Below are 72,089 nucleotides of genomic sequence, written 5' to 3' on the forward strand. Positions count from 1 at the left end.
GGCGCCCACCACCACACCTGGCTAATTTTGTTTTTGTATTTTTAGTAGAGACGGGGTTTCACCGTGTTGGCCAGTATGGTCTCAATCTCCTGACCTCGTGATCCACCCACCTAGGCCTTCCACAGTGCTGGGATTACAGGCATGAGCCACTGTGCCTAGCCCCTTTTTTTTTCTTGATATGGTTCCTACCATTTTTTAAATTAAAAAACAAAAACAAAAACAAAACAAAACAAAAAAAACTTGTTCCTAACGTCTCTTCAATTAACTCATAACAGTGTGAAGTCACTTTCTATTAGGAGTCATCTACTAGTTGACAAAGCCAAGATTTAAACCCAGGTTTGCCTATAAAACCTAGAATTTTTTTTACCAGCCCACAACCTATTGGAAAATTATTATTATTATTATTATTATTATTATTATTATTATTATTATTATTACTGAGACAGAGTTTCACTCTTGTTGCCCATACTGGAGTACAATGGCGTGATCTCAGCTCACTGCAACTTCTGCCCCCGGGTTCAAGCAATTCTCCCGCCTCAGCCTTCCGAGTAGCTAGGATTACAGGGATGCACCACCACACCCAGCTAATTTTGTATTTTTAGTAGTGATGGGGTTTCACCATGTTGGTCAGGTTGGTCTCGAACTCCTGACCTCAGGTGATCTGCCCACTTCGGCCTCCCAAAGTGCTGGGATTACAGGCGGAAACCACCACACCTGGCCTGGGAGATTATTTTTAAGGACCATTGGCCTGACAGTTATGTTTATTTTAAACCCTTCAATTAGTAACTGTTTTCAATATTTTAGGATGATCATCTATTTAATGAAGTTCATGTTCCCAGAAAAATAAATAGTGACATAATTGCTTGAAGGCATTTATTAGAGATTTTGTGCCAGGACTAGATTCACACAATTCAGTAAGTAGGTTTGTTTTCATTGTTTCCAACCCCATATAGGCTAACTTATCTATCTTAGCCAGCATTCCTAGATTGTTCATAGCTCCATGCAACTTTTTAAATAAATGTGACTCTACTGGGGCATCTACATATGTCTTCTGGAAATAGTCAACCGGTTGGGCGTGATGGCTTACACCTGTAATCAGCATCTTGGGAGGCTGAGGTGGGTGGATCACAAGGTCAAGAGACTGGGACCATCCTGACCAACATGGTGAAACCCTGTCTCTACTAAAAAAAAAATACAAAAATTAGCTGGGCGTGCTGGTACGCACCTGTAGTCCCAGCTACTTGGGAGGCTGAGGCAGGAGCAATCACTTGAACCCGGGAGGCAGAGGCTGTAGTGAGCCGAGATCACACCACTGCACTCCAGCCTGGGACAGAGCGAGACTCCGTCTCAAAAAAAAAAAAAAAGGTCAACCTACTTATTGTCTTATACTACACAATAGCATTAAGGATGCATTTTTAAGCCAACATAAATGAGGGTATAATTGACTCCAAATCAGGCAGATTATGAGCAACTTGGAAGCAGTCAACATGCACTTCATGTCTTTTAATCCCAAATGTTTAGTGCTACATTTGGCCTACAATGAATGTTAATAAATAAATTAATAGACGATGTATTCATAATGGAAATAATGTATATTCTTATTTATGTGATTAATCTTCTCTTTAATAATGCCAGACACTTCTGATTGCTCTTCTGCCTCATTGATCGCTCATTCCTCATCTCAGTTGCTGACTCCTTCTCTTTGATCCACCTTCTCTTTTTAGACAAGCCTCCTAGGCTCTACAATCTCCCCTTTCAAGATAATTTAAGATTTTTATTTTTGTGTGTGTCACATGGATCTCTTTGGTAGCCTGGTAAAACATCAGGATTCATTCTTAGAATATTGTTTTTATGCATAAGATATATAATAGGGATAAAGAAAATCAAGCATCAAAGTATATTTTAAAAGGTAATACTCAAGTAATATATGTGCTTCTTTATCTATTAAATAGGAAAATCTCATGGTATGCCTACTACTACAATAAATTTGAAATCAATTTAGTATAAACCACATTCTGAGATATCAGCAAGCACTAAAACAATAGCTATAATTCCTGTTGGTGATCATTATTATTATTATTATTTTGCTTTTGGTAATAATTAAAAAAATGCTAGTTAATTAAGCTTGGTAAAATAGAAAATGCAAACATTTCCATTCATATTAATCTTTGGATTCCATCTATATCCATTTATCTTTTGTTAAAATCTCTAACTTAAATGGGTTATTCAGTATCATGATGGGAAACATATCTATATGCTAAAGGCTCACAAATTTATATCTGTGTTTCAGACTGCTCTCTAGAGTTCCAGTGAAGCTGGGCTGTGTTTCAGGCATCTGAAATTTACCGTAGCCAAAACAGAACTCTGGAATTATTCATTCATGTCATAAAATGATCTCTCTTTTAATTTTTTTCACTATTAAAATAAAGCCAAGAAAAGGCAAAACTATGGCACTGTTTTCTCATTTGCTCAATTTTTGCTTAAAGCTGGCCGCCTTCTTAGTCATTACTTTACCTTATCCTGCCACATCAAGTTCATCAGACAAAATTGTCAGTTTTACTAAGGTCCGAATGTTTTTTACCCTAGTCCAAGCCTGGTAAGTTTTCATCTGGATTACGCTAACCTTTTTAAAACATTTTTTTCTTCTTGCAGTTACTGCCCCTTAGTACTTTTTTTCTAAGAGCAGTCAGAACTATCTTTAAAATATAAATCAAGTGATGGATCCATCTCTGCCTCTTTCTACAAATTTTGGTTGTTTTAATCACTCTAAGGTCCATCCACACCTGAGAGTCCCTTTGTTCCTAGAATACATCAAGCTCTTTCCTATTTTAAGGATACCCAATATGCTCCCACCACCTCAAAACCTCCTTCTTTCTTTTAAAATAATACAAATATCATCTTTTTAGAGAGGTCATTGTTGATATCCTACCCAAAAGAGTAAAATCATGTGCAGCAGTCACTCTTTTAAACATTATCCTTCAAACACAGCATCTGTGTAATAATGACACATACATAAATGATGATCGATAGATAAACTACATATTATGATTTTATTTACTTGTTATTTATCTGTCTTATCCAAGAGAATAATTGTTAAAATGTATGTGTCTTTCATTGAATCTTTATTGCCTAGTAGAAAGTCTATCATACACTAAAGAGTTAATAATAAATCCCTGACTCATTGATGATTCATAAGCAGTAAGCTTCCCTAAACCTTTGTTCAGCAATATAATTCCTTCCAGATAAGAAACATTAGGAGATATACCTAATGCTAAATGACGAGTTAATGGGTGCAGCAAACCAACACGGCACATGGATACATATGTAACAAACCTGCACATTGTGCACATGTACCCTAAAACCTAAAGTATAATAATAATAAAAAAAGAAACAGTTTGGAATTATTTTTAATAATCCTAATTCAACCTTTTTTAAAAATGCCATAATAGGCTGGGCGTGGTGGCTCATGCCTGTAAATCCTAGCACTTTGGGAGGCTGAGGCTGGTGGATCACCTGAGGTCAGGAGGTTGAGACCATCAATTTGGAAGAAATTCTTTCCATGCACATTTAAAATGGTTTCACTTGATATACTATTAACTTGTGTTTTCTCATTATGAATTTCATTTTGCTTCTCTCTGTTTACATTTCTTATCTTTATGCTTACTTACATCAGAGTCCTGCCCTTGCTAGTGTTATCCTTTCTTTTCCAGTCAAAACAAGTTTGTTTGGGGAAACCACTATCAAACACACACACACACACACACATTGTCAGATACACCCACAATGCTTTATCTTCTGAACTTATTCATCTTTAGGTGTCATTCAAGAGTCGCCTCCTTAGGGAAGAGTTCTGATTCACCACACATAGTCCAATTCAATTTCCTTTGCTATTTTGTTATAGACACTTTTTCTTTGCTTCACTGTATAATACTTTCCTTGAGTTTACAATTATATATTTGTTTGCATGATTGCATGATTATTTTCTGTTTTTACTAGAGCTTAATTTCATGAGAATAGGGTACTTTGTATAAATATTTTATAAATATTTTCTAAGTTAACAACCTTTTGGCAAACATTTCTCTAATTCTATATTGCCTGCCCTTCCTTATAACTTAGCCCTTTTTCACTTCTGCATATATATTTAATATCAAACATTGAATAAATACTAAGCACAATACTACTTTATGTTACATATGTTATAGCATTTATTTTTCATAACAATCATATAAAATGTATTTATATTGTCATTTTCCAAGTAAGGAACAAAGACTCAGATAAGATAAACATGAGATAAACATGTTTTCACCTAGAAGTGACATGCTGAATTTAAACTTAGATTTGTTTTGTTTGTTTGTTTGTTGTTCCAGAACACCAAATATATTACTCTGCCTACAGAGTTGATTAAGATAACAGAATAGCTATATACTAAAAATCAATGTGTATTATGAAATCAAGTAGATGCAGTTCAATGAATCCCAGCTTTTAAGTATTAAAGCCTAGGTAATGCATTTTGTAATTTAGAGAAGAGTACTAAGGGATCTACTCAGTCTTTATATCTCTAGACATTATTGTGAGGGTCCTGTTGGTCACTACTATCTATATTCTTTTCTAGAAAATCTTAACATCTTAAATGGTCACAAATTATGTATTCCCTCTTTGTCATACTGTATCTAAAGAGAAAACTGAAAACTCTGCAATGGCAAACAAGGCAAACGATAAATTCTAAAAGTTAAAGGCACAGATCAAACTACTTTTAGAGATAAGTGGTAATTGTAAGACTAAACGATATTATCTGAAGAATATATCAGATCAACGATCTAGAATCCTGGTAGCATTTACAATATAGAAAATTGCAAATTTATATAATAAAAGAAATAAACAGCATCATAATCCATTTCTTAGTGATTTTGCTAAGTATCCAATATGTTTTAATCTAAATTATTTGTATTCCAGACTTTATATAACATGTAAGTTTCATAATTTGTGGAATCTGGAAAATAATTATACCAGAGTTATTTTGATGAGCAACATCTGAATTAGGACTCTATAGCTTAGATTCTGAATTGAAGCTCTACAAATAATTTTTCTGGCAAGCTCAGTTCCAATCAATATGCATTTCTTGAAATTTCAAAACCTAAGGAGCTAGAACCAATTTTTTAGCTTCAGGTAGAAACTACTAACAACATTTCTTAGTACAATATTTCAAAAGTATATATTGAAAAGTGAAAGAAAATCTGTCTTAAATCAACCATAAATAATCCAAAAGAGAAAGTAATAATCACATTAATCACAGTAACTATTGCTTTCTCAGAACAGACTAAATCTGAGATTTCAACTAGATTAGGTTTCAACAATGATTAAAAAAAAAAAACGGCCAGGCACAGTGGCTCATGCCTGTAATTCCAGCACTTTGGGAGGCCAAGGTGGGCGAATCACCTGAGGTCAGGAGTTCGAGACAAGCCTGGCCAACATGACAAAACCCCGTCTCTACTAAAAATACAAAAATTAGCCAGGTGTGGTGATGTGTGCTTGTAATTCCAGCTACCCAGGAGGCTGAGTCAGGAGAATCACTGGAACCCGGGAGGCAGAGGCTGCATTGAGCCAAGATCGCCCTACTGCACTCCAGCCTGGGTGACAGAGCAAGACTCCATCTCAAAAAAAAAAAAAGATGTATTTAATGCTTTTAATGCTTATTGCAATTCTAACCTGATGTCAGATTTTCAGGATGGAGTTTGGTCATGACAACAATGCTTCTCAAAATTCATGATGTACCTAGCAATCTGAAAATGGGAGCCAGACATCATCAGCTGATTCCAGTGTTCAGTAAAGGTGGAAAACTATTGCTCTAATGAAGTGACCACAGCCATGGCTCATCATTAGAATAAAATGGTGGGTATTAGCGATGAGGGCGGGTGGGGAGTGACTCTTCTATCATAAAAAATTTAATCACATCCGCAACCTCTTACTGCTTCTCATAACTCTTCAATTGAATCCTGCCTTTAGCATGAAGACCTAGATTCTTCTGCAACCCTAAATTAATTGAAGTCCACAGATCCTTCTCTACTTAATTCTCTCACAAGAGAATTAGGAGACAGAGTCAGAGTTCTTCTATCTTTCTGATTCTCTCTTATTTGCTTAAACTTGGTAGCGAAACTTGTTTGTCCTTGACTCTCGTATCTTTTTCTATGCACCCTCTACTCCGCTTTATTTTGTCCATTTACAAACACTTGAGTTTCCTAACAATATTTTAAAGTTTCTATATCGGGGCTTACAGTCTTAACTTTAGTCCCATGTATTATTGTGGGAGACTTTACACTCTCTTGACAATTCATTCACCATGGTCATCCACAATCCTTGACTTGCTCAAATTATACAATCTTCAACTTCTTTCCACTTAAATCCCTCAAATCCACTTGAATCTTTATTTTGTCTTAGAGAATTGCTCCTCCTCTTATACAAGAAAAAGCATTACCTTCCATAAACATATATTTTTCAGACTATAAAAACTTATTTTTTCATTTATTTACTTCCATTAAACATGTCCTTAAAATTCATCACATAAAGCAGTTACTTGATATTCTCCAATTAATCAATATGTACTGGCCTATATAAACTGGCCTACAGTATTCAATAATTTTCTAACTTGCTCTAGACCCTATAATCCATCACATAGATTCCATTCTTTTTATCCTTAGACTTGAACATTTTTTTACAGTTTATAACTTTTTCCAGATTCTGCCTTAGAAAGATTTTCTTCAGAAACACTGTCAAGAGTAACTATTCTCAGCATTTGAGACATAAGAAAAATATCATGTCAAAGATTCTTAGTTGACAAAATTAAAGGAAAGCCTAGGAATATTTGTACTGCAATAATTTGTTTGCTTTCACAAATACAAACCTCATCATGTCACTTAAATGTACTATTGCCCTTAGTTTTGTGTAATTATTTTCTCTGTGCAGATACTAACATAGTAACTGATACACATTACAGTATGTGTGTGTTTGTATACTACATGGATGGATAAATTATAGACCTAAGAAGTCATTTTCATTTTATTCTAAGGCAAAAGTGTCATTCTTATGAGAAAATGATCCATCATCAACAAATAACATGAGAAAAAGCTGGGAAAGACATGCATATTTAAAAGGCTTAAGATATATTTAAACTACTTGAATTATGATCCAACTAAACTTTAAAACATCTAACATTTATGTAATAATCAGAAAATATGAGCACTGCCTAAATATTAGATTAGCAGTCCCTAACTTTTTGGCACCACAGACCAGTTTTGTGGAAGACAATTTTTCCACGGACCAGGGTTGGAGTGGTAGGAGGTAGGGGTTAGGGATGGGGAGCTGAGGGTGGAGGTGGTTTCCGGCTGCTTGAAGCACATTACATTTATCATTAGATTCTCATAAGAAGTGTGCAACCTAGATCCCTCACATGCACAGTTCACAATAGAGTTGGCAGTCCTATGAGAATCTAATGCTGTTACTGATCTGACAGGAGGCAGAGCTTAAGTGGTAATGCTTGCTCACCTGCCCCTCACCTTCTACTGTGCAGCCCGGTTCCTAACAGGCCACTGACCAGTTGTCCATGGGTTAGGGACCATAGTTTTAGACAATATTGTTATTTCAGAAATAATGATTATGTTAACTATCATTTTAAGAAGAAACTATTGAAAAGATGCATACTGAAGTATGTATGCATGAAATTACATGAAGTTTTGGATTTGCTTCAAAATAAACTGGGGTAGAAGGAGTACATAGGAATATAAATTAGAAAGAATGGCCAAAATGGATGATTTTTGAATCTTTGTGATGGATATAAGAAGTTTATTAACCTATTTATTCTATTAATATTTTACATATGATGAGAATTTTCTATAATAAAATGTTAAGTAATATTTTCTAATGTAACTATTCAAATAATCTTTCAAAAAACTTGACATGCATTCAAATAATTGGTAGTATTAGTGATATATCCTCTTTTTCTTTGAGACAGAGTCTGGCTCTGTCACCCAGGCTGGAGTGCGGTGGAGCAATGTTGGCTCACTGCAGCCTCTGCCTCCCAGGTTCAAGCGATTCTCCTGCCTCAGCCTCCTGAGTAGCTGGAATTACAGGTGCCACCTACCTGGCTAATTTTTGTAGTTTTACTAGAGACAGGGTTTCACTATGTTGGCCAGGCTGTTCTCAAACTCCTGACCTCAGGTGACTCTCCCACCTTGGCCTCCCAAAGTGCTGGGATTGAGCCACTGCATCTGTCTGATATATTATTTAATACAATACAATGGTGATTATTGCACATCAATTTCTGCTACCAAATATTCATCTCTAATAAAAGGATTATATAGATACTTATCAAAAGTGAGTTTTCTTTTACCCTGTCTCTGTGACACATTATTGCTGGCTTTCAACCCAAAGACACTGACATAGCTCCAATTAATATCAATCCCAAGCAGTGACAAATAGGCCTGCAGTGAGCATAAGAATTAGGACATGGCTTGGCGTGATGGCTCACGCCTGTAATCCCAGCACTTTGGGAGGCCAAGGCGGGCAGATCAAGAGGTCAGGAGATTGAGACCATCCTGGCTAACACGATGAAACCCTGTCTCTACTAAAAATACAAAAAAAGAGCCAAGTGTGGTGGCAGGCACCTGTAGTCCCAGCTACTCGGGAGGCTGAGGCAGGAAAATGGAGTGAACCCGGGAGGCAGAGCTTGCAGTGAGCCCAGATCGCACCACTGCACTCCAGCCTCTCTGACAAAGTGAGACTCCATCTCAAAAAAAAAAAAAAAAAAAAAAAAAAGAATTAGGACATTATACTACTATAAATTGAAATTGAGATGAGAATGACTTTTTTGTATCTTACTTGAAGTATCACTCTTCTTGCACATTAAGGTTTATGGCAACATTATGTAAATTGAAAACTTGAAAATAAATTGACTTCAATGTGAATCTTGAACTCATGACTACGCAAAGCGAGGCCATGTATCTAGCACATAAAATGAATTGGGACAGAATCAATAAAAATCATAAAATAAGTGGAGAAACTGAATAAAATTTCTCTCTCTCTGTCTTTCTCCCCCTACCACCCTTACTGGCCTCCATAGCCAATCTAATTACTCTTAGGGTTTTGATAGGAATGAAGCTAAGGATATAATCGTGATACAATAGGCATTTTATCCTGAATTAATCACATTTTCATTAATAAAATTCATCAAAAATCATTGAATTATTTGTATGGATCAAAGTTAAGTCTCTGTAAATATCAATATGTGATGACTTGAAGCCCAGTTTTCTTCTACAACAGAAAATGTATTTTTTTATTCTGTTCGACTCCCAATCTCAAATCAGCTCTTTTCTTTTCTAACTTCCACATACCCCAACTAATTCTACTTACCTAAGATAAAATCTTAAAAACATGGAAGTTTTCACTTCTTTTACTCTTATTTCCAAATTGCTCAACAAGATCTCTTGATTCTTTCATGATTAATTTCCATTTCTACTGCCATTACCTAGTCCAAATCCTAGGCTCTTAGATTGAAATTACTGTCTCTTCATTAATTTTCTTGTATCTAAGCTTTTCCATATCCACTGAAGACCTAACACTATGGTCTCATAATTCTTTTAAAATGTTCTCATATTACATTACTAACAAATAATTACATTGTAATTTTCTTTTATTTATAAAATATTTTCAAATACATTAGATTGATCTCACAAACTTACTTTATTTGTCTTTAAAGTCTTATGAAAATCTTATGAAAAGCTCAGAGGCTTTAACGTTGATTTGCAAGTGGAGATTTACATCTAGGTTTTCTCTATTTCTTAATTTAATATTGATTACTCTTCAGTGCACTGGGTATCTTGCTCATGAACCTATAGTGGTTCTTCATTATTTCTGAATACATAATTTGACAAATAAATTATCCTCATCTGTAATTTTCTATTCTCCCTACTCTGTGTGTGTGTGTGTGTGTGTGTGTGTGTGTGTGTGTATGTATTTGTGCCCCTCTCACTTACTATCTAATATTTTTTTTCGCGTTGGAGTTTTGCTCTTGTTGCCCAGGCTGGAGTGCAATGGTATGCTCTTGGCCCACTGCAACCTTCTCCTCCCGGGTTCAAGCAATTCTCCTGCCTCAGCCTCCTGAGTAGCAGGGATTACAGGCACCCACCACCATGACCAGCTAATTTTTGTATTTTTAGTAGAGATGGGGTTTCACCATGTTGGCCAGGCTGGTCTCGAACTCCTGACCTCAGGTGATCCACCTGCCTCGGCCTCCCAAAGTGCTAGGATTACAGGCATGAGCCACCGTGCCTGGCCCACTATTTAACTTTTACTCCTTTTAGATCAAAGCTGATCAGAGCCCTTTTTCCTTGCATGCATTGAATCTACTGCCAATCTCATAAATTTCCTGCTACCTAAAATTTTATACCATTTGTAATTCAAATCTTTCCATCTTTCTTAACATTTTGTAAATCAACTATCAGTAATATATTTTTTCTCATTAATTTCAAACATACTCATTGCATAAAACATGCTATAACAGGTTGTAAATTATATCAGGTATTGACATTATACACAGCTTTAAATACTCCTATACTAGCTCATCATGTACAGAAGAATTCTGTAAATATTAATTGGTTGAAACAACTGGTATACTTGCTTACACTGAAATTAGGAAGAGTTAGATGTACCTCCTAGCTCATTTTAGCACTTTGATGTTCAATATGTCACTGATTCTGAGCCAACAGTTCAGTATCAATCATTATCCAAGCATTTTAATGAGACATTATTTATTTTATATTAAAATAATTTCTACAGAGGCTTAATTTGTATAATAAAACTTTGAATAACTTTTGATTACTTCATTATTAGATAGCCACCTAAAAAACGTTCTTGTTAAAGGTTTGTTTAACCTTTAACAAGATTTAATTTAATTTAAATTTAATTGTTGTCAGAACTAAGTGCACACCTCAGCAAAGTATTTTATTGGGTGGATGTGAAGAAAGGCCAGGATCAGGGTAGAGAGGCATAATTATAATATATCCTTCTTGGCATACCTTTATAATTCTTGATCAGAAATTATTTACTGGGTTCTGAATTAATATGGGAAAGAGAATTCATGAGAACATGGTGGATAGAACACATTTGTGCCTAACACTATGTTTAGAGAATGTAGTGTCAACATTCAGAAGAAGAAAGAAAGTAACCAAGTTGCTTTGTCTACACAAGGGCAATAAAATTAGAGGGGTTTTTTGTTTGTTTGTTTTTTCTCATTCCTCAACTGACTACGCAACATTTCCAAACATGCTAACTAGTAGAAAGTAGGTAGAAATTGATTAAGTAAGCAATTTTAAGTAATTTTAGCATTGTACAATTAAAGCCATAACATAAATTGATTCTTTAAAGTTAAAAATGATTTATGAAAGTAGTAAATTTTAGTATTTTTCAATGAGTAAGATTGCCAAAATAGCATGAATGCATTAATTTGTGCCCAAAGGCTTTAAGGTTGACAATGTATCAGTAACTATATACTCACCAAGCCTATATAGTTTCAAAATGCTTGCAATAAGTTACCAAGCCTGGCCTACCACAGTCTCTCAATAGCTGATGGTCATAAAGGCAATGTTAACAATTGGCTATAAAGATGGAAGAAAGAGGAAGTGTTTCATTATCTATTGACTACTAACTACTCCAAAACTTAGTGATTGAATAACCCAGTAATTTTCTTTTCCATACAATATTGTTAGGAGTTCAGGAAGGGCTCTGTGGGGCAATTTACCTAGCTGGGAGTGGCCAGGAGATTCACTTCCAAGTTGGATCCCAAACTCAAATGTCTAGATCTTTGAGTTGGAATATTGGCCTCAACTGGGCTTGTCATCTTCATCTTCCCCTTGAGGTATCAGGACCACTCCATGTGGTTTCCTCAGCAAGTCAGACTTCTCACATGGCAGCTCAGGCCTTTGAAAAACAAGATAGAAACTGTCAATCTTATTAAAGGCTGGGCCTGGAATCGGCATGTCACACCCACTGTATTTTATTTGTCAATGTAGCTACAGCCTAGTCTACATTCAAAGGATTGGGAAAAGAGCCTCACTTCCTGATGGAAGATATATCAAAAAATCGCTAGTCTTTTTAATCCACCACAGAAAGAAAAATGAAGGAAAATTTTTCTTTAAAAATAGTCTTGACAGCCAAAATTTTGAAAATAACAAGGAGTATTCCCATGTAATACAGTGTTACCGACCTTCCTCTGTAGGAGATTCTGTGATGTACCACCTAGACGTCCCCTTTAAGATCGAGGGACTTACTTGTACTGCAGGAAATGTTGCCTACTGATAGCTGAATCCCTGTTTGTGAATTGCTCTCAGTCAAAGGAAGCTTCCTTACTCAAAATTCCAGTCTTCCATGAGATCAGTTACATCCAATGACTAGTCAGTATGGTGTACTTGGACCTGCCTCTTTTCAGCTCAATTTGGGACAATACTGAGTTGCTATTCCAGCTCTGCAGTTCCTTGAGGATCTAAACAGCTCAACTTCTCCCTCTGTCTACACTAGCTCCTTCTTTTTCTCTCTACTATTGTTTGTGAGAGTACTCTCAAAAAAATCTCCTCACACAAAGCTGCATTAGTGTTTCCTGGAGAATCAACTTATGATGCTTTTTTTATATATGATAAATGGCTATAAAACAATCTATAAATTATAACAGATATTTATTATTTGTGTTTCTTACGCAAAATATTCTGCTTAGTTTTGTATGCTTATATCTTTGACGGGTTAATAAAATTAATAACAAGAAAGCTTTATTTGAAATTTGATGCATTCAGTTATTATTCTTATAATATTTCTATAAAAGTAGAAATTTACTGAAAGTTACAACTTCGTATTGAATGGTTGTCCATTGTAAGTGCAGGGAGATGATTTTTTTTTTAAATAAAGTTCCACAAGTAAACGTTTCCTGCAATGAAGCTCAAAGAAATTACAATGTCATTATTTATAATACTTTGTTGATTCACCGTGTATTTTAAAGGAATTGGGGCTTATCTAAAAACAAAATCCCACAGTCAACGAGCTTAGAAGTACAAAAGAGAAAAAGGCAATCAGAGCTGCAGGGGGGCTGCAAATCACATTGATTTGAAGATTAAAGATATGCAATTGAATGAGACAAAAGTAATGCAAATTCCATGCCAAATTCAGTCACAACAAAATCATTTTGCATAGTTCACAAAATGGTACCTTTTTTTTTCCTTTTATCTGTTTCAGCTCTTCCTAGGCCTTGAAAAAACAAAAGTGCTGACAGACTGTGAGGTCACACATATTGACAGTAAATATTTCATGCCCAGGGCAAAATTAGAATCATCATATTTGAAAATTTTAATCCAAATCCTTCTACCTGGTATCTGTTTATATAACTGACCTCATTTTCCACAGGAGCCAAGTAGAGTCATTCAATGCTTTCTGCATCTGCCCCATTCCTTTCACATCAGCATTTCAGACTCCTTCGCTTTCTTCCCTTTGCTTCCCAGGCATTGACTTTCTCAATGCTTAGTTCCCATTCTCTTTTAAGATATCACTTTGTCCTTAAACTTCACACATTCTTTAATATGATAAAAAATAAAACTCATAAATCTAAATTTGTATTTTCAGTCCTATCTTTATGCTTCTACAGCATTTCCACTAAATATCTCACTGCTATATCTAACAAGATGCCCAAAACTTGTCTTTACACTTAATTAATATCATACCGTATAATCATTTTTCCATTATTACTGTATTTATGTGAGTAACATCATAATCCTTGTACTTTTTCATATTTTAAATATTGCCTTTTCTTTGGCAAATTTATTTCTTCCAAATCTGGTATAACATCAGGTCAAACATCATTATTAAGCCTGCCCAATTTCTCTTGTTAGTTTTTTACTAGCCTTAGTTTTTTTTATAAACTCACACACCTAAACTGCTACATTTCACTCATGTGACAAATATTAATTGCGCTCCAATAATATGCCAGGCTCTATGCTCAGAATTTACAGTTTTTATAAAGCTAGATATGCTGCTTGACATCAAGAACCTTACCTTCTCCAAAAAGAAAAGTATTATGACAATATGGGAAGCATGGGGTGCTGGGGAGGTAAAGATGAAAGAAATTTTTTGATTTGTCCTAGCTGCTGCTTCTTTAATTCAGACAGCATATCCATATAGGGAGTGTGTAATCTGTTTTAGTCACTGGCACAAAATAGATACCAACAAATAAGAAAAAAAGAAAAGGAGTGTTATATGTCATCTTCATTTAATGTGTATGTGCCAGACACTTCAGATGTTTCTAGGCATAAATACAAAATACATTTTTGCAAAAGTGTAGGTAACTTATAGTAGCTCATAAATAGTAAAAGAAATATTACTTTAAACAAATAATTAAAACATACTTTTCCCAAATCTTAAAATGTTTCCTTTTACGCTTGTGTATTATCTTCCCAAGAATTCAGATGCTGTATTGTAAAACATGCTGTAGTCTTGAAATAATTTTTATTGAGGTTTGCTTTTTCATGAATTTATAGCCTTTTATTTGCTCTTTACTGAATGATTTTTGAGAGGGCAATGTCTGATTTATATTTCTATGTCTTAGAGTGATAGTTCAGTATTTTGTACTTAATGTCCTTTCATATATCTATATATTGGTAATTTTTCTTTCTGAAGCTTTTTATGCGTTACATACCATTCCTCCAATCTGAAGTTCTAATTTCTTTCAAGAGCTCCAAATGAGTGCCTTACAAAAGCTTTGTTAAAGTGAATTGAATGCATTATTGTTTACTATTTCTAAAAAATTTCATCAAAACACTTCAGAAGTTGGATTATATAGAAGCTGTCATGTAAGTCAATTTTTAATATCATTATTTAGATATATCAATGTTCAGCTTGAAGGATGGATCTCAGGCCTTCTATTTCATCTTGCCCAATTGTTTGGTCAACATAGTTCTGCGTATTACACCTGCTGTTAGTTAAAATATGCACTGCTGCCTCCACTGAGTGTAACCAGTACATCCCTCCTGCCTTAGGTTCTGACACCTGCAAACCATCATTGGAGCTAATTAAGATCATTGTTTTCCCAAAGACTGCTTGACCAAGGAAAATAGAAATCATTAGAGTAGCTTCCTTTTTTGGATTTATCTGTACCATGCTTATTAGTTACTAATTACCGTTCAAACAATTCTAAATTTCTGACTTTGTACCTTACTAACAAGAGATTTCTTACAGTGAGGAATTTGCCAATTATTTTTATAGTTTATTTCACACTTTTTTATTATATTTTAAGCTTGGAGGGTTACTAGATTCTTTTTAAATATGACATTTCCTTTAGCCAGAAGACATGTACACTAATGGCCAGAAGACATCTACACTAATTGTCTAATGTTTGGACAGAAATTTGGGAAGATGGGAGATAGAAGTAAATAGTTAATTTCAGCGTATGATAGGTAAAGAATCATTATACATCTTATAGCATCCCATATATTACCTCTTGTTTTTTTTTTCTTGAGACAGAGCCTCACTCTCTCACCCAGGCTGGAGTGCAGTGGGGCAATCTCAGCTCACTGCAACCTCCCACTCCTGGGTTCAGGTGATTCTCCTGCCTCAGCCTCCCAAGTAGCTGTGATTTCAGGCGCCTGTCACCATGCCCGGCTAAGTTTTGTATGTTTATTAGAGACAGGGTTCCACAATGTTGGCCAGGCTGTTCTCAAACTCCTAAACTCAAGTAATACACCCGCCTCGGCCTCCCAAAATGCTGGGATTAGAGGTGTGAGCCACTGTGCTCGGCCCATACATATTACTTCTTAAAAATAATTTTTGTAACCTATTGTGTGAATGTATGTGTATATATACATATATGAATTTTTATAGTCTTATGTTACTATTTTGTAGCATTAAATTGATACTGATGTAATTCATTCCATTGACAAAAATTTCAGCTTGCTCCTACCAATACCCTCTTCTATTAATTATTTAATAATCTTCAAGATGTGGAAAGAAAATCTTTCTTTTTCAGATTTACTCTCCACTGCTTCCTTTTACAACTTCCATATTCCATTTTTTATTTCCACTTATGAAATACATTATACAGACTTCATACCTTCATAAATTCTCTTCTCAGATTTCCATGTCCTCATTTTTATAATTTACTGATCTTTGAACCACCAACACACAAATAAAAATAACACATTCTACATGAAGTCCTTCCTAAAACCTTACCTCCTAATAAATACTTTTCCTCTAATATTATGTCAATTTAACTGTGATTCTATTATGTTACTAATTATGTCCTATTTATTCAAGAATCCCTACATTTTATAGTCAAGATAAAATGTAGGCATAGAAGATAGATTGTTAAGTAAGATGGATATGCTCCATGTTGTTATAGACTTTACCTCATAGCATAACAGATGGACGTGGAGCAAGTAATAATGTGAAGTATGCATGGTATTATGCTAAGGGGATTAATTTAAATTATGTAAACATAAACATAAATATGTAAAGCATAAGCTGGATTTCTACAGAAACGTTTAAGAAATAAGACAGTTTTAAAAAAAAATGAGTAAGGTAGTGTTTGAAGAGATAGTGTACCAGGAAGGAAAAGGAATCTGGTAGAAGGCTGAGGTTTGGGAGGGATTATGACAAATGTGAGGAATTATAAGATGAGCAGAGTAGTGGGAACATGAATGTGGCTGGAGAGGCAACTCAGAGTGATATCACGATTTAATACAAAGGGCAGTTTGAGAACTCTGAACGATTTAGTGAAATGAATGATTTGATGACATTTATAGTTTGGGAGAGCTCTCTAACTCCTTAAAGATGAGTTGGTAATTAGAAAACAAGTCATAAGCAGTGACAGTGATGATGAACAAAATTACAGAGATTTTGTATAAGTAGTAATTTGAAAAATATTTTGGGGGATTTATAAAATTTGGCAGTAGTATAAATGTGAGGAAAAGAGTGAAGAAAGAGATAAGAATGTTCATATTTCTGTGTTGAGCAATTAAGTGCTACATTATTCTGAGATGTAAATCAGCATGTCATAAGTAATGGGAGTATTTGAGGCTTAGTAATTATCATATTAATTTAACAATACTTACATGAGATCAAAGTGAAGATATGGAGCTGTCTTTAACTGGATATATATCCACATATATATATTACACATGTATAGAGAAAGAGTGCAACTGAAGAAGACAAATAACAACTTAAAAAATGGATGAGATTTATTTTTGAGTTAAAAAATGTATCTTATAATTAATACAATGAACCTCAACAGAATAGATAAAAATAAATCCAGATAAAAGGGTTTCCAATCAAATTCTTTCTAAGATTGAAGTTAAATGAAGTACCAACCATATCAAAGCTTACACAACCCCTTATCAGTCGAATATGGTATTGATACCAAACTAGGCAAGAGTAATTTCATAATTGGAAATAGATGTAAAATTCCTGGCAAATTATTAGGAAGCTAAAATGAGCAATATCTAAAAATAAAACAAATTATCATAACAGTGCCATTCCCTTATGTCTCCCCATGAGAATCAGGATAATTTAATATAGAAATGTAAGGCTTTTCTGATGGCTCTGTGGAAGATTAGATATTTGGAGAGTGTGTCTTGTCCAGAATTATTAAAATGCTGTTATATATATATTATATATATAATATACATATATACACACATATTAGATGTATACATATAATATGCATAATATATATGTATACATATAATATGCATAATATATATAGTATGCATAATATGTGTATAATATATAATATACATAATATATGTGTAATATATAATATACATAATATATGTATACTATATGTATACGTGTGTGTGTGTGTAGTATTTGGCGATTGTCACATGGCCATGTTAAAAAATTAAATTTGAGAATAAATGAGGAGGAATTAATACATTTCATTAGAACATTTTTCAACCCTAAATGACATGGAGTTAGAATTTCATATAATAAATAGTATAGGATTAGGAGGCAAATTTGGATACCAGCAGGGTGGAAGGTCAAACTAATCTCTCTCCCATTCTAATGCTGAGTTCTCCAGCAAAGGACTGTAGAGGAAGATAGCTGATGTATTTGGCTTTATCAGAATTAGATTTAACTGTGTATAGTCCTAAAAAGCCAAGATTAAAATTTAATTTGAAATAATCTATGGTTTGTTGTGCCTGTCAATTGTCTAACATAAACAAACATATACATTATTTGGATGAATATAAACAAATAACTCAGACTTTGAAAAAACATGGAGTAGCAGGAGCCAGATTTACCGTCTTATCCAAACAAAATTAAAAAATGGATGAAAAGATACAAAACAATGGTTTTCCAGACACTGGATATTAGGCATGGAGGGCAGTGATCCTTGATAGATAGGAAACAAACAAAGAAAGAAACAGAAACAAGCCTTATGATTGCCTGGAGAGAGTTTCTAGGGTGCAGTATAAGAAAACCAAGGAGGAGTCTGGTCTTTTCACTGAAATGATGAGAAAGCTATATGTATGGTGAGGCCAAGAAGACTAGATTTTAACAGGGAAGAGTTCCAAGATAACAGCTACACAGACAGAAACCTCCCAGGTTTTCCCTGCTTCATGAGTACATAGCACATTGGTACCTATGACCGGCACATGGCAAGATCGCCAGGACTCAGGGATAAGGGGTGGAGAGTGAAGGGAGGATGCTCACTTTCTCTTTCTGTCGCACTCTTAGTTTTCACTGAAAGAAGGAAGGGAATAAGGGATGCCTTTATTCCCTGTCTTTCAGGATGGGCAACCAGTTCTCTTCACCACCGTCAGCTTATAATCCTCTGGAATGTATCCTGAACCATTGGGACTGAATTGATCCTCAGAATCTGGAGGAAAAGCACCTCATAGCCCTCTGCACAAAGGTTTGGCCAAATTATGATTTATAGGAAGGACTGGCTTGGCTTCAGGAAGGAATCATTCATTTCCATACCATCTGGCAATTGTAACTTTTCTGTACACATAAAGATGGATGGTCTGAGGCCCCACATGTGCAGGTTTTCTAGACTTTGCAAGGCAATCCAGACCTTTGCCAACAATGTAACATTGATCCAGCCCTCCTGTTTGCCATCTCAGGGAAGGCTGCAAGGCTCACCACAGCAGAGGAACCAGCTCCCTCAATCCCTGTTCTTCTGAGTCCACCATGACCTCCCTATCCATCTTTAGACTCTCACTTGCCCCTCCTAGAAATCCTCGCTCTAGACAAGCCCCAGTCTCACTCTTGCCCCTCCAGTAGATGAACACCTGTGGGATTTGACTAAACCAGTAGTTAAAGGAAAATTATGGCACCAAATGCTTATATTAGAGATCAGTTTCTATCTTAAGAAGAAATAAACAGAAGGAAATGACAAAGATCAGAGCAGCTGTGGAAAACAGTACTATACATATGAATCTACTTTTCAATTCATTCTAGGGGGTCAATATGACTATTTTTTTCTTTTTTTTGAGGCGGAGTCTTGCTCTGTTGCCCAGGATGGAGTACAGTGGTGCAATCTTGGCTCAGTGCAACCTCTGCCTCCCGGGTTCAAACAATTCTCCTGCCTCAGCCTCCCCAGTAGCTAGGATTACAGGTGCCTGCCACCGTGCCTGGCTAATTTTTGTGTTTTTAGTAGAGACAGGGTTTCACAATGTTAGCCAGACTTGTCTCGAACTCCTGACCTCAGGCGATCCGCCTGCCTCAGCCTCCCAAAGTGCTGGGATTACAGGTGTGAGCCACTGTGCCCGACCAACATGACTGTGTAACCAAGTGAGATAACACGTTAAAAGAAAAATAAAATGAACACATTAAAAGAAAAATAAAAGAAAAATAAAATAACCAAGTGCGATAACATGTTAAAAGAAAAATAAAATAAAATAAAATAAAAAAATCAATATTCTTCAAAAACACACACTAAAATTTGTACCAGAATTGCAACAAATTGAATCTAACAATATAACAAAATAATAATTAATCATGAGCAAGTGTTCATTGCAGCTGCAAGATTGATTTAATGTTAGAATATCAGTCAAAGTAAATTATGTCACCACATTTAAAACATACATATGGCCATTTAAATTGATGCAGAATATCATTTAATAATATTCAGCATTTATTTAGAATTTAATAAATTAAGGAAACTAGAAATATAAGTCAACTGCCTCAATCTGATAAATGTCATTTACTAAAAAACCTAGAGCTAATATCACATTTAATGGGCTGGACATGGTGGATCACGCCTGTAATCCCAGCATTTTGGGAAGCTGAGGCAGGCAGATCACGAGGTCAGGAGATGGAGATCGAGACCATCCTGGCCAATATGGTGAAACCCTGTCTCTACTAAAAATACAAAAATTAGCTGGATGTGGTGGCACATGCCTGTAATCCCAGCTACTCAGGAGGCTGAGGCACGAGAATCACTTGAACCTGGGAGGTGGAGATTGCAGTGAGCCAAGATCGTACCACTGCACTCCTGCCTAGCAACAGAGTGAGACTCCATATCAAAAAAAAAAAAAAAGAAAAAGAAAAGAAAAGAAAAGAAATTAATTAAATAAATAAAAAAAAAATTAGCCAGGTGTGATGGCGGGCACCTGTAGTCCCAGCTACTCGGGCGGCTGGGGCAGGAGAATCGCTTGAACCTGGGAGGCGGAGGTTGCAGTGAGCAGAGATTGCGCTACTGCATCCCAGCCTGGATGACAGAGCAAGACTCTGTATAAAAATATCTATATCTATATAGATATAGATAGATCTCTCTATAGATCTATATCTATCTATATACACCTATATATCGATATATACACATGTAAATTGATATATACATATATATACACATATATAGATATATATATCTATATATGTGTATATATGTAAATGTGAGATGTATATCTCACATTTAATGGTAAAAAAAAAACTGGACTCTTTCCTGCTAAGGTCAGGATCGAGGAAAGGATACTCACTTCTATTCAATCTTTCACTGGAGGGTCTAACAATATAGTAGGTAATATAAATGTATATACATGTGTATTTATCACTAACAACAACAAATGTGTTTTGAATATATTAGCTAAAATATTATATAATTGATATAATAATTTTATCTGTAACATATTCTTAAATTTTTGTAATATTACATACATGTTATAATATGTCATAAAAAGTATGTGTGTAAATACCAGTTGTTTCCAAGCATTGTTCTATTTTACTCCTATATTTTTCTTCTAGTCTGAAGTAGCAAAATTAGTAAAGCTATTAACCTTGATATCCATTATTATGTACTTAAAAACTTTTTGAAATTGTGCATGTGATCCATCAACCATGAGCCATTTACCTAGAGATGTAAATTTCCTCATCTTTGATTGGCTTGTGGATACTGCTAAATATCTGCTTCAGTTTTGAAGTCTAAATAAAAATGATAAAATTCTAAAAATACATGTAGAAATTGACCTCTCTTAGGAAAGGAAGAACAGAGAAAAACACATTAAATAAATTGATAGCATTTATTTATTTTCTTTTTTCCCTTGTATACTTATATGTTTAAAGATACACTTACCGTCGTATGAAATTTCAGGGCTAAGAATAAAAACCTCGTTTTGGGTTTCTTTGGAAACCAGGTCAGAAATATCATAGGTAAGTAACCAAACGCTGCCAGTACTGAAAGGAAGCAATCCCACTTGCAGATTTCAGCTGCTGAGTACCTGCTAGAAGAGACAGGCTCCAGATTCTAGGCCTATTATATTACTGCTTCAAACTACAGAGGAAAAGCAATTTGGACACAGGATGGGCAACAACACATACTGGGGTCAGGGGGAGGGAGAGCATCAGGATAAATAGTTAATGAATGTGGGGCTTAATCCCTAGGTGATGGGTTGACAGGTGCAGCAAACCACCATGGTACATGTTTACCTATATAACAAACCTGCACATCTTGCACATGTATCTCAAAACTTAAAATTAAATTAAAAACAAACAAACCAACAAAAAAGGAATTAAAATGGTATATTTAATCTTTGGAAAATGTGTGCACGTTCTTAATTGCAAAAGGAAGTGCTGCTTCCTCCTTGGTTATTGCAACTTTTTTTTTTTTTTGAGACAGAGTCCTGCTGTGTTGCCAGGCTGGAGTGCAATGGCGCAATCTCTGCTCATTGCAACCTCTGCCTCCCATGTTCAAGCAATTCTCCTGTCTCAGCCTCCTTAGTAGCTGGGACTACAGGCGTGCACCACCATGCCCAGCTAATTTTTTGTATTTTCAGTAGAGACAGGATTTCACCATGTTGGCCAGGCTGGTCCCAAACTCCTGACCTCCTGATCTGCCTGCTTCAGCCTCCCAAAGTTTTGGAATTATAGGCACGAGCCACCGTGCCCGGCTGGTTATTGCAACTTTTTAACTACTAAAGAAATAGCAGACTTGGAAGAGTCCACAGTTGCCATGGTATCAGTTACTTCAATTTGTGACTTTAACCACATTTGGACAGGCCATTTTTTATTTTCATCATTTTATGATTCACATCAAATAGTTTTAAACTGGGCATGTAATAGTTATTAATAACAAGCTAAGCCTGATTACCTTGGGTCCACTTGGTATCTTTACTTTTGTCCTTATTTTGTAATAATAGAATAATTATTATATATACATTTTAGTTTTACTTTAAGCCAACATAATGTAAATATTTGCTATCAAAAGTATATACTGCTCTTCAGACAGGTATATACTGCTTCTTAATTCTGTTTTTATTTTATATTTTGCTGTATTTAAAAGCCATTTTTGTTTGATTTTATATTTTGTTAATTTTGTTTGATTAAACAATTTTGTTTAAAATCAAACGCAAAATTTGTTTGATTTTATATTTTGCTGTATTTAAAAGCCATTTAAAAAATATCTACAATATCATTTGAAATGAACACTAATCTGTGGCTTTAAAATAAAAACATAGTGATATAAACTATTAACGGGATGTGAAGTAAACTATTAAAACTACTGTACTACTAAATCAAGAAAGGTACGTGCTCTTTATGGTGAATGAGACGAATAAGGCACTGTCTTAAGGTGGATGTCATCACCTTTCGGAAATTAATGTTTGGTTTAAATTTAAGTTTTCACCATAATCTGGAATTTTATAACTACTAGTTGTGAAACAATGATTAATCAGCATATGCTTTAATGTATATTTTAAGTACATTATCTCATATAATCCCTACTGTAGCCAACCTTGGTAGGTAGATAGTAGGTAGATACTATATCAACATTTTACAGATAATGCAAATGAGGCTTAGCATAGATAAGGTAGATTAATGTGTAACAAACTGAACGCTGGAAGACATAACAATGTGATTTACCATTCTGATTCACAGTAGAGGCAGTAGTACATTTTTGTCCCTTTGTTTTCTTTGATCTCTTCTCCAGAGTAATCTTTAGCTCCTTCTTCCTCCTTTCCCTTTGCTCCCACATTCCCACATTAAGTTTCAAATCTTAATTCATCCTCTGTAATATTTTTTCACTGTGGTCGTTTTCCTGGTCTTCTCTACCACTAAACCAGCCCCATTTTATTTTCTTCTGCTATTGAAGTACCTTTCTAAATAATTGCTGGTCTTTCATATTTTTCCAATTTATCCAATCCATGGTCTACATATATAAAAACCAGTGTTGTCATTTTTCTACACACCAGTATAAACACAAACATAAACACTAAAAAATGTACTCTGTTGTAATAAGAGACAAAACAGGGGAGAGAGAGGAGTTAGGAGAGAAGATTGTGGAGAATAAATGGTATTGTAAAACTTTAACACTGAATATTTGTATTGCAAAAAAGGAAGCTTGTTTCTTACTCTGATACACTACAGGTGTGTATAAATTATTGACATATGCTGCAACTGAAAATGGCTGCTCCTTGTCCTTTCCTATTCCCAAAGTCAAAAATACCTTCCCCCTTTTAGTATTCTTTTCTTCTCTTATTTGTGTCTATCACAGTGGAGTTATACTGAACTTCATTTCTAGCTAGTCCATTAGCATGAGCATACAAACAAAGGAATAAAATCAAGGAGGGTGATGACAGAAGAATTCTGTTTGACTCAGGAATAAAATCTCACTGACTCATATTTTCAAAAGGAAGGAGGCACTTCATGTAGGATTGACAATGATTAAGTATCTGGACAAGTAAAGGGAAACATTGATAGGGTTATGATAAAAAGGAAATTGTTAACAGTCAACTTCCTTCTTTGATGGCAATCAAAGGAAGAATTATTATATATTCTATTCAGAATTTTAGCATTTATTATGTACATAGAATTTCAATCTCTCATCTGCCTTAACAGTAACAATTCTCTCTTTTAGTGAAATTGAAATACACCACAGCTACCAAAGAAAGGAAATTAAGCAATTAAGAAAGGAAATGTAACTATTTATTTTTCAACTACTGGCTCAAGAATGTGAACAGGTCACTGCAGCCCCTGCCTCCTGAGATCAAGCGATTCTCCTGTCTCAGCCTCCCAAATAGCTGGGATTACAGGCATGCACCACCATGCCCGACTAATTTTTGTATTTTTAGAGATGGGGGTAGAGATGGGGGTTTCACCATGTTGGCCAGGCTGGTCTCAAACTCCTGACCTCAGGTGATCCACCTGCCTTGGCCTCCCAAAGTGCTGGGATTACAAGCATGAGCCCCTGCGCCTGGCCTACTGGATGAATTTTTAACAATTGCATCTCTATAGCATGCAAGGGACATTTACTACTAAACCTGACCAGTGACTGAGTACTCATTAGCATCTTGCTGGTGGTTTATTCTGCTTTATTTTAGGATCAGTTTCCTAGGAATGCATCCAATACCAACAGACATAAGTCACTTTCCCCAGGAAATAAAGATTTGCTTACAGAGATTTTGTTGATGAGTGCTACTGAGAATACTATTTGTAAGAGAGTGAATCAATCAGGATTGGGTATAGAGAGAAGTTGAGTTATGATTCACTTGTAACTGATGCATCAGTCAGTTGGACTTTGGAAATGAGATGGGTTTTTAGGGATACCCTGAATATATGTGAGAGGCGTGGGCCTCTGTACACCTTCTTCACACAATCATTGAAGATGGGATTCCCTTATGGTAAGGGCAAGATGTTAGGTGAAGCAGCTCCCTTCAGCTTGACACTATTGTTGAAGAAGAAGTCGTCTACGAGAATTCAGCAGGCAATACTCCAAGCAGCTGCAGTAATTAGGTCCTTAAATAGTATCTGGGAAGTACTCAACAGCATTCACTAAAAGTAATTAGTCCTGATGCCCTTCAAGCATATGAATGGCTTTGAATGTTAAGGGAGAGGACACATTTACAAAAATAACTCGGAATTCCAGAACCTGTATGCAGTCTTACCAATGGAAAAGCAGATGTCAGGAATAGTTGAGGAATAGTTACAAGAAACACTTTTCTAACAAGAAAATGTCCTAGGGAAATAAATTGAGAATCTCTTAATAGCTCTTAATCCAGGAAATCACGAGAAATATTCTACTAAAATTAAATATAAACTTGATGCTGTTTCTCTTGTTTTAAATGAAAAACAAACCATAATTCTACATAAAATTTAAATTGCCCATGGAAATAAGGCCCATCAGCTTCTCTGAGGCAACAATCTTTTCTTGAAAATTAGATCCAAAAAATTTTTTTAGAGATATGTAGAGGCGTAAAGTATACAGAAATATATCATTCAATCCATTTAAACTTCATCTGTTTTTCCAAAGTAGGTTAGAATATATTTGTCAGCCAGCCAATGATGAAGAAAATATGTCCTACAGCTACAATAAGGATATGTTTTGACTAGACCATCTTGTTTTTTTGGAGATGTGAGACAGTATGCTTTTCTTATACACCATCTTTTTAAATGATTGGTAAGTAGCTAAGATTGTGAATTCTGGCTGACTGAGACCAGTGGTGTGCAATTTTAGCATGTGTATTATATATTTTCTGTGTGTAAGACTAATTCTAAATTTGATGCACCAAAATACCTGCTTCCAATTTTGCCTTTAATTTATTAGAATGTGTAAGAGAGTGGCTGTCCCAAACACAGATCTCTTACTAAAGTGACAGTTATTTATTACTTGGCTAAAACACGATATCAATTGTGTTTCATTTTAGAATCCTTTCATCATTCAGATAGATTTGAAAGTTATTCTTGATTGGTTATGTTAGCATGTTTAGAATGCTATGTTATGTAGGTTATTATCTACAGTACTTCATTAGTTACTTCTTTATTGGGGTTAAAGTTGGCCTGCATTTATTATATTTGATGTTTCACAGTGCTATGCATTGGATACAAGTTTGTGATACATATTTATTAGTTGCATGTTAATTTATTTTGAGGATTTATTTTGTTCATGGTGGTAGTTCTCTATGAATTGTTTGCCCTATTGAATTTTGATTAATTTGTACTTATGATGATAGATCAAATTAAACAAAATAAAAAGCCACACTAATAATATATGATATACATTTGTGAGAGACTAGTAAGTTATCTGCCTCAAACTACATTATTCATAGATGAAAATTAAAGTTAATTAAAATATTGATCTCAAAATAAGAATTGCAACTTTTTATTTGTGAATCTTATAAAGAGGAATATTCCTCAAGGTCAGTTTCTTTTTTCCTTTCTTTAAACAACAAATCAAATCATTTCAGAGGATAATAGCTTGCTTTAAATAATAAAAAAACAATGGCAGAGGCAGATTTGCCATGAAACTAGTGAGGCTTAAACTTCAAGGCAGCTAACTTAAACGGATGCCATCTGAGTCTCTGGAAGGGGTGCTAGCAAAGTGTTTTAAAATATGTATTTTAATGACTTTTCCAAATGTAAGATATTTCAACTTCTATTTTCATTCTAACTTCCTCTTTATCACAGTTTTCTCTGTGTTAGGTAATATTGACTACCAGAAAGATTTTGAGGATCTGGCTAAGGAGAAGAAGGTTGAAAGAAATATTTAATTAAGACTTTACATGCTACGCAGTCACTGCTGTATATAATTAAGATATTGTTAGAAATCGCCATATATTGTAATGGCTTCTGGGAGTAATTCTAATATGCTTTGTGCTTATTCATAAAGATTTGGTACCAGAAGTGTTATCAACATACCTTAGAATATTTTCCTGTTCTAGGTGACACCAGGAATGGCAACTTTTTATGCCAGGTGGTACGTGGATCAGTGCAGTATTTCTATGTGTGAAATTTGTTGCTTCCAGCCTCTATATTATCACCAGAAACTTCACTTTATTCTTTGTGGTAGGAGAATCACAATGTAGCAATTATTCTTACCCTCTATAAGGGATATTTCAGCAAGCTCCTGACTATTGGTCCAGGAGCTTGCTGAAATATCCTGAAGTGAGAGGTTAACGAAAATAATTATCTCACTATCTATGAGGATTTACCTTCCTATCTATGAAGGCTATGGTGTTTTATTCATCCTGTCCAATCATCTCTGTCATCAATGTAATAGATCAATAAGATATTCTGCAGACTTCAGATAGTCTAGGCCTCTTCATATTATATTGTGACAGAGAGTAGAAGAGTTCATCTAGCCTTGAGCAAATTTATGAATGAATATTTTTATTTGTTCCATGAATATCAGTTAGGTTTTCTTTTTTTTTTTTTTTGGACTAGAGGAAAATGCTTTCTCAGATCTATTCTAGTAATAACACTACATCTGGCAAAACAACCACAATAGGGACTAAGTGGTTAAACTTGGGTCAGTTTATGGCAATTCTCAGAAATTAAATGGACATGAAAGCCTCATGGACAAAGACTTCATGGCTAAAACACCAAAAGCATAGCAACAAAAGCCAAAATTGACAAATGGGATCTAATCAAACTAAAGAGCTCCCGCACAGCAAAAAAAATCTATCATCAGAGTGAACAGGCAACCTACAGAATGGGAGAAAATTTTTGCAATCTATCCACCTGACAAAGGGCTAATATCCAGAATCTACAAAGAATATAAACAAATTTACAAGAAAAAAACAAACAACCCCTTCAAAAAGTGGGCGAAGGATATGAACAGACACTTCTCAAAAGAAGACATTTATGTGGTCAACAAACATGAAAAAAGAGCTCATCATCACTGGTCATTAAAGAAATGCAAATCAAAACCACAATGAGATAGATAGCATCTCACACCAGGTAGAATGGGGATCATTAAAAAGTCAGGAAACAACAGATGCTGGAGAGGATGTGGACAAATAGGAACGCTTTTACACTGTTGGTGGGAGTGTGAATTAGTTCAACCACTGTGGAAGCCAGTGTGGTGATTCCTCAAGGATCTAGAACCAGAAATACCATTTGACCCAGCAATCTCATTACTGAGTATATACCCAAAGGATTATAAATCATTCTACTATGAAGACACATGCACACATATGTTTATTGCCGTGCTGTTTACAATAGCAAAGACTTGGAACCAACCCAAATGCCCATCAATGATAGACTGGATAAAGAAAATGTGGCACATATACACCGTGAAATATTATGGAGCCATAAAAAAGAATGAGTTATTGTCCTTTGCAGGGACATAGATAAAGCTGGAAACCATCATTCTCAGCAAACTAACACAGGAACAGAAAACCAAACCGCATGTTCTCACTCATAAGTGGGAGTTGAACAATGAGAACACATGGACACAGGGAGAGGAACATCATATATCAGGGCCTATAAGGGGTTGAGGGGCAAGGGGAGGGAGAGCATTAGGACAAATACCTAATGCACACAGAGCTTAAAACCTAGATGATGGGTTGATAGGTGCAGCAAACCACCATGGCATGTGTATACCTATGTAACAAACCTGCACATTCTGCACATGTATCCCAGAACTTACAGTAAAAAAAAAAAAAGAAGCCTCAGTCCTGCATTTTTTATGTACTAAATGGTGACGTTGATCTCCACAACTTCAAGAAATCAGTATAATTAAAAATATATATATTTATATGTATATATATATATTCTTAGCTAAGTGTACAACAGTTTCAGAGGCTTCCACTTGGCCTTCTCCAGTATGACAGAGCTTACTCCATAAGCCATAGACCATGTAGGGTTCCTCTTACTACCAAGTATATTAATCCAAGTTGTACACTCAATGAGACAATAACCATTGAGTATCTCTGCAGACTCACAAATTGGATTTTAGCCAGAATTATATATATTACCCACTCTTTATAAGAAATCATATTTTACACCTTAATATATCATTTTCAACTCAGATGCTATGTCTCAGAGTTTTCCAAATGTCTGAGTATTCAAATTTTCAAGTTCACATTCACCCTTATGAATGACTTTAGATATTTTTGGGAAAATTACCAGGGATATAATTACAATATATGCTGGTGATGATGTGGCAGGGTCCTTCCTCCTCTAGACTTGACCATTTCATTAGCCAAAGGATCAGAGTTAGAAAAGTGGCTCAGGTCCAGGAACTGAGTAAAGAATATGACTTTTTATTATAACAACTGCCCTCAGCTTTCTGCTTTTCTGCCTTCCTTTGATTGTACCTGGTTATAAATAAAGTTTCAGTGCCACAAAAGAAATAGCACTCAAATATAAAATTTTCCTTTTAATTCTCAGCAAGGCAAGTTACTTCTATAGAAGGATGCCCCCTTACAGATGGAGCCATGGCGAGAGCACACTTGGACAAGGGAGGGGAAGGGGTTCTTATCCCTGACACACATGACCCTTGCTGCTGTCATTCCCCTATTGGCTAGGGTTAGACCGCCAGGCTAAACTAATTCTGATTGGCTAATTTAAAGAGAGTGACGGGGTGAGTGGTTTGGTGGGAAAAATGGTTATGACAGAACAGGTAATCGTAATGAGTCAGGGTAGAGTAGGTAATCGGAATGAGTCAGGGTGGAGTAGGTGATCAGAATGAGTCATGGTGGAGCAGGTAATCGGAATGAGTCAGGGTAGAGCAGGCAATTGAAATGAGTCAGGGTAGACCAGGTAATCAAAAAGGTTGCTTTATGAGGAAGTTAAATTTAAAAGTAGGAGGCAAAGAATTGAACATACTGACATATTGATTCTTTGAAAAGAAATTTAGGACACATATGTAACAACCCCTCCTCTTGTATTTCCTTACAGCTTTCTTTTCAAACTTTTTTTTTTTTTTAAACATGTTTTGGCTTAGTTGTTTTGCTTGATTTCCAAAAGAAGAAGCTTCTCTGGATAAGGTGGAGGATAGTTAAGGGAGGTTTTAGTAAGTGCCATTTTTATGAGCCTCTGCACCAACCCACAGGTGCATGGTATAACACAGCACCCAACAAGAATAAGTACACCCATTACAGCTGTGAGGGAAGTAAGAATTGAGGCTATTATTCCTTTCCATTTACCAAACCACTTTTCTAGCCATCCTATAAAGGAGACATTTACCCCTGAGTTGTTGGCTAACTCATTGGACAGAGCAGTCAGACCTTGCAATGCCTTTGTTATAATTCCATCAGGGAGAGTGTTGTACAACATTGAGTTTAATCATGATGCAAACTCTTCCTCTTTCTGCTAATACCATGTGTAAGGCTGTTCTATTTTCTCAATCCATCTGGCTGGTAGCCCTTAATTGCTCAGCTATTCCTTTAACAGTATCTCTAGTGTAGTTAATAAATCGCTGTTGGTTGTAGTAGATGTAGTTTACCCAATCTACATTTTTATTAATTGTAACCTACCAAAATATTGACTCAAATCCTGCAGCTATTTGATTTCTGGATTTAAATTGACCTGGTATTCCCCGTGGGACTCTAATTGTGTCTAAATAAACATGAGAGTTGAAAGAACCATAAGGGGCTTCTCTCGCTTTACGATGTCTTATTTTTCCTTCCTCTGGTTGATGAAATGCCAAGGCGAAAGGGATAGCCAAATGGACTAAAGCACAAGTGCCACTCCAGTTATTTGGCAGAGTGTCCCTTAAAGGTCCATCACAATACCACCAAACATCCACTCACAGATGAACAAGGGCTGACTGATTGATAAACTCTTGAAAATTCTTAAGCTCACTGCATCCCTTCAGGTCTCCAAGGAATGCTAAGTTTCCTCCCTGTTGTGAGAGACATGAAGTGAACTTAGTGTTGGGAGATGGAAGCTGGATGGCCCTCTGGGGCTCACCTGCAGGGTGCCAGACTTTGGGATATAGCAGAGAGAGAGCTTGGCATGACTTATTACTCCAGGTTGTAGAATCCTGGAAAAGAGCTACCATGCAGCCCACGCCTGGTTGACTGGAGGACCACCTTAGTGGAAAGGGGACAATCTCGGCCTCTGGCCTGCCATGTGCACAAGCATAATAATTGCTTTTGTTTAACATGTGGATGGAATATTTGATCCATTCCAACCACGCATTTGCATCTTGGTATGCTGTCTTAATTGCCAAAGTTTGTTTTAAGTCTTTAACTTCTATGATCCTCTAGTAAAATCAATGTATGATTTTGGGAAATTACAAAAACCAGTTGGGGCAGTCCATCCTTGCTCTTTAGTGGTCCACAGAACATTGGACCAACTACAGCATAAAAGCTCTACATCAGGGGGCAAGAATTCTCGTTGACACTGGGGTCTTTATTGAAATCTCCCTGGATTAAATGGTCCCAATTTACTAAGGCCCAGTCTGAGGAGAGTCAGGAGGGGCAGAGGTACTTTTCTGAAGTAGAGAGCTGTCTTTGACTTGGCACAGAGTATAACAAGGCAAGCATCAAATGCGATAGTTTTAGATGAAATTGACTTGGTTATGTTATAACTAGATGATCAGCAATAGAGCGAGGAAAGAAGAATTCGTAATAGAATAGATGAAAGAGACTTAAATTTTTCTTAGCTTTAGTTTGGTAGGGTTTTCCCCCGGGACTATGGCCCAGGGCTCTGGAGGGGGCAGCGCTTTCTTGACTTGGGTGTGATGAGTCCATCCCCTTTCTGCTGTATGAACAGCAGTCTCAGTGCTTAGCAGCACAAGGTAGGATCCTTCCCAGGATGGCTCGAGTTTTCCTTCTTTCCACCCTTTGATGAGAGCATGATCCTCAGGCTGGTTCTGGTTTACCGGAAATTCTATGGGTGGTACCTGTGTTAAAAGACTTCTAGTTTTGAGGGAAAGGAAAGTGGAAGATAAACTAATCATATAATTTGTAAGAAATTGATCTTTCGTTTCAAATGTGGGGACATCAGCAGTAGAATTTATAGTCCTTGGTGCCTTCTTACTAAGAAATTTCCTTTAGCACCTATTTTTATTAGTTTTTGGGTCAAAGAAAGCCAAACATCATTTTGTATTTGACAATGCTTCCTGTATGATTTTTATACTAGATAAGCCAAATTTCACCTTTATATTAGTGTGTTATTAATGTTAAACTTAATTTTAATAAAACCTTGTAGGCATATTTATTCAATTTTTAATGTCTGACCATAAGGTATGATTTTTTATAGACTCTTTTTAACCTTTCATACTTTTTGTTAAAGAGCAGGTTAGTGCTTTAAAAAAAACCTGTTGTGCTTTTATTTTAATGTTTCACAGAAAAACTGGATGATATCCCTTTAACTTTATCCAGTATGTTTACACACAGAATTTCCTTTACAATTAACATTTCAAAACTTGCTTAAACCTTTAAAACAAAATATATATTGTTTTAACCTTTTAATGTAGGTAAAAATCCACATTCTTATGCCTGCTTATAATACTTTTACTAAAAGTATATTTTACTTTCCTTATACACCTTGCACATAAACTGTTTCTTCAATAGTTTTACATTCAGGAGGCCTAATTACCTTAAAATTATACAACATTTCTTGCATAAATTCCCTTTCATAACTTCTTTTCATGACTTTTACAGAGAATTCTTCTACATGCCTCAACTTTCTGACTTGTTGCAAAGATCCCTTTCTTTAACAACCAGTTAATGTATTTTGGGAAAAGAATGTACCATATAACATTCCTTTTTACATAAATTCTCCCCCCCTTTATTTTTTTTGCAAAGATGATAATCATTCTTTTCCAAAGTGAGCTTCCTTCATGTCTGTGGACTAGACTGTCTAAGGCCACAAGAATAATAATACATGTTACACTGTTAACTTTTAGCAAACTTTACTTTTGTTGAAAACCTTGTAAGTTTGGAATTTCAATTATTTTTTGCTATTAATAAGAACTCGTTCAGCCCATATTAACTTAGAATTTGTATAGATGTCTCTTTCCTGATTCTGTAAGTACTTTAAGGCTTGGCTGAGTGCAAACAGCTCACACATTTGAGCAGACCAATTATTAGGCAATTTTCGTAACTCTGCTTCTACAAGAGTTTCCTTACCACTTACTGAATACCCATTGTCTCTTTTTCCTTCAGTCACCCAAGAGGAACCGTCTATCGTCCTGTCCTGAAGGGAGTTCCTCCTAGGTCTGGTCGGACCTTTGTATGGTAATTAATTAATATTTAGATCCCCTGTTAGGAAACTTGCTGGATTAAGGGAATTATTAGCGGTTAATGTTAAATCATCTTCTTCTAACAGAATAGTCCCATACTTTAAAATTTTTGAGTTAGTAACTGACTTTTCTCCTTTTTTTTTTTTTTTTTTTGACTTAGGATAGTTCTGAACTGGTGAGGTGTGCTAACAAAATGAGGTTTCCTCTAAAAGCTATTTTTCTTTTTCTTTTTTTTTTTTTTTGAGATGGAGTCTCACTCTGTCACCCAGGCTGGAGTGCAGTGGCTGGATCTCGGCTCACTGCAAGCTCTGCCTCAAGGTTCATGCCATTCTCCTGCCTCAGCCTCCTGAGGAGCTGGGAATACAGGCGCCCACTACCACGCCTGGCTAATTTTCTGGATTTTTAGTAGAGACAGAGTTTCACTGTGTTAGCCAGGATGGTCTCGATCTTCTGACCTTGTGATCTGCCTGCCTCAGCTTCCCAAAGTGCTGCAATTACAGGCGTGAGCCACCATGCCCGGCCTAAAAGCTATTTTTCTAATTTCTTCTGCCAGGAAAGCAGTTGCCGCTACAGATTGAATGCATTTTGGCCATACACGGGTTACTAGGTTAAGGATTTTTGATAGGAAGGCTACGGGTTGTCAGTGGCCTCAGTGCTTCCAGGCTATGCCCTTGTTTACACTGACAACAAGGTGGTATTGAAGTGTTATAGGGTCATGGAGAAGACCTTCAATTATCAATTATAGGTTTTACATTCATCCTGGCTTTTAAAGGAATAGGGTACACTGTTTTCTCTTTGCTACTTCTTTCTCTTTCTTTCTTTCTCTCTTTGACTTTTTGTCTCTCTCTCTCTCTTTGACTCCCTCTTTGTTTCTCTGCCTCTCTTTCTCTCTCTGCCTCTCTCTCTCTCTCTTTCCTCTCTGCTGTTCTTTCCCTGCCTCTGCCACCCACTTATGCTGCTCTTCCCCCCTCTCCTCCACCTTCCCCTAGAGGGACCGGTAAGAGTGGAGCTACTCTATCTTCCCTGAGAAGAAAGGAAAGGGGAGTTCTGAATATTTTTCCTACTACCAGAGGTTTGTGTGAGGTTCAACCACCCCCATGGGGATTTCTCACCTCTTTCTGAGGTTCAACCTCCCCTCATGGGGATTTCTCACCTCTTTCTGAGGTTCAACCCCCCCCTCCTGGGGATTTCTCATCTCTTTCTGAGGTTCAACCTCCCCTCATGGGGATTTCTCACCTCTTTCTGAGGTTCAACCCCTCCTCATGGGGATTTCTCACCTCTTTCTGAGGTTCAACCCCCCCTCATGGGGATTTCTCACCTCTTTTTAACCTCCAAGACATCCCAACTAAGGAATATTTCACCACCCTCCGCAACTTTCTTTCCCTAGTCCCAACTAAGGAATGCCTTACTGCCTCTGCAGTTTCTCTCTCTTTGGTATGTCCTAACCAAGGAATGCTTTACCACTTTGTAGCATTTTCCTTAGTCCTGACCACCAAGAAAATACTTTGCCAGCTCCTGCTGCTTCTCCTTCCTTGGTCTGTGTACAGAGTTGTTGCCGCAGTATGTGAGGATCCTTTTAGCTAGGTTGCTGGCCAGTTTTTTTGTTTGTTTGCTTTTTCTTTTTCTGCATTGCTGAGAGCTCAGGTTATTCCTGGCACTGGATGGGTCTTGATTTCTCACCCCTGAGGCCACCACAAGGGGGCGGGGCATGCCTCCTCACGACAGAGAACCAGAGACTGCCCCCGGAGGGGAATGTAATCACAGGCGTGCCCCCAAATTGTTATAAATAAAGTTTCGGTGCTGCAAAAGAAATAGCACTTGAATATAAAATTGTCTTGTTAATTCTCAGCAAGGCAAGCCTTCGACAAGGGAGGGGAAGGGGTTCTTATCCCTGACGCGCTTGGCTCCTTCTGCTGCATTGTTCCCTATTGGCTAGGGTTAGACTGCACAGGCTAAACTAATTCCGATTGGCTAATTTAAAGAGAGTGACGGGGTGAGTGGTTTGTCAGGAAAAATGGTTATGGCAGAGCAGGAAATCAGAATGAGTCAGGGTGGAGCAGGTAATCGGAATGAGTCAGGGTGGAGCAGGTGATTGAAATGAGTCAGGGTGGAGCAGGTAATCAAAAAAGGTTGCTTTACGAGGAAGTTAAGTTTAAAAGTAGAAGGCAAGGAATTGAACATACTGACATATTGATTCTTTGAAAAGAAATATAGAACTCATATCTAACAACATGTTAAAAACAAACAAGCAAACAAACAAACAAAGAACCCTTTTGTTGCTCATCTATTGTTACCAGGCCATATGTCATGAGACCATGTTTTATTAACCATCTCCGTAACTACTTGTGGGTCAAATCTCCTGGGTTGATGCTGTACCCTTGCCAGTCATTATAGTAAAACTGGTCCTATTGCCTCTGGTGGATAAGCACCACTCCCTAACCTTTGTACTTCAGGGCTCCATCATCCCCATGGATATTAATAGCCCATTTGTGTGACCTCTTCTAGCATCATCAGCTCTGCTGCAGAGAAGAGTCAGCTCTGAACTGCTTAGATGTCTAGAGTCTCTCACTAGAATGTTCTCAGTGGTCTTGGTGAACAGTGTGTCCTCTGAACTCTTCCATGAAGGTCATCCTCTGGTGTGTCTTCTGGCCTCACATAATAAATATGGTTCAAAATTTCTCACTCCCTAACTTTTGTATTCCTTCCTCTATAATCTGCTAGGGAATTTCAGATATTTTCACCTCACTCAGCATAGGCCATAACTTTTAAAATGGGCTCAATGCTGGTATCTGCCCCACACCACACACACACAATATTTATGTTGAAATCCTGACCCCCAGTGTGATGGTATTAGGAGGTGGGCCTTCTGGGAGATAATTAGCTCATGAGCATGGAGCCCTCATGACTGGAATTAGTGTCCCTATAAAAGGAAACCCAGAGAGCTCTCTCACCTTCTTTCCTGCATATGAGGAAACAGGGCAAAAGCTATCAGCAAACCTAGACGAGGGCCCTTAACAGAACTTGACCATGCTGACACAATGATCTTGTACTTCCAACCATCAGAACTGTGGGAAATAAATTCCTGTGTCTGATAAACTACCCAGTCTATCATGCTTTATTATAGTAGCCCAAACTACATAATTTTCTCCAGGCTTCTTAAAAGTACCCTAACAGTTAGTCAACCCCATGCTCTGGGTCTTTACCAAGGAGTTATTTTTCCTAAGAAAGTGATCACAATTTAATAAAATTTTGTTTTTCCATTCTTACTGTTTGGCCACTTGATCAAGTTATCAGCAAAATCCAATTCCAATGGAACTCCTTGGCTTACGTTGTTGCTACATGCTAGCAAATTCTTGTAGCACCTTCAGTGTATATTTTCTTCTCTATTTTAGCATGTATCCAGCTGGCTTTTAAATTCTGAAATCTAGTCCTAGTTATCAGTTTGGCAGAAAAGAGAAGATAGGGGTAGCTCTTAAGGAAAGAGTATCAGATGGTTATTTTTGCATGTCAATTGGACTTGGCCACTGTGTGTCCAGATATTCAACTAAATATTATTTCCGGGTATGTCTGTGAAGGTGTGTCTGGATGAGGTTACCATTTTAATTGGTACATTGAATAAAGCTGATTACCCTCCCCAAGGTGGGAAGACATCAACCAATCTGCTGAAGGACTGAATAGAAAAAAAAAGGTTAGTAAGAAAATGTCATTTATTTGTCATACTATCTTCAGGGTGAGGATATTGCTCTTCTGCTTTTGGGCTGACACTTGAACTAGAGCTTATACTACTAGCTGTACTGGTTCTCAGGTCTTTGGACTTACCCTGGAACATACACTGTCCGTTATCCTGGGTCTCCAGTTCACCCAGCTTAGCTTACCAATGGCAGATCTTAGACTTCTCAGGCTCTATGATTGAGGCAATCCCTATAGCAATATATATATAAAATAGTAATATAAATATTACTATTTATAAATATGTAATATAAATATTACTATTAATATTAATTAATATTAATAGTAATATTAATAGTCATGTAATATACATATTACTATTAAAAAACCCATCTCTACCAAAAATGTAATATATATAATATGTATCTATGTAAAAAATACAATACTATATGTCTACCTATCTATATCTATTTATATCTATCTATCTATATCTTTTTGTATCTGTCTATCTAGATCTAGCTATTCATCCATCTATTGTATTGGTTCTAGTCTTCTGGAAAACTCAGACTAAGAGACTAATACCTAATATAATACAAGCTAGCTTTACTTTTTAATGGATAGGCCTCTACAGGGTTAGCCATCAATTCAGTCAGCAGAAGTGCTGTTATTAGGGATTGGTGGTCTACTCTAGTGAGTTTTAGGGTTTAAGGGGGCCTGCTCGGCAAAATACTTAGGAATATTCACCCACATGTCCCATCACATCTTTTGTGTATTCACATTTTTAGTGCCTATAATCTTCTTTTTTTGCTATCGTAATCATTTATTATTATTTTATTTTGTTTATCTAAAATTATTATATTTTACATCCATCTATTACGTGTAGAGCTATCATTAATCTTATTTTACTTTTCTCTTTATCTCTTTCTTCTTCTCTAATTAGATTTATGTGGACTTTCCAATTTGGCAGAACGTTAATACTTGACATGCTACTTTTCCACTCTTTTCTGTACCTTTTTTAAAAGTCTTAGATAAATAATTAAATATAAATGCTCATTATCAGCTCTTTTATTAAGATTACCCTAGTCATCTATTAGTTCATTGGCATTCATCCCATGATGAATTCCTTGAGAAGAGCTCATCAGTACAGTTTTACCTGAGTTCTTCCATATTTAAAACTTTTTCCTGAAAAATATACTTGACACTTAAAGAGTAGTGAGACTAGAATATAAAGTATTTAACTTATATTTCTTGTATTTTTTCATGCTGCTTCAACAGTAAGCTTGCTCCATGTATTACATGTGAGAAATGTGACACCAACCTAATTACAGAGGCCTTTGAAGATTTTTATCTTATTTTTAACGTCTAATATTTTTGTGAGGCTTTTTATCAGGGTTTGTAATTCTTTCTCAATTTTCTTATGTATAGGGAAAATTTTCAGTATATGGATTTAGGATTTCACTTATGTTTCAATTTCTTGAATTTTAGTTTTAAATATTAATTCTCTTCCATGGTTTTGTGGGGTTTTTTTGTTTGTTTGGTTGGTTTTTTTTGAGACAGAGTCTTGCTCTGTTGCCCAGGCTGGAGTGCAGTGCCGTGATCTCAGCTCACTGCAAGCTCCACCTCCCAGGTTCACACCATTCTCCTGCCTCAGCCTCCCGAGTAGCTGGGACTACAGGTGCCCGCCACCATGCCCAGCTAATTTTTTTTTCTATTTTTAGTAAAGGGCTTCACCATGTTAGCCAGGATGGTCTCAATCTCCTGACCTCATGATCCACCCACCTTGGCCTCCCAAAGTGCTGGGATTACAGGCATGAACCACTGCAGCCAGCACAGTTTTGTGCCTTTTCAAAAAGAATTCAGTTTTATATATGTTGGACTGTCTTTGCCTGTATTCCATCATAACTACTTTCGGTCTAACCCTTTCTACTTTCTGTAGCACATATTCATTTTCTTAATAACTTCCCAAGCTCTCTTCAATATGACTTCTTAGCTATTGATTCTAAAATGTTATTCAATGGGAATTTTGTAATTTAATCCTCATTTCTGAGATTGCTTTGTATTTTTTAAACAAGATTTTCTGGTTTGAATCTGATCAACTCTCTTATGTCTTCTTACTTATTATTTATATCTCTTCTTAGTTTCTGAATTTCAGGTTCTATTTTTAACATATAACTCTAAATTTAAGATTGAGAATATTTTATAATGTTTGGTATGCTGTGTGACAGTTTTCTTCTGCTGCAATATTGTCTCTCAAATAGGATTCAGCTTAATTATTTCAATTCTCATTTTTTATTTTTTCCTCCATTAATGATTCATGAAGTTTGTCTCTTTTTTCCTAGTTTTAGGCATTTGTATGGGTAGTGTGCTTAGTTTGAGAATTTTATTTTTTATTTCTGTAGTGGCTTACTTTATGGTGGCACTGGTGGGAAGGGAGAGATTTGGGGCTGTATTATGTTTCTTCTTGTGTGCATGTGATCTGTAACTTTTTCATCTTATCTCATGTTTACTTATTTTTTATTGCATTGCCAAGCCTCAAAAACAGCAACAACAACAACAACAACAAAAACCTCTTCCCTTCTTTATTTATTCCCTTATCTTCTCAAAATAATGTTTTCTTTAGGTTACCATTTTCAGTCTACTTGCTTTGAAGCTCTTCTCTATACTTAATTCTGTAAACTGGCAAATGTCATACTTGTCTTCTCTATTTTAACACTTAGCATTGACATTCTCTTTCTGTGAGTGGTGTTGTTTATGCTTCATCTGTGACTTCATCACTTTTCTTTCTGTGGAATATCTTTAGACTTCTTCTTCCCACAAGCTTACAACAGAACTATAATTCTACTGGACATGTTGCTGTTGTAAGCCTGTTGTCTACTGATAAGTAATTTGAGGACTATGGTACTGTCTTCATCCTCATGGTGCTGAAGTGATTTACATGCAGTTTTTATCCATCATATAAACTGTAGAGCTTTTTATTTTATTTTTTAATGTTTGCATAGAGTCAGATACAGACAACCACCATTATCTTAGTGTCACTTTAGTCCATTGTGCACTTTTAAATGATCAAGGTTCTAAATAACTTTTCTTTACAAATATATCTACATCTATATCAATATCTGGCAATTATGGTACTCCGAGGTGTTTTATAAGAACCATGATTTCTTAATAAAAATAGTTAATATATATGTGCTATGTGTGCCGTGTGTGTGTGTATATGGTGCATACACATGTGTAAACATACTGTAATATTTCTTTTTTTCAGAATATAGATATGGGCAAAGGAGTGGTAGGCAATACTTTTAACAAATTATGTAACTACCTCTGAAAGTAATTTAGACAGGTAAACCACAGTATGTATAACCAACGCTACACATTAATAATACAATAAGATTGAATAAAGCAAATGGTAAAAATCATCATGTATTTTATTGAATACATTCGATATTTTTGTTCTACTACATAAATACTGCATACAATGATTTATCTGGAGAAGTTTAAGTTTGAAACACAAAGGTCCAAGGTATATTTCAGTCAGGCTTATACTGATAATGTATGCAGATTTCTAAACTGCCTATCCTTTCACCTGACCTGGTGCCAAAGAACATTATAATATAGAATTGTTAAAATATCTACTATGATGCAATGATTGTCATGATCACCTTTTTTGAAAAAATAAACTTTCCTCAGCATAAATCAGCTTTACCACAGGTAATATGTCCATCCTAGTAATTCTGCTCTTGCAGGAGGCCATTATACATTTAGTGTATTTTATGGATAATTTCACAGTTATTTAAATATAGATTCTTAAGATTCTATGACAAAATTTGACCTGCACCACAGAGGACTACAAAGCTGTAAGGATCTTAAAATAATATCTGGTTGAGAGGCCTGATCTGATTCCATTCTATATGCTATTGGAGAAAATATATGAATTATATAACAAATACCTGCACTTCAATTAAATTAATAATAGTAATAAGATGACACTTATCATTTTTAATACGAATAAAATATAAGAAAATTATAATATGATTTTTCTCAAGTATGACACATTAATTTAGATTTTATGAGTTGTCTTCCTCCTTACTTAAATAGCTATGTATTAAACCTCATATTGTTGCCTTTAATTTGATACTTGACCCTTAAAATTGAAACTTTTTAAGGCTATCATTGCTAAGGAATCAGCAAGATGTTTTTGAGTAATTGATGATGTGTAATTCCATGGATAATTATATCTTGCTTAACTTTACTTGATAGTTGAGAACCGTTAGTGTGAAGTACTCTAAGCTAGTTACATCACCAACCACAAGGCAATCAGACTGAAGATGAAGAGCAGGCAAAAGAAGCTTCAACTATTTTAAATTCTAATTAATTACCCTTTGGAGTAATTATCCATTCTGTAGAAATTTTCAACAAAATATGTGTTTACTATGCTTTCTCATACCCAACCAGCTTTGTTAATAAGAAACAACTGCCTTTTATTACATTTACTAATTTTCTCATCTCCTTATATGTATTCTGTTAAGAAAAAAAAAAAAGGTAGGCTGACACCATGGCTCACTCCTATAATCCCAGCCCTTTGGGAGGCCGAGGCGGGTGGATCACTTGACGTCAGGAGTGCAAGATCAGCCTGGCCAACACGGCAAAACCCCGTCTCTACTAAAAATACAAAAATTAGCCAGGCACGGGGGCTGCACCTGTAGTCCCAGCTACTCAGGAGGCTGAGACGGAAAATCACTTGAACCCGGGAAGCGGAGGTTGCAGTGAGTGGAGATCACACGACTGCACTCCAGCCTGGGCGACAGAGTGAGAATTTTGTCTCAAAAAAATAAAAGAAGAAAATAAAAAAAAAGCTAAAAAGTTTACTTAATCTTATTAGCATTATATCAAATGAAAATAACAGTGAACATTTGGCCTGGATTCATATGAAACATGGCCAAGTGAATGAACAAATAAAGTATAACTTAATTAATACATTTCTTGAGTCCTTGTCTAGTGTCAGTCAGAAGATATAGGATCCAGACTTAGCATATACAACAAACCAGCTTTGTTTTGTTACCAAGAAACTAATTTCTCTGTGCTTCATTTCTCTTAATTATTATAAATAAATTGGCCAGCTGACTAGGTTTACATTGTTCACTTGTAAATACATGGATCAGACAAGTATTCATTTTTTAATCAGTGATTCAACAACAATTCTATCTTAGTTTATCATGGTGTTTCCAAGTAGAATGAAAACTAACAAAAATATTTTTAGAAGAGTTCTATTGACATAGCTAAATTTTTTAAGTTAAATTTTATTTAATATCTTGTTCATAAGCATTAAGAGAACATAAAGCTCTGGTTTATGATTTTATACAGTATAATGAGATCCTTGTTTAATGGAGGATGTGAAAAAAATTAGGGATATATCATTATTCAGTCTTATAGAAAATGTATTCATTTAGAATATTGTTAGAGTAATAAACAATAATTAATCTAATATAATGTTCTTACATGAGCAGAATATTTTACAATTGTGTGCAAAATACAGTTTTTAAGTGAACAAGAAACATTAAATGCAGTGAAAGTGATTTAAAAATTAAAGGCAATCAAATCTGGACTAAAATACATCAAATGAAAGTGAGGAAACCCTAATATACAACACAATTTTCTTCTTCCTCCTTAACTCCTCCTCGAAAAGTTCTATGTACTCATCACATCATTTAACTAATTAGTTAGTTGATATCATTTTCTCTAATACAACTAATCCCTACATGGAATTGGGTCAAATAAAAAATATGTAAATGACAATCTAGTCAATTAAGATTGAGAATATCTCAATAATTTTCCTTTTTTTTTTTTTTTTTGTGACGGAGTCTTGCTCTGTCACCCATGCTGGAGTGCAATGGCTTGATCTCGGCTCACTGCAACCTCTGCCTCCCTGGTTTAAGTGTCTGCCTCAGCCGCCTGAGTAGCTGGGATTACAGGTATGCACCACCAAGCCCAGCTAATTTTTGTATTTTTATTAGAGACAAGGTTTCACCATATTGGTCAGGGTGGTCTCAAACTCCTGACCTCATGATCCGCCTGCCTCGGCCTCCGAAAGTGCTGGTATTATAAGTGTGAGCGACTGCACCCAGCCAATAATTTTTCATTCCAATTGCAAGTCAAAATCTTCACCAAATATTTCTTTACATGCTTATTGTTTATCATTACATCTAGATTCTAAACTCCCTGAAAATTCCAAGTTTTGCTAATTATATTGCTAACACCAGAAAAAAAATATACATTTTCCTCAATCTTAGCAGTCAAATCCCGTAATAAAAAGTTATAACATTCAGAGTAACTCAGCAACCTCTCTCAAACATCTTATATTCCATTTTACATAAAAGGAAAAATATCAAATATATGAAGAAATTCAGTGTCCAACACTGTATAGCTACCTGATACACCTGCAATTTGAAATATATTACAAATCACATTTTCCCCAAGAGATGCATTGCTTCTCTTTTTCTGATTCAAAGTAGTGAATAAGGTAAGTACATGACTACAAAATTAGTTGGGAGGCCAGTAAATTGAGTTTGCTCTAGCATTATGGTTTCCTATGTAAGCAAACTAAAACCCAACTCAGCATAAATAGTCATATTTTAGGAAAGCAAAACTTAAGCTTAACCAATCAGAAACTTCCAACTAACCTCTAAACAAGGATTTTCTACAGGAATTATCCAAATAAGGCTACTGTTCCACTTTAACCAATCCAGTGATTCTTATGCTTTGCTTCTTTTTCACCTTCTGAAAGCCTTCCCCTCACACTCCCTCAGGGTAGCCCCTAGCTGCTAGGTGTCTGGCACTGCTTGATTTATAAGTCACTGTGGGACCGAATAAGCTCTTTGATATTTTAATGTGCCTCAGCTTATCTTTTAGCAACATATACATAATGGTATACAGTGGTCTCAATACTATTAGGCAACCAGTGCAAAAGCAATTGCGGTTTTGCCATTAAAAGTAATAGCAAAAGCTGCAATTACTTTTGCACCGACCTAATAGTTTTGTGATAGGTACAGAACAGATTTGTAAAATATTTTATTCCTAAATTCATAAAAAAACTGATACAAGAATAACAATGAAATGTAACTCAAATAATTGATTCTATAAAGATATATGCTCCTGATGTACAAGTCAGTGGCTTTCAGGTCCTCTAAACTGATATATAGCAGCGGTCCCCAACTTTTTGGCGCCAGAGACCAGTTTTGTGGAAGACAATTTTTCCACGGACCATGGAGAATGGTTTTGAAAAGATAATTAGATTCTAATAAGAAGCCCACAATCTAGATCCCTTGCATGTGCAGTTCACAGTAGGGTTCGGGCTCCTATGAGAATCTAATGCTGCTGCTATCTGACAGGAGGCAGAGCTCAGATGGTAACACTTGCTTGCCCTCCTGCTTTGCCGCCCAGTTAATAACAAGCCACAGGCTGGTACTGGTCCACAGCCTGGGGCTTGGGGACCCCTGAATAGGGGACGACTTACATCTGTTAACCAAAAAGTGACTGAGGCAGGTCTCAATTAATAGGGGTTTATTTAGCCAAGGATGAGGATACACCTGGGAAAAAGCACAAATCACCGGAGCATCTGTGACCTGTGTTTTTTTTCCAAAAGGGGTTTTGGGAACTTCAGTATTTAAAGAGGAAAGAGCAAGCAGGAGGGAAAAGAGGGAGGAAAGGTAGGTAATGAAGCAAATGGATACATTCTTGTAAGGGTCTGATTAGACTCAGTAAATCTAAGTTTTACATACGATAAAGTAAACACGTGAAGAAGGAGTAGAGGAAAAAGTCAATCGTGCATTTGTCTCAGGGTAGGTGAAGGGATGATTTCTGGTCTTGTCCTATAACCTGTGAAGATAAACTGGTTATTGATATTGTCAGAGTAAGATTCAACAGAACTCAGTTTTAGGGATAGTTTATAGGGGGGAGGGATATGTATCTTAAAAGATATGGGAGCTTACAAGGGACTTCCTTGTGAGCAATTTGTGAGGGAGGCCATCTGGGGAGATATGTGATCCTCTATCATTGTGGGAACCTGGCTTATGGATGAGGCTGTGACAGAGTTGTGAAATTACAACTATCTGTTTGGGAACAAAAGGAAGGTAGTATTTTGTGACTCAGTTCCCATGGTTAATTTTTCTTTTGTCCTGATAAGTTTGAGGTCCTAAGATTCTATTTTCTTTCACACATCTTAGAGAAATGTATAAGGCATGGCCATTAGCTCAGGTGTCTGATTTATAAATTCTTTTAGTCAGGCTTTTGACGTAAAAGAAATTGACATCCTGTTTCTGTTTAAATTTCTAGTGAGAATCTAAAATACAGACATGTGTCTAACGACTGGAGAAGTTTCATATTTTTTCTGATTAAGAAATAGTAGTGGGGCTTCCAGAATGTCAGAAGTGGTCCAAAATACCACTCCTCTCACGAAAACACCAGAAAACTAGAAAAAATTCAAAACCAACTTTTATAAAACTTTTCAAAGTATCTGGTCAGGGGTTGTGAAGCTCTGGCGCCATCCTAGACCATCTGGTTTCTTGAAGCAGCTGCGCCTATAAACAAGAAACTAATAGAAAATCAGTAAGAAAAAGAACTTTCTGGCCAGGCGCGGTGGCTCATGCCTGTAATCCTAGCACTTTGAGAGGCTGAGGTGGGCAGATCATGAGGTCAGAAGTTCAAGACCAGCCTGGCCAATATGGTGAAACCCTGTCTCTACTAAAATTACAAAAATTAGCTGAGCATGGTGGCAAGCGCCTGTAATCCCAGCTACTCGGGAGGCTGAGGCAGGAGAATTGCTTCAACCCGGGAGGCAGAGGTTGCCGTGAGCTGAGATCATGCCACTGCATTCCAGCCTGGGCGACAGAGCAAGACTCTATCTAGAGGAAAAAAAAAAAAAAGAAGAACTTTCCAGACTATTTCATCAGGGCTGCCCTCGGGAATGCTTTCAAAAGAAAGAAATAATAATTGAGAATATTCAAAAGCAGAAGTCAAATAAAAATTCATTCAAAGTAGAAATTTGTCTATTTTTAATAATGGCATTCGCAGACCATACAAACTCTCATGGTGACTACCATGAATAATTATACTTACTTAAATTTGCAAAATATTATTGTCTAACAAGTTACTATATTTGTATATTATCTTATTTGTGGTTTCATGTATTCTTTAGTAATTATGTGAGCCTTCAAATTTCTAGAGATTCTTTCTTGGCTTTAAGGAATAACAATAATTTTCACCAAAAAAGGATTTAAGTTCATTACTTCTGGCTCACATGGAAACATCCTGGATGATGACAGCCCTCCCCCCCGGCCCCCCACACACAGACACTTTCTCTCTCTCTCAAGATATAGATTTACAGATATGGATATAAAGATAGATGTAGATATGTACGTATTTCTCTCTCTATAGATATCTATATCTATATCTATCTATATATAGAGTCTATTATACATGTGTCTATGTGTGTGCTTGTTTCTATATGTATAAATACACGTATATATTCTCTATTCAGTACATTGTTCTCTTTATTCTCTTTTGATATTGTTAAAGAAAAACAAAACCAAACTTTGGTTTCCCAATTAATATAAGGTCAGAATTCATTGTCTCAGAATAGAATCTGTTACAATTTGAAGAAATAATGTAGTAGAAGTTGGTCTTCTGGGTATAAGCTTTGTGTGGGTCCTTAACATTTCAATTTAAATTTAGATTGACCTCTTAACCCAACACCTTGCTTTAAATTAATTTTTCTCAGATGACACAAATTACAGAAACATTTTGCTAATACCTCACCGATACAAGATCACAGATAAACCCTTGAAATATATTCAGGTGCTTACAATTAAAACCAAAGTTGTCCATTGTAATGCTAATTCATTATGTTTTATTTATGAAGCATACCAAAATTGATTTCCTAATTTAAAATGTTGTTAGACACATTTTTATGTCAATCATTTCATTGTTGATGTTTTTATTTTTATTATTTATTTATTTATTTTTTTTGCTTTTTGTTTTTATGAGACAGAGTCTCTCTCTGTCACTGAGGCTGGAGTGCAATGGTGCAATCTTGGCTCACTGCAACTTCCACCTTCTGGGTTCATGCAATTCTCCTGTGTCAACCTCCCAAGTAGCTGGGATCACAGGTGCCCACCACCACCCCCAGCTAATATTTTTGTATTTTTAGTAGAGACAGGGTTTCACCATGTTGGCCAGGCTGTTCTTGAACTCCTGATCTCAAATGATCCACCCGCCTCGGCCTCCCAAAGTGCTGGGATTACAGGCATGAGGCACTGTGTGTTTTTATTGTTTTAACTGATAGGTCTTTAATAATCAGATTGAAGGAATTTTTTAGTGTGTTGAGAACCTAGAGATAAATTTGTTTCAGTAGATTAACCCCTGATATTTGCCAACAGTTATAAGAATATCATCAATATTGCTTTGGGCAGAAAATACATCTCCTAAAGAGTGCTAAAATTATAACTGTTCCATGGCCAGGTAACAATGATTTTGGCATTCAGCATTTTTCAACCTCTTTTAAAAATAATAGTATCTGGAATTTTGAAATAATTGTTATTAACTAGCCTAATCTAGGGAATGTGGTTTAGTTGGTATTTGTGCCAATTCCCCTCCTCTTCATAAGTGGACACTAAAGACTTAATTCAATAAGCTTATTTGATGACCCTAATCAAAATTTTTTTGTTTTTCAAAAATAGAGACAGAAACTAGTCCTCGCCCATGAAAAAATATATTTTCTATGGATTCTGGCAAAGCAAAGTTCTTTGTCTTTTCCTTGGTTACAACATGGATAGACTCTCATCAACCTTCTTGTTAAGGGTATAAAATCTGAAACTGCACCTTATTTCCAACTGGTGATAAGAGGAAAGCTGGTGAATGGATGTGAAGAAAACTTTTTTTTTTTTTTTTTTTTTTGCTGACAGAGAAGGCAGTGCAAAACAGATCAAGATTATCATCATCCTTGTTAAAAATATTTGAGATGATGGACCAAACCTTGCTTGATCTGGCTTTACTTCTGGAATTTTCAGTTGTGACAGACAAAATTTCCTCTTACTATCTAACAAGCGATGAGGTAGATTTTATGTCACTTAAAATAATTAGCTTCCCAAAAGATACTTTGATGCTCAGAGGTGTTTGCTTTTAAGGATGACTTATTATAATAATAATATTGTGTATGTGAGCTAGTGAGGCAGCAAATGAAATCATACATAGCAATCACTTTCAACTTTTTAAAATGTGAAACTAGAGTTGCCTCCATTTGAAAGATTTGCAACGCTGTATTCATAGACTAAGAGGTACATAATATCTAGATGTAAATTTTTAGAAGACTACTCAAGTGGTCACTAATATTGATATTTATCTTCAGAAAAATCTTTCAAATCCATAATCATCTCGTTTTAATCAATATCACTGCCCAGATTTTTTTTTTTTTTTTTTAAGATAAGGTCTTTCTCTGTCACCCAGGCTGGAGTACAGTGGCATGATCTCGGCTCACCGCAACCTCCCCCTCCTGGGTTCAAGAGATTCTTCTGCCTCAGCCTCCCAAGTAGCTGGGATTACAGGTGCATGCCACCACGCTGGGCTAATTTTTGCATTTTTTAGTTGAGATGGGGTTTTGCCATGTTGGCCAGGCTGATCTCGAAGTCCTGACCTCAAGTGATCCACCCACCTCAGCCTCCCAAATTGCTGGGATTACAGGCATGAGCCTCCACACCAGGCCTCACTGCTCAGACTTTATGCACTCAGTTTCTCCTGCTTTGAAAACTCAAATAGTTTTCTAACTAGATTACTTGACTCTATCCTTATCTTTGTCCAATAAGTATATTGCCAAAATGACCTAACAAAACATATCTGTCCATGTCACTACCTGCTGATCAAAGATGTAATAGCTTTCATCTTTTTCAGAATATAAGTTAAACCAATCATGACCTATGGTGCATTTTATGATCTAAAGGAGTGCTATAAAATAAGAAAATAACACTCTAAACATAAAATTATCACAAACTAGAAATGCTATGTTACTAAAAAACCTATTGATTATAAACAAAATATTATAAAGATTACTAAATTACTAAACAAAATAAAAATGAATATATCAATTGCGAAATGGTGAGATATCGCTAATGCAGTATTAAAAAATATTTAGGTATGGCCAGGCATGGTGGCTCACTTCTGTAATCCCAGCACTTTGGGATGCCAAGATGGGTGGATCACAAGGTCATGAGACCCAGACTATCCTTGCTAACACGGTGAAACCCTGTCTCTACTAAAAATACAAAAAATTAGCTTGGCGTGGTGGTGGGCGCCTGTAGTCCCAGCAACTCAGGAGGCTGAGACAGGAGAATGGCGTGAACCTGGGAGTCGGAGTTTGCAGTGAGCAGAGATCTTGCTACTGCACTCCAGCCTGGGCGACAGTGCAAGACTTCACCTTAAAAACAAAAAAAAACACAATAAAAAAAATTAGGTACTTCGAAATATTCTATCCTCTCAGTTTCTTAGTGTAGTTAGCCACTAGCCACATGACTATTGACATTTCAATTTAAATTTAAACTTATAAATTAAAGAAATAAATGCATTTAAAATTAAATAAAATCTGAAAATCAGCTTTTCAACTGTGTTAATAACTTTTAAAATGCTTGGTAGTTGTATGTAGCTAGTAGTTACTGTACTGGACACTGAAAATATAGAATATGTTTAGCATATCAAACATAGTACTGTAATATTATCTAGTCCTTTTACAAAAAAACGATCTTTTTTATATACCATCAGTTAATCTGGGGCTTTATCCAATCTGAACATATATTTATACCACAGACAAAACTGAAAATGAGTATCTTTCTGGGTTAAACTATTAAACATACAGGCGCTATCTTCTGCTATGTCTTAACTTTAATTTTAAATTCAGAGAGGTTTTGAGTTTGCAATACCAAGGTTCATATTCTAATATAGGTTTAAACTCATCTTTGCATTTGTGGAGATGGAAGTTTCTACTCAGTTACAGGTTCACAGCCAGATCACTAACACTCACTTCACTGCCCCTTTGGAACCCTGGTCACACCACTGCTAAGACCCAGATATATGATTATATATCTATTTATCTATCTATCCATCTATCTATTATCTGTCTATAATGCATTATATTTGAAGCTTAGGAGTCTCTGCAAATTCTTCCCCTGAAGCCCTGGTATATGCCAAGTTGTTGCAGCAATGTAGACCTGTTTATTCCTGCAGACTATTGTATAAGTACCTTATACACATCTCTCAGAGAAGATAGGAGCCCTGTCGGGTTGGAACCAATACATCTTCCTCTGACAAGTGCTTTCCAAGTCACAAGCATGGAGTGTATTGGCTTATGTGCCTGCATTCACCACTCAGCAATGTATCAGTACCTGTGTTGGCTTTTCTCCACCATAACCAATAACATCATCATCTCTACAAATGGCATTTAGTACAAAGGCATTAATCACACTAAAAGTAAGCTCATTATAAATCACCTAGTTACAGCTGAGTGTTTGAACAAGTTTATATCATGGTCAGTGAAGGCAAAAGGCAGTATTCCTCCACAATGACCCTGCCTCCCTCTAGACTTTATTTACTCAGATGAAGGAGATTTATCCTCTGTTATTTGCTATAGACATCTTTCACTATCAATCAGAGGTAGGTTTAATCTCTCACTGTGGCATTGATTTCTCTTTAGCATCTCTTTACCTGTGCTTTTTACTGCATATTCTTGAGTTATAGGTTATAAAGAGCATCCCTAGTTGGACACTACAGTATACAAAATTTGAAGTATTAGCATTAATGAGACATTCAAGAGACCCTCAAGAAGACATAGCAGGCCCCAAGAATCAAGGCAGAAAAACTGCATGCCAGTAAGATTTCATTAGGTGCATCTCTAAAATGGGAGTTCCCATTTCAGTCGAGGGGTGAATTTCTTGCCCTTATCCACACACTTATACCTCAGGAAACTCAGTAACATCCTCACTAATATAGCAACTATATTACAAGGTGGGTATGAAAGCCGCCCTGCTTAAAAGTCATACATTTAAAAAATGGAACCAATATTTATTATAACAGCCCATGAGCACAAATTTTAGCATCCCGGCATGGGACATGTCCAATTGCAAGAACCAGCACATTCAGGGAAGCCCAACATTTTGACTTAATAGTGGATGGTATAGTCAAGAACATAGGGAAGAAAATGTTCACAAGAGTTTTAGGAATTGGTGAGGAGAAAATAATAGTGTCATTACATATAGAAGTTATCACTTTGAAAAATCAACATAAAATTAAGTAGTTCTCTTCAGTTAAGGACTTCATAGATAACACTAACAGAAAATGAGAAACTAAAAACTATCTTTGTGATATCTAAAATTCACAAGGCATTAATGCCTAAAATATGACAGGAAGTCCTACAAATTAAGAAAAGTAATAGAAATTTCAAAAGAAAAGCGGGTCATTAATAGTGCATTAGGCAGAGTCCCTGTCAAAAACAGATAAAACACTCAAACTGAGTAATTAAAGACTGTTCAATAAAGGGTCTATTTACAAAGTTGTGGACAGGGTTTAGGAAAAGCACCAAAGTTTATTGCAGTATCTTGAGACTAGAAATAGCAGAGACACTGTTTGGTTTTCTAGGACTGAAAGGGAATGAGCAGAAAGTTATTATGGACAGGGGAAAAATATATATGTATATATGTATATTTGGCAATACCTGGCTATGCCTCCTATTTCCTGGCTATGCCTCCTACTGTTGAATGCGAACCAGAAATCTGAAGGCAAGGAAGCCTTTTGATGGAGCTGGTACTGGTCACCCTTCCAGGAAAAAGAGTAGAATGGAGAAGGGTGGTAGAGAAGAGTGAGAAATGGACCTTAAAAAGCAAAACAGATGATGTCTAGCAGAGACGTGGACAGGCACTGTAGAAGATAAGCCAGAAACTTCCGACCTAAATGTTGAGCGAACTCTTCATATTGCCTCAGTTTGGCTCTTAAGTCTACTCAGTAATTACACTATATTTCTCTAATCCACTCACTTTCCTATGTTCCTTGACGACCACTCATTTTTTCTCCTTAATCCTAAAACTTGCAAGAACCCCTCTTCCATCTTCACTCTTAGTTAAGGACTTTTCTTACCTTTCTTATGAAAAACTTAGAACAATGAGTAGAGAATCTGCACATACCCCATTCACCATGCTCCCACCTGCTGGCATATATAATTGTATATTTTGCCCTTTTGCTAAACTCTCTTTCCCTTTCACTGGTGCCTAGATTTCAAATATTTAGCTTAATAGAGATCATTGCTCCTATAGGTTTTTCTCTCTTTTTGATTAAATTTTCTCAATAGATTTTCCCATCAGCATTCAGATATTTCTCACATCTTAAAAAATATATATATTTTCACCTTGCTACCTCAAAAAATCTGTATCTTTTTGAAGATGGCATGTATTCAGAAGGGTATGTATCACTTTGGTTCATATTTTGCTGGTGATAGGAAGTAACAGGCTCATGCCTGAGTTTTATTTGCAGAGAAATGAAGCCTACAATTTGTACAGAGTGAGAATGCCAGTAGTTTTAAACATGAAAATCAAAATCATTTCCTCTTGAATCCTATCAAATATCTAAAAATTTTCATTTTATTTTTCTCAGTACCAAGTCCTCCATGGGCCTTTACTGTGTATTTATCAGTACCTAGCGCTTCTGTCTTGTTTTCAATTTAGCTTTTATTTCTATAAAAATTTTTCTCTCAAATTTTTTGAGGTCTACTATGTTAATCTTTATCTCCCTGTGTCTTTTCTGGGCTTTTATGTCGTGTTTAGATTTAAAATAGGTAATGTGCTGGTTTTGTAAATATAGTCACACATTTTTGATACTTCTTTCTTTAAGAGGTGGACCTAACCCCCTCTTTTTGGCTGTTTGCTGAACTTGGTGACTTGCTTTTAACAAATACAATAAAGTGGAAGTGACAGCATGCAACTCTAAACACTAGATCACAACAGGCACTATTATTAGCATTTCTCTCTCTTTCTCTCTTGAACTCTCTAACTCTCTCTCTCTCACAGCACTCACTCTGGGGGATGTAAGCTGCCTTATGAGCAGCCCTGTGAAGCAGCACACGTGGTGAGGAACTGAGACGATCTGACATCTGTCACATGAATGCACAGGGACGCGGATCCTCAACTCCTGTCAAGCCTTCGGAAGACTATGCTACAGGCAGACATAATGACAACAATCCTATGCGAAACCTGAGCCAGACCACCCAGCTAAGCTTCGGAATACCTGACCCACAGAAACTATCAGATAACGCATGTTTTTTTGTTATATTAAATTATTGTGAAAATTTTGTTAACAATTTTCACCAGATTTATGAAAACATTTGGATAATTGACTTGTTGGTTTATCTTTTCTTCCCTCCATCCACTGGCTTCTTTTATAAATTTTGATTATTTTTAAATTAATAACTGACTTTTAATGAGGCTGATACTTCTTTTACCAGCTGTTGTTTGTGTTAGAAATAATTATCTCTGACTCACAATGAATTTTATGAGCATCTAAGTTATTTTGCATCTTCCTACTCTATAGAGATTAGAAACTTCAGGTCTTTTCAAAATACAGTCTTTTCTTTCTCTCCAACATGCTTTGCTGAAAGACTTTGTCTGTGTGTGTGTGTGTGTGTGTGTGTGTGTGTGTGTATGTTTCTGTCTTTTGTATTTCCCTGTAATGCCCATTGTGTCTACTAAAATTCCTGCTTTGTAAGTAAGCTTTGTTGGTTGCTCCTATTTTTACAAAAAAAGAGTTTATTTGCCCCTACTTTAAATGCATATGCTATGTTATTTGTCTGAGACCCCCCAATCAACTTATGCTCTCTTTCTGCCCTGGCTTAATATCTCCCTGCACTCCTTCTTGACCTTCAGTCAATTTGAGAGCCCTTCCTCAGTGTTATGCTGTAAGCTTAGGTATGACTCCCAGGTTTAATGTTCATCATAATTTTTGTCATCATCAGTAATTTTTTTTTCTAAGGTGGAGTCTCACTCTGTCGCCCAGGCTGGAGTGCAGTGGCATTATCTCAGCTCACTGAAACCTCCACCTCCCGGGTTCAAGCATTCTCCTGTCTCAGTCTCCTGAGTAGCTGGGGTTAGAGACGCCTGCCATCACGCCCAGCTAATTTTTCTACTTTTAGTAGAGACGGGGTTTTGCCATGTTGGCCAGGCTAGTCTCGAACTCCTGACCTCAGTTGATCCGCCTGCCTCGGCCTCCCAAAGCACTGGATTACAGGCGTAAGCCACTGCGCCCACCTCATTATCAGTAATTTTTAAAAGGATAACTGGGCAATGCTATATCAATTAACACTATATTTAAGGCATTATTTAATATCATTATTTGTAAAGCTTCTCTTTGTTCATTAAGAGCCAAATAGAATTCTCCTCCTATGATGTATGAAATTCATTTATCAAATGCCCTTTTGAAGAATGTTTTTGTGATTCTAGATTTTCTTCTATTATAAACACTGCTTCCATAATGATATCTTTAAATATCTGTTTTATAGAGAGTGTATTGCTTCATAACTCCTTTTTGCACTAGCAACTTACCTGCTCTTTATTAGCTTCCAAGATTATACGTCTTCATGGTTTTTTGTTCAACTTTGCTTTCAAAACAAACTCAAGAGGAGGATACGTTGCCAGCCTGTGAATCCCATTCTTTTTGTTATAAACAAAGGACCAGCATCTTTTCTGAAAAACTGACTTGGTCTGAGGTCTGCACTACAATCATCTTTTCTGAATATCTTTTCTGCCCTGTGTTTTGAGTTTCACTGCATTTAGAAACTTTTTTTCTATCCCTTTTTGTGTTACAGAAGGTGCTTACTTTTGTGGACAATGGCAATTGCTTTTCTGGTTCATTTTCTCTTTGTTGTTCTGAAGTGGGTTCTGACGGAAAAAAAAAATTCTATTTTATATCTGACAAATTAAACTAGAAGCTGTACAGCTTCAAGACACTTCCTATGAATTTAGTAACATATGAAGCTCCAATAACCACATATACTTAGGTAGTTAGGTACTCTAATGAGAACTCTTTTATCTTTATTTACTTCCACCCAAAAAAAAAAAATTGAATAGAGATGTATTTTAAAGTGGGAGACAGTTAGTTCTTATTTTATTTTATTTTTCATTTTATTTATTTATTTTTTTGAGACGGAGTCTCCTTCTGTTGCCCAGGCTAGAGTGCAGTGGCGCGATCCTGGCTAACTGCAAGCTCCGCCTCCCCACCCCCCACGCCCTCACGCCATTCTCCTGCCTCAGCCTCCCAAGTAGCTGGAACTACAGGCACCCACTGCCATGCCCGGCTATTTTTGTTGTTGTTGTTGTATTTTTAGTAGAGACAGGGTTTAACCATGTTAGCCAGGATGGTCTCAATCTTCTGATCTCGTGATCCACCCGCCTCAGCCTCCCAAAGTGCTGGGATTACAGGCGTGAGCCACCGCGCCTGACCAGTTAGTTCTTAATTTAACAATGAATAAAAGTTTGAGAAAAATTGTACAAATAATTTTTGTCCCTTCACTTTTCCAACTCAACACTAATCAGATTGGTTTGATTAGAATTTTGTTCTGGAAGAACTCTTGGATAATTCTCTCTCTCTGTCTCTATCTCTCTCGGGCCTCTTTAGATAATCTTTGTGTTAACAATTAACACACTCCCATATTTCCTAAATGCAAAATGAAACGGTTTAATATTTTAAAGAAAAAGATACACGAAATTCTTTAGTTACTATCACTATATTATTGATCACCTTTAGTATCTATAGAGATTGTCAAAAGTGATATTCCCTTGTTACATATGTCAGAATGTAGCCACTATTCATAAAAAAAAGCACACACATTTCTAGTGCGCTAACCCCGATTTTAAATGCTTTACATAAATTGACATTCATTCTTTGCAATTACCTTATGTGATATGTACAGATATTATCACCGTTATATAGATTAGGAAACTGAGGCAAGTTGAGTAACTTGCCCTAAATTACATAGTCAATAACTGGTAGAGCGGGAGTCAAACAAGGTAATCAGCCTCCAAAGTTCATGCTTTCAAATACTGCTTTCTTTTCTCTCTAAGCCCCATTCTAAATGATTTGAAGAAAACATGAACTCTTATCAGTCACACTGGAACTACATTTTACAGATAAGACACTAAGCTTCGGAAAAGTTAGGTAACTTATTTGTAGTTATACAAGTTGAAAGTAAAACATTTCCTATTCTAACAAAATTCTATGTTCTATTATTTTCACTGGCTATGGACAGACTGATGTCCATTCCTACTTTATAAAGGGATTATTTGAATGTTTGGGTGCAGGTTGCTCATATCTAGGGCATAATTTATATTTTTGATTGATTGATTCTTAATTTGATTGGGAGCAGAAAAAGGAATATATTGTTCTGTTTAAGTAAGTAGTATATACTAACCATGCAACAAGTATCTGCTTGAGATTTCAACATCTGTATATGCTGAATTAGCACATATGTATTTTTAACATTAAAATATAACTGCCTTGTGAATCTTAACAGAACAAGACATATTTTTGAAATTATTTGTTGTTTTATTAGATTCTAAAAATAGTTTCACAAAATTCATCTTTAGTAAATATTGAGCACAGCATCGTGGCTAGGCGCGGTGGCTCACGCCTGTAATCCCAGCACTTTGGGAGGCCAAGGCAGGTGGATCACGAGGTCAGGAGATCAAGACCACCCTTGCTAACACAGTGAAACCCCGTCTCTACTAAAAATACAAAAAAATTAGCTGGGCATGGTGGCGGGTGGCTGTAGTCCCAGCTACTCAGGAGGCTGAGGAAGGAGAATGGCTTGAACCCAGGAGGTGGAGCTTGCAGTGAGTGGAGATTGTGCTACTGCACTCCAGCCTGGGCAACAAAGCAAGACTCCATCTCAAAAAAAAAAAAAGCAGTGTCCTATTTTTATGTATCCCTAAGCCTTTTTTTCAGTCTTAAATAAGAGGGACCAAATGATGTTTCTACAAAAGAAAGCAAGAAGGTGCAAAGTCACCATTTTTACTTTCCACGAGAAAGTTTGTGGGAATGATCATTTTCTGACAATATGTATAGTGGCAAGCCTTGAAATACTTTTAGGAAGCCACTAAGTACTGCGCAGCTGTATGAAATCTCCTTGGTATACCACGGATATCTATACTAAAAGTTTTCACAACAGAGTTATAATACAGTCTCCCATTTTCCATTCTAGAGAGCCACATGAATTTAGTAGATATAAAAAAGTTGAAATCATGTTTAGTATTTCTGTTAAAAGAAAGGACAGTTGTACAGTCAGTAGGGATTTTTCCTTATTAAAAAGACAGCACAATTTTGGGAGGCCGAGGCGAGCAGATCATGAGGTTAGGAGGTCGAGACCATCCTGGTTAACACGGTGAAACCCCGTATCTACTAAAAATACAAAAAAAAAAAAAAAAAAAATTAGCCGAGCTTGGTGGCGGGCGCCTGTAGTCCCAGCTGCTCGTGGGAGCTGAGGCAGGAGAATGGCGTGAGCCTGGGAGGCGGAGCTTGCAATGAGCCGAGATTGTGCCACACCTGGGCCAACAAAGAGAGAATCCGTCTCAAAAAAAAAAAAAAAAAAAAAAAAAGACAGCACAATATTATCTTTTCTAAGGTTTTGAAATAAAGATATATTAAGCAAAAATAATTTATCAATTATGAAATTCACAATTTAATATGGTAATATGATTTAAATGTGAGCAATCATTGCAATTAAAAAAAAATTTTTTTTTTGAGACCGAGTCTTGCTCTGTAGCCCAGGTTGGAGTACGGTGGCATGATCTTGACTCACTGGAACCTCCGCCTCCTGGGTTCAAGCAATTCTCATGCCTCAGCCTCCCGAGTAGCTGGGATTACAGGGGTGCACCACCACACCCAGCTAATTTTTTTACTTTTAGTAGAGACAGGGTTTCCTCATGTTAGCCAGGCTAGTCTCAAACTCCTGACCTCAGATGATTAGCTCACCTTGGCCTCCCAAAGTGCTGGGATTACAGGCAAAATCATATTTTTTAAGAAGAACTATGGTGATCACACTTAATGAATCAATTTTTACTGACACTTGCAGTTTTACTACTATTATCACTTTCATCTGTTTAAAAGATAATTAGGTGTCAGTACACAGCATTTCATCATGGAAATCAAAATTATGGGTTTTATGAGTTTTTTTCTTATGAAAGGAGTTTTTGTACCTGCATGCGATATTTAATTATTATTTTTCATATTTAACATTATTACTTTTTACAAAATTCAGGTTTTATATTCATGGCTACACTGTATTTTATCATTTATTTCCAAATGAAATTGTATCTTAGATTAAGGTTTCATCCTCCAACATGATGTTATCTTCTTATACTTATTTTAACTTTATGGATAGATGTCAGGAACTAGGGAATAAAGTACTTTCCATCTGTGCAGAACAGTTGGATCTGTAATGAATACAACAAGCAAAGGGGAGTTCTTGGTATTGATGAGCCTGCATTATTTTTCTGTGGATGCAAGGATATGCTTTTTTGCCAGATGAACTGACAGATGACTGTTATATCTGGTGGTACTTTGAAATTCAGCCTCTTAATGAGATGCCCCTTTCCAACTAATCACTGTCACAGAGGATGGCGCATTACCAAAAGTATGATTCTAGTCATAGCTGGGGAAGATTAATATGTAGTGACAACTGGGAACTCTAGGGGACTTTGGGGATAGAGAAGGTTAATTGGAAATGCTGAAATTAATGTTCATTAATTTAATAAACTGAAGAGCCATAGCTTGTTAAAACTAGATTGGATTTCTTTCATCTAATAATGCCTGTTATTTACTTGAGAAGATTCATTATAGAAATGAAAATGAATGACTATACAGAACTTAAAAGAGAAACAGTATCTAAATAAGTAAACTTTGTAATCCTTTCTAATTCTAGAATAAATAATTCATATCTGCTTAATAACTAATTCCTGGGGCCCATGATTGTTTTTACAAATTGTGTTTTGAGTGTCTAATTATTTTACAAAATTAAACACATAACAGTGTTTAGCAATAAATTGCATATTCTCAAAATATGCTCCATAAAATACATTTTATAAAACAAGTTTCTATGGTAAGTAAGTTTGGGAAACACTAAAAAAAAAATTAAAAACGTTTACAACGCTCATTAACATTGATACAAACTACATTTAACCCCAAGGTTCTCAAACTTTTACCATTGAGTATGTTTTCCGAATTATACCTATTGAGAGATGATGTAAATGTGGTTTGGCAAAAGCTGGCCTGAGCTTATAAAACTATCTCAAATATTCCTCTTTATCTTGTTTTTTTTTTTCTAAGATAATTATCGTAGCAGAAAAAGTAGCAGAAACAAATAAAACCTCTCAACAACAAAGAAGCTATAACATGATAATACTTTTACTCATTCCAGAATAATTAAGAGAACGTACAAGAGACGGTAAAAGTTGTCAGAATTAACTGTGTAAAAGACCCTGACAAATAAAGCCAGGGAAGAACATGAGGGCAGGGTTCTCATGCACAAATGCCTGATAACAACTATCACTAAAAACTCTGCAAAAATCACAACTTTGCACAAAGACCACCACAACATTATGTAAAAATTATATTTCTATGGGAACATCTGCCCAGCAACTACCTGTTCAACCTTGGACTCATACCAGCCTTGCTATTGACTACCGTGTCCAAGGACAATAACTTCAATAATTTTGAAATCCTGCTCATTTTTCTTTTAAACATCTTAGTTTTACTTTACCTCTTTGAAATGCACATAGTTTATTATGGCGCATATATTTCCATTGCAATGACCATTCGCAGGTAAATGCCATTTTCTTTTAGAGAGTCTCTCTGTGTTATTTAGATCGACAAAGCTTAGATTTGCCACATGACAAATTTCTATGGGTTATGCATGTCTTGTTTTTATTTTGATCAAATTAAATAAAAGAAAAAGAAAACAATCAACAACTGATGTAAAATATTTAATTCATATTTGGTATCAAGACCAGCTAATTAAATTCTTTTGTTTTTCTTTCTTTAATTTGTCATTTTATCTTTTTAAAGATCAAATATTATTTTTATTTCCCAATGCCTTTAAAGTTACTCCGTGTTTCTGGAAACTCTGTTGATACAAGGTCAGCACATGACAAAAGATTCATATCAAGGTCAACTGGGTATGTTCTATCAATTGCAGGGTTATAAACACATTTTTGTGTCTTATAATACACTTGAAGTTTAGATGTTGTATAAATCGTAGGAAATTGAAATAATTTAGTTTTTCTCAAAATATCACAAATGTTATTAAATAATTCATCTTTGTGCCTTCTATGCAAATTTTTACAATACACTGCATATCAATATGTATATGTGTGTCCAGAATTTATTCCTTCCGGTGGGTTCTTCGTCTTGCTGACTTCAAGAATGAAGCTGCGGACCTTCACGGTGAGTGTTACAGCTCTTAAAGATGCTGTGCCCAGAATTTGTTCCTTCAGATGTTCAGATGTGTCCAGAGTTTCTACCTTCCAGTGGGTTTGTGGTCTCGCTGACTTCAAGAATGAAGCCGCTGACCTTCATTGCAAGTGATACAGCTCTTAAAGATGGTGCAGACCCAAAGAGTTAGCAGCAGCAAGATTTATTGTGAAGAGTGAAAGAACAAAGCTTCCACAGCATGAAAGGGGACCCGAGCAGGTTGCCGCTGCTGGCTGGGGTGGCCAGCTTTTATTTTCTTATTTGTCCCTGCCCATGTCCTGCTGATTGGTCCATTTTACAGAGTGCTGATTTGGTGCATTTTACAATCCTTTAGCTAGACACAGACTGCTTATTGGTGCATTTTTACAGAGTGCTGCTAGGTGCATTTACAATCCTTTAGTCACGGAGTGCTGATTGGTGCGTTTACAATCCTCTAGCTAGACAGAAAAGTTCTCTAAGTCCCCATTTGACCCAGGAAGTCCAGCTGGCTTCACCTCTTAATTCCCGCTCTAAACAGGACACCCCAAATGCTGTTGAGAATTGGGCAATGACCACTCTAGCTACTTCCTGCTGGATAGGGGTGACGAAGGGGCCCTGCAGTTTTAGTGTCCTCCAGAGGGGAACTCTTTAGGCCAGTCAAAGGGCCAGCAGGTCAGTCCAGGGCTCCTTGGTAGAAGTTGTTAGTTGAGCTCCTTTAGGATTCCATTTGTAAGACCATCTGTAGGTTGATGGCCTTGATCCTAGAGGAAACAAATTTGACAAGGAGGTTAAAAATACAGGGCCCAAAGGCTAGTAGTAGCAAGATGGCTGTCACGGGACCTAGAAAGGGGAGAAGCCATGTCGCCCAACTCCAGAGGTTGGTATAAGAGTTTGAAAGGCATTGTCTGATTTCAGAAGCTTTTTCCTATAAATGCCGGGCAGTGTCTCCTACTATCCCTGACTGGTGAGTGTAAAAGTGACACTCATCCCCTAAGGTGGAAAGTCCTCCTTTCTCAGAAGTGAGGGGGTGTAGGCCTCAGGGGTTTTGGAGAATCATTGCTGCCAAAGAGTCTATTTGGGATTGTAGAGTAAGGATAGATTTTGTTGTTTCTTGCAAACTCTCTGAGAAATCCTTTGTGTGTGGTAGTAGGATGATACATGTTACACTGTTAACTTTTAACAAACTTTACTTTTGTTGAAAACCTTATAAGTCTGGGATTTCAATTATTCTTTGCTATTAATAAGACCTCGTTCAGTCTATATTAACTTAAAATTGGTATAGATGGCTCCTCTCTGATTCTGTAAGTACTTTAAGGCTTGGCTGAGTGCAAACACCTTGCAAGTTTGAGCAGACCAATTATTAGGCAATTTTCCTAACTGCTTCTACAAGAATTCCCTTATCATTCACTGAATACCCATTGTGTCTTTTTCCCTTAATCACCTAGGAGGGACCATCTATTGTCCTGTCCTGAAGGGAGTTCCTCCTAGGTCTAGTCGGACCTTTGTATGGTAATTAATTAAGATTTAGATCCCCTGTTAGGGAATCTGCTGGGTTAAGGATTTTGGATAGGAAGACTATGGGTTGTTAGTGGCCTCAGTGCTTTCAGGCTCTGCCTTTGTTTACACAAACAACAAGGTGCTATTGGAGTATTATAGGGTCACGAGAAGACCTTCAATTATCAATTATAGGTTTTAAACTTACCCTGGCTTTTAAAGGAATAGAGTACACTGTTTTTTCTTTACTACTCCTGTCTTTTTCTCTCTCTGACTCCTTTGTCTCTGTCTCTTCCTCTCTCTGTCTCCTTCTCTTTGACTTCCTGTCTCTCTTTCTCTCTTTCTCTCTCTTTTCTTTGTCTCTCTGCTGGTCTTTCCCTGCCTCTGGCAGCTGCTTATGCAGCTGTTGCCACCTCCTTGGGATTTTGCACTGTGTGCAATAACTCCATGGTTTCCTTGTGATATTTAATGGGGATTCCCCCAGAGGTTATGCACTCCCTTTCTTTCCATATTGCAGCATGGGCATGTAGGATTAGATAAGCATACTTACTATCTGTAGCAAAGTCTCCCAATTACAACTGAGGAGGTGGGAGAAATACCTGGTTACAGGCTGTCCCAGGATTCCTCAGATGGTAATGGACAGCTGTCCAGGACAGGATATTAACACTGAGAAATCTGTGCCAGTGTCCAGGAGGAAGTCAATTTCCTGGCCCTCAATGCTTAAACTTACCCGGGGCTCAGTGAGGGTGATGACATGAGCTGGCGCTTGTCCAGGGCACCCTCAGTCCTGTTGTTGGGTCATCTGGTTAGGGGCTTCTGGCCCAGAGAACCTTTGTCCTCTGGGGCAGTGTGCCTTCCAGTGATTGCCTCGGCATAGTGGACATGGGCGAGGGGGCGGCTTGTTTCTCATTGGACAATCTTTTTTAAAGTGTCCTTGCAAACCACACAGATAACAAGCCCTACTGGGTGATTGGCCTGCTCCATTTTCTGTCCTCTCTGAACCACGAGAGTTTGTTTGTCTGAGGGCCATGACTAAGCCTGCAGCCTTTCTCTGATCTGGTTTTTCCTTTTCGGCCTATTCCTCTTGGTCCGTATTATAGAACACTGAGGTTGCCAGGTTTAATAATGCCTCCAGATTTTTTTCAGGGCCCAGGGCTCGCTTTTGGAGCTTTCTCCTGATATCTGAGGCTGATTGGGTAATAAACTTTTCTTTTAGGATCAATTGACCCTCTAGTGAGTCGGGTGACAGGGGAGTATATTTCCTTAAGGCCTCCTGTACCCGCTCAAGGAAGGCAGAAGGATTTTCTTCCTTTCCTTGAGTTATGGTAGACATCATTGAATAATTCATGGGCTTTTTCCTAATTCTCTTTAGTCCTTCCAGAACACAGGTCAACAGATGTTTGCAACTCCAATCCCCATGATCTGAGTTGAGGTCCCAATGGGAATCCATACTGGGGATGGCTTGATGACTGGTAGGGAATTTGTCCCTTTCTTCGGCTGTCATTCTATCATTTACTTTACTAAGATACCAGGTATCTCCAAATTCTTGGGCTGCAGCTAAAGCTGCATTCTTTTCAAGGCCAGGGTTTGATCTAACAATAGCATGACATCTCTCCAAGTGAGATCAAAGGTTTGCGCTAGACCCTGTAGGACATCTATATACCTATCAGGATCATCTGAAAGCTTCCCCAGGTCTCCCTTGATCTGCTTTAAATCAGAGAGGGAGAAAGGTACATGTACCTGGGTTGGGCCAAATTCCCCTCCCCCTACAGCTTGAAGGGGACATAACCAATAGCCCAAGGGTTTTTGTTGTTCTTTGGAATTTCTTTGCTTGTTTCCTTCTAGGTGGGGGAGATTAGAGGAGGCTTATCATTAATAGGAAGGGGAGCTATAGGGAGGCCAGGATATGGGGGAAAGCTGAGAGGTCCTCCTGTGGGATGTAAACTGCAAGATTTGCATAGTTGTGGATTCTCCTTCCATGAAAAGAAAGCTTGGACATAAGGTATTTCACTCCATTTGCCTTTCCGCTTACAGAAAAGGTCAAGCTGCAGGCTAGTATTGTAATTTATACTTCCCTCAGGTGGCCATTTTTTCCCATCAGAGAGAGAATATTGGGGCCGGGCTGTAGTGCAGAAAAAAATGACCTGCTTCTTTTTCAGGGTTTGCGGGTCAGATTGGTCCCAATGGTTTAGGATGCATTTCAAGTGTGAGCCTGTTGATGGCTGAGTGTTTCCCATGTGAAAGAAAAAAACAGCCTGCAGCTTTAGTTTGTTTTGTTTCTCCCCTGCCCAGGAACCTGCAACAGTCCCTGGACCCTGCTGATTGGAATAGTTGCGCTCAGCAGCTCAGCAGCAGAAACAACCCCTGCCCAAGAATCCACATGGTCCCTGGACCCTGCTGATCGGAATAGTTGTGCTCACCGATGCAGCAGCAGAAACACTAGTTTTCTTCCTGGACCGCAAGGAGGACCAAGGAAGGTTGGACTTAGTGGCCCTTACTGATGCATTCTCGAAAACCTGTTAGAGTCCTAAGCATTCTCCTGTTAGTACTGGGACCTTACTCCTGTCCTATAAAGATGTTATGTCCCAAAAATGAAGTGGAAGGCCATACCCTGAGGGAGGGAAGGGATCTCCAGGGTTGGAAGAGTGATGCCTTTTGTCCTCACTTGAATAGGGAAGATATCATTTCTGAAGCTCCCCATATCCTAGCTTCAGGAATAGCTTTTGTTAGGCCTGCTTGTCTGAGGAGGAATCCTAAAATTCCAGGTAGTCCCCCACCCCGACGGGGCTTTGGGCAAAAATTATGTCTTTCTGATTGGTGAGCCCAGGTGCCTAAAGAAGGGAATAGAGTCCTGGAGTTTATACTAGAAATCATTCTTATAGGAGAAACTAGAAAAGCACCAGAGATAGGGAGTGGTTTCTAGAAGTGGGACTAGCCTCGGAGAAGAGAGGTGAGAGGAAGTTTGTCTGAGAGGCTTTAGGACCCGGGGGCAAGGGTCAGGACAGATAGGACAGATGGGCGAGTCTTGCTTTGGCAACGTGACTTTGAGAGTTCCACTCACGGCTGCAGGATCAACCATCCCCAGCTTTATTGAGATATAACTGAAAAATTAAAAATATACCTAGTTTAGGTATACAATTTACTGTCTCAATATACTTAAACGCTGAAAAATAATTACCGCAATCAAGCTAAGTAACATATCCATTAACTCATTTAGTTACATTTTTTATGGTGAGTATGCTTAAGATTTGCTCTCAGGGCTGGGTGCAGTGACTCAATCCTGTAATCCCAGCACTTTGGGAGGCCAAGGTGGGCGGATCACCTGAGGTCAGGAGTTTGAGACCAGCCTGACCAACACGGAGAAACCCCATCTCTACTAAAAATACAAAATTAGCCGGATGTGGTGGCACATGCCTGTAATCCCAACTACTCGAGAGGCTGAAGCAGGAGAATCACTTGAACCCAGGAAGTGGAGTTTGTGGTGAGCCATGATCATGCCTCTGCACTCCAGCCTGGGCAACAAGAGTGAAACTCTGTCTCAAAAAAAAAAAAAAAATTTGTTCTCACAAATTTAAAGTATAAAACACATTATTATTAACTATAGTCACCATGCTATAAATTAGCTCTCCAGAACCTACTCATTTTACAAATGGTAGTCTACAACTGTTTACGAACATCTGCTCATTTACCCCAACCCCTGACTTCTGGTAAACACCTTATACTCTCTGTTTCTGTGGGTTTGAGGTGTTTTTTTTTTTTTGGATTCCACATACAAGTGAGATAATGTAATATTAATGTAATATTTGTCTTTCTGTATCTTGCTTATTTCACTTAGCATAACATTCTCCTGGCTTATCTGTGTTGTTGCAACTGGCAGAATTTTCTCCCCTTTTTGTAGCTGAATCATATGCTATATATGCATGATACATATTTTTTACATTTTCTCTATCCATTTATATGCCAGTGGACAAAAGTTGACTTCATATCTAGGCTATTATGAATAATACTGCAATAAACAAGAGAAGGAAGATTTCTCTTCAACATACTTATCATTTCCTCTTGATATATACCCAGTAGTAGAAGCACTGGATCATATGGTAGTTTTTAATTTTTTGAGGAACCTCTATATTGTTCTTCCATAATGGATGTACCAATAGCCACTCCCAATCCACAATATAGAAGGATTTCCTTTTCTCCACATCCTTGACAACACTTGCTATCTTTTTACTTTCTGATAGTAACCATCATAACAGCTGCACAGTGATGTCTCATTGTGAGTTATGTTGGCATTTTCCTGATGATTAGTGATGTCGACCACCTGTTTAATTTCCCTGTTAACTATTTGTATGCTGTCTTTGAAGCAATGTCTCTTCAGGTCCTTTGCACATTTTTAAATCAGGTTATAGGGTTTTTTTTTAGCTATTGAGTTTTTTGGCTATGTATTTTGGATATCAACTCCTTATCAGGTATATAATTTGCAAATATTTTCTCCTATTCCATAGGTTGCCTTTTCATTTTCTAAAATTACTTGCCCTGCAGAATCATTTTAGTTTCATATAGTCCTACTATTTATTATAGCTTTTGCTGCCTGTGCTTTTGGTGTCATATTCAAAAAGTCATTGCTAAGAACAATTTTATGTAGTATTTCCTCTATGTTTTCTTCTAAGAGTTTTAAAGTTTCAGGTCTTGTTCTTACCTCATACCACTTAAAAAAATTAACTCAAAATGGATTAAAGACTTAAGGGTAAGATTTGAAACTGTGAAACTACTAGAACAAAACACAGGGGCAAAGCTCCATCAGATAAATCTGGGAACATTTTTTTATGTGAATCTCAAAGCATAGGGAACAAAAGTGAAAACAAACAAAGGGGTTACATCACACTAAAAGGTTTCTGTACAGCAAAGGAAACAATCACCAGAGTTAAGGAGCAAGTTACAGAATAGAAAAAAATGTTTGCAAGCCATACATCTGATAAAGAGTTAATGTCCAAAAATACAAGAAACCCAGACAACTCAGTAATAGAAAACAACCTAATTAAAATAAATGGGCAAAGTACCTAATAGATACTTCTCAAAAGCAAACACAAATGGCCAACTGGTATATGAGAAAATGCTCAACATCACTATCAGGGATATGAAAATGAAAACCACAATGAGCTAACACTTCGCACCTGTTGAAATGGCTATTATTAAACAGATAAAAGGTAACACGTGTTGTTGAGGATGTGGGAAATGTAAATCCTTTTACACTGCTCTTGGGAATGAAAATTGGTACAGCCATCATGGGAAACGGTGTGACGTTTTTCAAAAAAAATTAAAAACAACACTACCACAGGATCTGGAAATCCCACTAATGTGTATTAACCTAGAGGAACTTAAATTACTATGTTAGAGGGTTTTGCCTTCTTATGTTCATTGCAGTGAAAAGTTAAGATAAGTAATCAACCCAAGTATTCATTAGTGAATAAATGGATGAAGAAAATGTGGTACGTATACACAATAGAAAATTATAGCCTTAAAAAAGTAGGAAATTATGTCATTTACAACATATATGAGCCTGTAGGACATTATTTTAATTGAAATGATTCAGGCACAGAAAGACAAATATGGCATGATCTCACTTATATGTGGGACCTAAAAACTTAAACTGGGAAACAGAGTATAATGGTTGTTCCCAGGGGTAGAGTGTGATATTAGGGAGATTAGTGAAAAAACCCAGAAATTTTTCGTTAGATGGGAGGAATAAGTTTAAGAGATATGTAATGCTATTAATATTTTTAAATCTTTTATTTCAACATGGCAACTATATTTAATAACAATGTATTCTTGATAGTCACAAAGAGTATATTTTAAATGATCTTACTGAAAAAAGAAATATGTGAGGTGATACCTATGTTAATTAACTCAATCTAGCAATTCCACAATGTATACATATTTCAAAACATAATGTTGTCAACAATAAATGTATAGAATTTTTATTAAATATAATTTTCAGTTCTTACATTCAATTCTTCAATCCATCTGTAGTTAATTTTTTATGGTGCAAGATAAGGATCTAATTATATATTTTTTGGCATTTGGATATCCAGTTTTCCTAAAACCATTTATTGAAGAAATTATTATTTCTCCATTATGTATTTGTGGCAACTTTATCGAAGATTAGTTTGCCAATATGGGGGGGGGCTTATTTCTTGGCTTTCTATTGTGTTCCGTTGGTCTATGTGTCCATTTTTATGCCAATACCATACTGATTTGATTACTATAGCTTTGTAATACAGTTTGAAATCAGAAAGCTGTATTTCTCCATCTTGGTTCTTCTTACTCAAGATTTCTTTAGTTATTTAGGGCTTCAGTTATTTAGTTATTCTGGTTCCATATAAATTTTAGGATTGATTTTTCTATTTCTGAGAAAACTATCATTGGAATTTTGATAGGAATTGCGTTCAATATGTAGATTGCTTTAGGTAATATGGCTATTTTGATAATATTAATTCTTTTAATCCATGAACACAATATATTTCCACTTATTTATGCCATCTTCAATTTCTAAAATTAATGTTTTATAGTTTTCTGTTTATAAATTTTTCACCTCCTTGGGTAAATATATTTTCAAATATTTTATTTTATTTTTTTGTAGCTGTTGTAAATGGAATTGTTTACTTAGTTTCTTTTTTGATAGTTCATTAATAGCATATAGATATATAACTTATTTTTATGTGTTCATTTTGTATTCTGCTACCTTAATGAATTAGTTAATTAGTTCCAAGAGATTTTTTGGTGGAGTTTTTGAGGATTTCAATATAGCAGATCACGTCATCTGCAAACAGAGACAATTTAACTTTTCCTTTCAGATATGGTTGCCTTTTATTTATTTCTCTTGCCTAATTGCTCTGACTAGCACTATGAGTCATATGTCAAATAGAATTGCCAAGAATTGCCCTCTTTGCCTTGTTCCTGATCACTGCCGAGTACATTAGCTATGGGTTTGACTCATATAACTTTTATTGGATTGGGATACATTTCTTTTATACCTAATTTTTGAAAGTTTTTTCTTTTATCAAAGAATGTTGATTTTTTCAAATGCTTTTTCTGATCTAATGAGATGACTATATGATTATTCTTCTTCATTTTTGTTTGTTTTTTGAGATAGGGTCTCAGTTTGTTGCCCAGGCTGCAGTGCAGTGTCCTCCCACTTCAGCCTCCTGAGTAGCTGGGATTACATATGTAAGCCACTCTGCTCAGACTATTTTTTCTGTTTATGTGTTATAACACATTCATTGATTTATGTTCAACCATCCTTGCATTTCAGAGATAAATCACACTTAACTGTGGTAAATGATCCTTTTTCACATGCTTTGAATTTGGTTTGCTAATATTTTGTTGGTGATTTTTGCATTTATGTTCATCTGGGATATTGGCTTATAGCTCTTTTTTTCTTATAGTGTCTTTGTCTGGCTTTAGAATTAGGGTAATGCTGGCATTATAAAATGAATTTGAAAGTATTTTTTGCTCAAGTTTTTGGAAGGCTTTCAAAAGATTTGTGTTAATTTTTAAAATTTTTATTTTTAAAATTTTTGGTCTGAGCTCTTCTTTGTTGGAATGTTTTTGATTAGTGGTTCAATATCCTTAATCATTATTTGTCTATTCAGATGATCAATTTCTTCATGTTTCAGACTTGGTAAGTTGTTTGTTTCTAGGAGTTTATTTATTTCATTTAGGTTATACAATTTTTTGCTGTATAATTGTTTATAATAATTTCTTATGATCCTTTGTATTTCTATGGTACTGTGGTAATATCTCCTCTTTCATTTCTGATTTTATTTATTTGAATCTTCACTGTTTTTTCTTAGCTGATCCATTTGATTTTTAAAAAACACTTAATTTTATCTGTTTTGTTGTTTTCCTGGTCTCTACTTCATTTACTTCTGATTTAACTTTTGTTATTTCCTTTTTTTCTGCTAACATTAAGCTTAGTTTTTTTCCTTTTCTAGTTTCTTCAGGTATGATTAAGATAGCAGAATATAGGTTGTTTATTTCAGGGGTCCCAAACACCTGGGCCACGGACCAGCATTAGAGTCTCATAGGAGGGCAAACTCTGTTGTGAACTGTGCATGCAAGGGATCTAGTTTGCACACTCCTATGAGATCTAATGCCTGAGGTGGAACAGTTTCATCCCAAAACCATCCCTGAAGATCGTGGAAAAACTGTCTTCCATGAAACTGGTCCCTGGTGCTAAAAGGGTCGGAGACTGCTGGATTATTTGAGATCTTATTTTTCTTAATGTAGGTGTTTATTGCTATGAACTTTCCTCCTATAGTTGCTTTTACTGCATCCCATTAGGTTAGGTATTATGTGTTTCCATTTTCATTTGCCTCAGAATATTCTGTAATTTCCCTTTTGATTTTCTTTTTGGCCTATTGATTGTTTAGAGGTATGTTGCTTAATTTTCATATATTTATGATTTTTTCAACTTTCTTCCTGTTATTGATTTTTACTTTTATTTGTTGTGATTGGAAAAAATACCTGATATGTTTTCAGTATTCTCAAATTTGCTGAGACTACTTTTGTGGCCTAACATAAAACCCATCCATGAGAATGTTCCATGTGTGCTTGAGAAGAATGTGTATTCTGCTGCTGTTGGATGGATTGTTCTACATATGTTTTTTAGGTCCATTTGATTTAAAGTGTTGTTTAAGCCCAATGTTTTCTTACTGATTTCTCTTTTTAATGAAACTATCAAATTAGCTAGTAGCTGCTGTTCCCAGCAGCCATCACAGGCCTGGATAAAAGAGCACCACTTGAGAACCCACCTGCATGAGTTCCTTCAAATATTCTAAATTTGATTATATATTTATCTTTTATCAGTGAGTTTTTTCTCATGTATTTTCTTTTTTCTTTTTTCTTTTTGAGACAGAGTTTCACTCTTGTTGCCCAGGCTGGAATGCAATGGCATGATCGCAGCTCACTGCAACCTCTGCCTCCTGAGTTCAAGCAATTCTCCTGCCTCAGCCTCCTGAGTAGCTGGGATTACAAGTGTGTGCCACCATGCCTGGCTAATTTTTGTATTTTGAGTGGAGACGTTGGCAAGGCTAGTCTCAAACTCCTGACCTCAGGTGATCCACCCACCTTGGCTTCCCAAAGTACTGGGATTACAGGCATGAGCCACCCCGCCCGGCTCATCATATAGCTTCATTTATAATCAGTGTCCTTTGGTTTCTACTTGAAGAATTGTCTTCGTTATTTCTTGTAAGGTAGATCTAGTAGTGATGAATTGCCTCATCTTTTGTTTGCCTTGGAATATTTTTTCTCCTTCATTTCTGAAAAACAGCTTTGCTGGGTATAATGCCCTTGCCTGACAGTTTTGTTTTTTGTGTTCTTGGTTTTATAGAACTTTGAATGTAGCATTTCATTTTCTCCTGACCTGCAAAGTTTTTGTTGCATGGGTTTACTTTTTTTTTTTTTTTTTGAGAGACAAGAGTCTCACTCTGTAGCCCAGGCTGGAGTACAGTGGAGTGCAGTAGCATGATCTCGCTTACTGCTACTTCCACCTCCCGGATCCCAGTTCAAGCAAATCTCCTGCCTCAGCCTCCCAAGTAGCTGGGATTACAGGCACGCACCACTATGCCCAGCTAATTTTTGTATTTTTAGTACAGATGGGGTTTCACCATGTTGGCCAGGCTGGTGTTGAATTCCTGACCTGGTGATCCACCCTCCTTGGCCTCCCAAAGTGCTGGGATTATAGGCATGAGCCACCGTGCCTGGCCACATGGGTTCACTTTTATGTGATGAGTCACTGTTGAATTGCTGCTCTCAAAATTCTCTTTGACTTTGAATTTGATAATTTGATTATAATGTGTCTTAGTGAAAGCCACTTTTAGTTTGACCATTTAGAAACTTATAAGCTTTATGTAACTATACGTCAATATCTCTTCTCATATTTGGGAAGTTTTCTGTCTTATTTATTTCTTTACATAAGCTT

The 72,089-nt window shown here is 36.4% G+C and overlaps 1 long non-coding RNA gene across 1 annotated transcript; it reads left to right on the forward strand.

Moving 5' to 3' along the window:
* The first annotated feature begins 25,838 nt into the window (after positions 1 to 25,838).
* LOC129479544 (uncharacterized) lies at positions 25,839 to 53,680 on the forward strand. The gene is made up of 3 exons (XR_008656722.2): positions 25,839 to 25,912; positions 33,354 to 33,425; positions 53,191 to 53,680. It is a non-coding gene; the product is annotated as an uncharacterized lncRNA (long non-coding RNA).
* Positions 53,681 to 72,089: the final 18,409 nt, after the last annotated feature.

The sequence above is a fragment of the Symphalangus syndactylus genome, chromosome 3, assembly GCF_028878055.3.
Source record: "Symphalangus syndactylus isolate Jambi chromosome 3, NHGRI_mSymSyn1-v2.1_pri, whole genome shotgun sequence".
Lineage (NCBI taxonomy): Eukaryota > Metazoa > Chordata > Mammalia > Primates > Hylobatidae > Symphalangus > Symphalangus syndactylus.